This window comes from Taurulus bubalis (assembly GCF_910589615.1).
Source record: "Taurulus bubalis genome assembly, chromosome: 6".
NCBI lineage: Eukaryota > Metazoa > Chordata > Actinopteri > Perciformes > Cottidae > Taurulus > Taurulus bubalis.
In genome coordinates, this window is record NC_136594.1 from 9634702 (window position 1) to 9706790 (window position 72089).

The 72089-nt window shown below is 41.4% G+C and overlaps 1 protein-coding gene across 1 annotated transcript; it reads right to left on the reverse strand.

The window, feature by feature from the left end:
* Nucleotides 1–11851: 11851 nt before the first annotated feature.
* On the reverse strand, nucleotides 11852–41416 carry hhip (hedgehog interacting protein; the record flags this gene model as incomplete). The annotated part of the gene is made up of 13 exons (XM_079220259.1): nucleotides 11852–12048; nucleotides 12372–12520; nucleotides 18785–18866; nucleotides 20121–20266; nucleotides 21314–21437; nucleotides 22617–22735; nucleotides 22948–23091; nucleotides 23489–23662; nucleotides 25044–25195; nucleotides 31263–31464; nucleotides 33045–33174; nucleotides 37212–37404; nucleotides 41147–41416. The coding sequence occupies 13 exons, from the start codon at nucleotides 41414–41416 to the stop codon at nucleotides 11852–11854; spliced, it is 2082 nt and encodes a 693-aa protein (XP_079076385.1).
* Nucleotides 41417–72089: the final 30673 nt, after the last annotated feature.

Here is a 72089-nt window from a genome sequence, read left to right on the forward strand (position 1 = left end):
TGGGAACTAGTTACACAATAAGCTGTGAAAAAAAGGAGAAACTATAACAATTTAAGAATTGACTTACTGTGACACCTACTGTAAAATAGAAATGCAGGGAAATTGGAAAAGAAATGGGAACAAACTGCACATATGCCTACAATCATACATGATTCAGGAAATATTAAGGAAAACCTTTTTGGTTTCTGACATGTTTTAAATGAGAGGTAATCAAATGTCTCAATAAAGTGTGAAGTCATTTTGTTTCCTTTTCTAAACTAATCACGGTCTGTACCATACTATCAATACATACTTCTAAAAGTCAATATATAGGAAAGAAAAGTAAAACAATAGAAAAGTAACTTATAGGCTCTCGTAAAGTCTGAGCTATCAGAGAATTCTTATTCATTCATTAATTTTTCCAATGAAACACAACCTATCTTGAACACAACAATAAACTATATTAATAATAACCTTTTTGGTGATATTTTCTAATCAAGTTGTTTAGCTCAAGATTAAAGCTTTAGTTTTTAAAATGAAAGAACACAACATTGGAACAGTTTGTCATGAACTTACGATTTAATGATTTGTAAGTTTAGAGAATGCATGACTTTGGCATCTCCCACTGCATGCTATCAAAAGATTGATTCCAAATTCCACCTGGATGGTTTTTATTTTTCTACGAACAAAAACATAATCTGATAAAAAATATTCTGACTGACAACCACATTGTACTTTTAGGTTAATCTTTCAAAGTTAATACCAGAAAATACCATAACTTCCATGGGTTGCTTTATTTATTAAGGCCCAGAAAGACTACATTTGGAATTGAAATAAACTAAGTATTTAAATGTGCATTAAGTAGTACATGTCACATTGAGACAGCTCTTTCCTTAAGGCTGCTACACATCACACTGCCAGGACCCCTCAGAATGAACATCCCACTCTGAAGCACATTGCAGCTTTCTGCCACTTTTACCTATCTGGACTGACAAAACCAAAACAATGCCACATCATGGGAAATTGTTGCTTCCTGCCCAGAAGCTGCCTAGCCGGCAGAACGACTGGTAGAGTATGTTTTCAGTAATTTGACTCATAGCTCGAAAATGACTGTATCTCTCATGGTATGATATGTATTCATATGCATAGTTTCAAATGCACATGGAAATGTGTTAAAGTACGTCTGGTTCTGATACACATGCTAGTTTACAGTATGAATGCATGTGTGAGTGTTCGTGCATGTGTACCTCTGCATGTTTATTTCTCTATTTCCTAGCGAAATGCAAGAAACTGACATTCAACACTTTTTAATGTGCTCTTAAAGACCCCAAATGGAGTCAATAGTAAAATAGTCCGGTTCTTTGACACATTGTAGATATAAATAACCTCTTGCCTGGCTATTTCGGTATGCCAACCTCCCTGCAGGAAACAGCAAAGTATGATGAAACCTGAATACAAATCAAAGTTGTGAGTCAAAGTAGCGTGTCACTGTTTTGACGGTGTCACCACAGAGCTAACATAATGTTTTTGGTTAATGTTTTTACCAGGTGACCCCCAGGATGATGGACATTATGAGGTCGGAGTTCGGAGTGGTAATGCAAAGGAGTCGCCCAGGTGTGAGGGGTTAAAGAGTAAAGGTCGGGATGAGGTCAGCAGACGGGACACCTGCGAGGGTCTGATGAGCACAGCAGGGATGGCTGTGGCAGGAGGACAATGAAACCGATTTGGGGTGAGAAATAGGGAGGCATCCCACTCTATCCATCACCAGGACGGTACCCAGTGCAGGTGCAGCATTTTGTAATCCTCTCTCTCTCACTGCGTCCTTCTTTCCTGTGCAGGGACATGTGTACATTTACACTTACACATTCACGTCTTCTAATTGAGTCATCACCTTTTTACATGTTATTCTTATATCAGTGTGTTGAAAAAACTTTAATTAATCCAACAAAAGGTTGTTTCAGGAAACTCAAGAAATCCAGAAAGGTATGTTGTGCTACATAAGGAGGGATCTGCCTCACTTAAAACAAGAAAACAATTTGCATTTTTCACTGTTTTCTGCTAATCTTAAGGATTAATGATTGATGCATGATGGAAGTCTAAAAAAGACAGGAAGAAGTAAAGAATGTAAATACATGTGTAGCCCCGCCATAACACTTTAAAACACAAGATCGGAGCCTGCTTTAACTATTAAATTGATCGACAGGTCTTGTATGAAGCAGAATTATAACAATATCTTGGTAGTGCATATATTCTGATGTAGCGACATGTTTGTTTACATCCGTCATGTTTGTCAACAGGAGTCATGTATTTCATATTTTTTAAATAAGGTTTGTTTTCCATTTCAAAGTCATAGTATCTGCAATCACATTAAGAAGAATATTTCCACAATTTATACTGTCACAGAACTTCCTGTCACCACTTCGCCGTGCTTGTTAGGCTTCAGTCAAACTGGAGGTACAGAGTGTACAGAGAGGCAGTGCAGCCATTAGACACAGAGCTTTGGAGAGATTAGGATGCACACACACCACCAACACAGGCAGTCTCCGTACCAAACAAGGATTGGGGCTTTGGCAATGGCAAGGCAGCATACCAGAGCATTGCCAAAGAAAATTATTCGCCATATGTGTTTTTACCTTATGTGGCACTGATGAGAATGAATGGGCAATATTTTCTGAGAAGGAATGAGCAATATTTCTTATTCAGTTCAATATTTCTCTGAGTAGAAGGGCATGTTAACTCTGTAATCCTCCATTTCTATAACTAGATTTATTTATGATTCATTTTGTAGAGTGTTCTCTGATGCAGGACTTGGCGTTGTGGGAGTGCATTTGTGTGATTGTGTGTTTTTTTGTTGTTGTTGCAATCGCAGAGCCATAAACAATAAGGCGTTCTTGTTTACAAGCCTTGCACTGCCTCTTTTGTTTCATAGTAACTGTTGATTCATTAGCACAGGTTAAGAGAAGATTTTATTTATATTTTTGAATCATTTAAAAGCTTTTTCTTAATTACTCTTCGAACCTTGAAGTTCAACATTTTGGAAAATGCAATGATTTGCTTTCTTACAGAGAGTTTGTTCCTTGGCAGTTTCTCTGGTTTGTATATTAAGTATGGAGCTAAAGCCTGGCGGTGACTAGCTTATCTTAGCATAAAGACTGGAAGCTGATGGAAACAGCTAGCTTGACTATGTCAATAGAGTCCACAGCTATATGTGTGAGGCTGGCACAGCGAAATACTGAAGACAGCACGCAAATATGCTCAATATAGCAATGTTAGCATGCTGATATTTAGCAGATATAATGTTTCCAATGTTCACCATTCTATTTTAACATGTTCACATTCTCACATTCGCTACTAGACACAAAGCACAACTGAGGCGGATGTCTGTAGATTTACAGGTAAAACCAAATATTAGACCTGTTATAATTTAGACCTCTTGAAAGGTTTTTGGTGCTTAGATTACAGGGAGATTCATCATCGAGAGATAAATCCTCCCATTGAGTCCAGACACTGGTGGACGTAGGCTGATGAACTGATGCAGCTGGGGAGATAAGCGCAAAACAGCAGCATTCACGTAAAAAATAAAATAAGAGAGGCAATCTTATTCAAAAAGAGAGAGCAGCAAGATGATAGGTTTACAATGTAGATGTGTCACTGTGCTATTGGATAGATATAACAGCTGATATCAGGATTGAAAGCCTCAGACAGTGACAGCAGGAAATTATGAGCGCACATGCGTGAGAGGAGTGAACGCAGGATATGAGAAATAAACTACAGGCCTAAGCATGCAGAAGAACAGTCTTCCTGGCTGAATTTACGCTTGAGCTCCATTACAATTCATCCTGAGGACAACTGAACCAAATTTCAAGGTAAAAATCAAGATGTTAACGTTATTGTGGCGCTACAAGAAACGGCAGGTCATTGCAATACATTCAAACAGCACAAATGGTCACTTTTACTTGAGATTTAACAAATGAGATCAAAAGGCGAATAATTTTGGCTAAGCTAGGCTAACTATCTTCCTCTCTGCAAGATCCCAACCTCTTTGCAAGTGTGATAAACAGTTTGTCCCACACAGTGCAACAGAACGGGCCGTGCCTGTACAGATAACAAGGCGGCAGGCATCTGGCAGAGTTCACTGGCCTGGACACACAGACACACAGACAGAGGGCTGATGCAAGCTATGGCCCCACTTCAGTCAGAGGAAACCACATCTTTGCAAGCACAGAAAAAACAACTCTGCTTTTCTTTCTTTTCCTTTCACCGTTCCTTTTCTCTCTCTCGTAGGGCCGGAAAGTTCTGGAAGGAAGTCAGTGTTTTAAAAAAATCAAATATGTGCGAGAATACTGTCATCAGAAAATTGTTCTAGGCCATTTCTTTTGTAAACAAGAGACAGAGAGCAGGGTTAGTTTGTGATCAGGTGATCGGTGGACATGCAGTGGACCCTTTTTGGCTTCGCTTGGACGCTTTGGTTGACGCACACTCTGACATACACAAACACATACACACACTATTTGACCCCGGTGTCAGCTCTAGTGTTAGCAGTAAGGCTGCTGCGGATGTCCATCTGTTGACTCGGAGTGATGTAAGCTCAAGATGAGCCCTGCAGATTAAGAGAGAAGGCAAACAAAGGGCCCTGCCAAGATGAGCCACAGTGTATACAGATTAATATAACAATACAGCCACACGAGCGCTGCCGTAAACCATTTGCATAACTCTTGTTAATGTGTTTCGGAAAATTTGCTTGCTTTGGTTTGAGGGGATACCCCGACATGGAAACTTATACTTAGGTGGTCCATTCCAGTCAGTTGTTTACCTAGCTCTGCTGAGGATCACATGGAGGGGAAGCAGACAAAGAGCGATGTGTTGTCTTTGACACAAAGAGAAACATACGATATATGCAAAGTCACAAATGCATGTATGTATCTATCTATCTATCTATCTATCTATCTATCTATCTATCTATCTATCTATCTATCTATCTAGCTATCTAGCTATCTATCTATCTATCTATCTATCTAGCTATCTATCTAGCTATCTATCCTATCACACTATTGTATTCAGCTGACTGAGGCTGTTAAACCAATCATCTTGTTGCTGTCAAAGTTTTATCAGAAGGAGTTGGGACTGTCCAGTGAGCATGTCAGGAATCAGTACAGATTATCTGAAATATTCACTCTTTCCCCACCAAGGTGGAGAGGCTCTATTCGGGGGATATTGCTGTCTGTCTCCCCTTGTAAAATTAAAATGATGAAGTCATCGACAGAAACTGCTCTCAAATCGGCATGTTTCAACTTTTTAATTGTGCTCAATTAATAAAATAAATCTCTTCATACCCTTCTTTCAATCAGTCTCTCCTGACAAAATGCTAGATCTACATAAATAGGAACAGACTGGTTTGGATTCAGAAACACACACGCAACTGATGTTTTCTCTCAGAATCCTTTCCTTTCAATGCCGTGTGGTATCATTTGTCATGGTTTCTGCAGTACAGGACATCAAACTCACCTCATTTTTTAACCACCACCCCTCACCACCGCCAGTCTTACCTGTCTCCCAACACTCGGAGCTGCTCTCAGCCCTCTGTGGGGGTTCAGCATGTGTTAACATGACAGATTGAGCCCCAGTGGGAACCTTAATTGCATCATTTCATGGATGCGAGTCAGTGCTGTGGTCCGGGAGAGTAAACAGCTCTGAATCCAGGAGCACCGAGAGAGTGAGGGGGGGAGGAGAAGGAAGGGAGAGGGGGAGTGATGGAAGAGTGATGGAGAGATGAATGAGGAGCATGCATACGAGAGCTGGTATAAAGAAGAAGAGGCAGTGCTTCAGGATGGGAAATTGGTGTAAATTACTGAGATACTGCATACGATGAATTGAAGAAGTGTGAAATATGAGATAGTGAAGGTGTCAAGAAGGCAAAAGAAAAATCTCTCAGCTAATAACAAAAACCCACAAAAAGCAACAGCCTTGCAAAACCACCCAAACCTCCTCCAAGGTGGTCGTCAAGTGAGGTTTGTTTTGTTATGTGATAAGCCGAGAGTTAAGTGAGGCAGAAGGAAAAGGCAGCAGCAGGCTGGTTGGAAAGTGTGTCTTCATTAGTAAGTGATCGGGGCCAAGGAATATGAGATTTCAGCTGCCTCGGTCATGCGTTTCAGCAGTAGTACTCACCGAATCAGCCAAGAGTAAACACATGAGGTCACAGAATACACTATGCAATTAGGGGTGTGACAAAACCAGATATACAACCAGGGGAATTTGACATTTACACACATGTACACTTGCAGGTATGGACTCAGGGAAACAACCACCACACATGTTTACACAATATTCTCACATGAATCAATATGTTGGAACCTGTAGGCCACGATTTATACTCAAAATCACAGGAGACCAGTGCCTATGCGGACAAACACAGACGTTAATGCACAGCAATAATCAGCACAGCTAGCATCCTTCCCTGTCATGACATCATATGTAAACGTGTGACATCAAGCACATGCTGTACATTTATCCGTGATGTTGTGGTGCGGTGGTAATAGTTAGATCACGGTGGAAACAGTAATTCATGGTGCAGGGAGAGTAAAAGAAGACCTTGAAGAGATGTCACACCCAGAAAAGTGTCATGGGTGGACATGGGTGGTGTCAGAAAAATCAAGTCCTTGGAGTCAATAGTAAGAACAATGGATTATAATGTGGCTTTAATGAAGGAGCAGTGCTTTCAGGGGACATTTGGGGGAAATTATTTATTTTTGTTTGTTTATGTAGTTAAAGAGAATACCGTAAAACATGATGGTCTGCGTGTAAATTGATTTACACCATATTATATATTTATAAAACTTTGAAAATGCCATTAAGCAATTAGGTCATTAAAGCACATGTTTCACACTGATTCCAGACCTTTCAAGTTTTTGTGCATGTCTGAGTAGAAATATATATGTTTTTTCCACTGCGTAGTCACAGTACTGTACCTGCACCGTGTTGTGTTTTACCTCCACGTGCACGCTGCAGTTTGGACATATAAATCTCACAATAACATAAATATTTTCTTAATGCTGTTGAACTCGCAGTCCTCTCCTACCTGGATAGGACTGCCATGAAAAAAGGTACTATAACACGGGCGTCTAAACATGAACTCAGCACTAAAGTGAAAATGTAAAATTCAAAAAGATTTGCGATGCAATGACCTTGAATGATCTTGAAAAAGGGTTAAGTTACAGGATCAGGGTTCAAATTACAGGACCATTCGTAACATTATGTTATTATCTGTAGAGATCATTGGTAAAGCTACTCTGAATATATATTAAAAAAATTAAAAATTCAACTTATTAATATTTTTGTCATTTTGGCCATCCATCTCATTATTAATAATACGATTATGCTCTTCAAGTTAATTGCAAAGGCAAACTGTTGTCCATCACATTTGTCAGATAGTGTATTGTACTAGTTGTGAGTCCATTCATTTTCTCTAAATACAATGTTAGATGACTCACATTTGATTCAAAGATTCAATAAATATCTTTTGTATGAATTATCTGTAGAAAAGATCAACAAATGTATTTGTTGAGTTAACTACGACTCCCGCGGAATGTTTAGGTTAGAAACTGACTGGCTGCAAGTAAAGATTACGCTGTTGAGAAAACTAATTCTAGATTAATTCAGCAAATATGGTGCCACGTTTTGTTCCCTTTCACAATAAATTCACCGGGAAAAATACCTGCAAAACAAGCAGCTCTTCCCACTTCGCAGCCCTACTTAGATCATGTGGCCGGCAGGCAATTAATAGTCACATGTGTTCAGTAACTATCATTGTCTGCTCTACATTATGCATCCATAAAATGTTTAGAGGTTTAAATTACTCTTTTATCCATTAGCTATTTCTGTGCTTCATTTGTGAGACGATTTGTGAAAGATGTAGTCCCGAAACAAAGCAGCTGTTGGATATCAATTGAATCCCCCACAGAATTAAATACGTCACTACAGAATTAAAACACAAGTGAATACAGAAAAACAAATTGTTCACTTTCGTCTGGATGAGCAGAAAATGAATGACGTGTCTCGTTTTAATCCCAGGGCTATTGTTTTTTCCTGTCTCCTCCTGTTACCCTATAAGTATTGCTTGTGCTGACTCTTTCACTCATGTATACAATATTATAGCATGCACTTCCAGCCATCTCAGTCCTACAAATATTTGGTATACAGGCTCCTCATGTTTATTCAAAGTACTGGGTTACACTGTTTGGGAAAGATAGCCAGACAAGAGCCCTTTGGGAAGAAAAAGGAAAACTACTCCAAATGAAAAGTAATGATTCATGCCACAGATAGTGTATAAACTCAAATATACGTTGGACCTCGCAGCACTATTGGACAGTTCCACTTTATGCAATTTTGATTGGATCTGAACAGTGCATAGACAACTTAGTATTGCATTACTCTAAATATGGCAGCGTGTGCACTTGTGCGAGTGAGACCGGAGTGAGGTGGGTGGTCTCCACTCACTATCAGTATATAACACGGAGCCTCATTGGTATTTTGAGAAGGAAATTAATATTGCCATCAGCAGTGGCTCTTGCGTGTGTGCCTCCATGCCAGAGCGTGTTCTGCGTACTTCCGAAAAACAGAGCAGAGAATTTCCACTTCAAATGAGGAACTTTTTTTTTCAGGCTGAACTTTGAGCGATGCCATGACGCTGCATGACGACATAGCAGCCATCTCCGCTCTCCCCTCGCTGTCGACTCCGCAGGCAGCTTTTCCATTCAAGCAGGAGTAAAAGGAAAACCCTGGGCCTGTTGCCACATTGGCCCAAGTTTAACTTAAACATTTTCTCAACATCCTTCTCTTTCCTCTTTTTACCTGGCTGGAGAACAAACCATCAGTGGAAATGTTGCAGCTGACTTACCAGAAATGAGACCATATGGGTCCACAACCAAAAACAGGGTTCTCATACATTAAATTAACATCTCATAAAGACAGATTACTTCTTGATTCATTCATTATTTATTTTTTTACTTTTATTATGATTTGTGTTTTGTCTTATTTTTTAATTTACTTTGTTTGTTTGCTTTACTTTATTTTTTCCTTACAATTGTAAATTGATCGACACATACACAAAAAAATACTAGTGTGTATATATATATATATATATATATATATATATATATATATATATATATATAGTATTAAATATATTGTTCCCCTTTATATCATATTGTCCATACTCACCAATAAAGTGTATATGTATATATATATATATATCTTTTATTTTTAAGATTACATCTCGACTAAAATCTTAGGTCAAGCTTTATTCTTTGGGTCCGTAATTTCTCAATAATTTCCTCATAGTTAAGATAGCAACAAAGTCAATTGCATTTTTTTTTTTATTATTTTGTCTGTGCCTTTCTTTATATTGATATCAAATAGTGAGATTATAGAGAAAGACAGGAGAGACAGACACGTCCAACAACGGTTCCCAGATGAAAAAACAAACCGGGACAGTTTTGTTGTACACGTTTCATCAGAAATGACGAAATCTCAACTTCACCATAAAACAAAGAGACTATTTCAGACATGCTATAAATTTTAATAGACATATTGATATTTCTGTAGAGAAACAAAGTTATCCCTAGTTTTATTTACAATACAGGAATACAAAAAAATTGTCACAAACAGTACAATGGTAAAAACAACATAGAAGAACTTAAATAATTATTTTATTTGTGTAACTACTTAAATAATGAAAATGGTTATTCTATTCACACCACGCCGTCTCCGCAGCTACAATGCAACTTTCACATTAAGTGCTAAAAGAAATGATAATTTTCCATTTTACAGCATGAATTCCATTTTGACCAGGTAGTTGATTTATTTCAGCAAACACAAGCGAGGCGGGAGATGAGGAACAAATACATATTTTTAATGGACACTGAACTTCAATTAACTATGATACTTGGAAGCTTGCTTTTCAAAGTGAAAGTTGGGGGGGTGAGACAAACTGCATAGTTTGCCTTCAAAACTGTGAAACACAATGACTGATAGTTCTGTCGAGACTCCTATTATAATTTCAAAAAAGGTGGAGTTTATGGAGAATATGGGCAAGAATGTACGTGTGCTGCATCTGTATTAACTTCTGTCTGGCATCTGAAAAGACACAACACATTAATGTGGCTCCAGACCCTCCCAGTCTGTGTTCAACTGTTTTCTGACTACAAGTAGGAGTTAGATGTTCATTAGACGTTCAATCAACATTGTCTCCATGAGACAGATCATTAGTTTAATCTTAAATCTGTTCTTCACAGAGAAGATCTGCCTCCGACTGAACTGCTTGCACAAAGACTTGGTGGCCTGATGAGACGTTTGATCATCTGACAACAGAGACACATTTCTGACAGCGGTAGTGAAACCAGATGAATTAGATGGACTCAGCCAACTGCTCCGAATTACTCTCTGCAGGCACAGACATGCATTACTTTTACAGTAAAGGGGGGGTATTAAAAAAAAAAAAACTTGTCCTCACGTGTCTTTCTTAACAGAGGAAAAAGCTGCATATGTATAAGTACAAGAACATGAAATGACATGAACTGACAAGCTTAGTGTAAAACTGCTTTCTATAAACACCATTCTCTCCCATATATTATTACGCTTAAAAAAATAAACCCTCCTCTATGATAACAATAGTAATGCTATAGTTTTTTTTTGTTTTTTTTGCAATGCTAAGTAGTACTTAGGTAAGCTCTATTGGAAATATACATCACTGCGCTATCTCTTCCCTTTATAGTTTTGAGTTTGGGTTCAATTTCAGTGTGTGACGCATGAAAGGAGTTTTGATAAAGGATAACTGCGATAGTGTGGTGTGTACATGTGAATGTTAAACTACTCTCATTGCGCTTTTAATAAATGTTTTAATTCATTTTGAATAATAAAGTGAATGAAACAAAAAATGAATACAGTGCATGAGAGCCAGGAACTCTGTTCAGATTGTATGAAACTGGCTTTGACCAAACGTTCTCACTTAGTCATTTCTGTGTCGGTGACAGTCGTCTGTTGTTGATCCATTCTGTACACTGATAGCAAGTGAATGTTGCAAAACAAAGTATACACACTGTATACAATTATAGCTTTTTTTATGACAATGTGCCCACAAACTAAATACAACACGGTTCATCTCTCTTGAATTAGTGCCTTTAGAATAGTATAGCACAAAGCACTGCAGGCTCTATAGGACCCACGACTCTCATAGACGTCAGAGGTGCAGAATGTTCCTTCAAAGTCTGTATGTGGACATATATTTTGAATGGACCATGAGCATAAATTGGATCTGGAGCCACGCCGCTCCTTACAATTTTATATCCTTAAAAGAACCCCTGAACAATCAACTGTCTCCACTGAAAAGCCTCAAACTCGCTTTTATCGAGGGGCCTTAGTAAAGCAACAGATAGCCCCTGAAGCGATCCAAAGTCTTGGGTTAAAATGGTCTGTTCCTGTGGAGTGAGCTGTGAGTGAGCATTTTCTGAACGAGACAGGAAACGTCATAGTGGATCTTCCATAACTTGGCCATGCTTATCAATCATCTCCTCTGCTGTCTGCAGGTCTCTCCAAAGTGTGAACACGGCTTGGATGCCAGGCCTGGTGCTCAAGAGCATGTAGTTTATAGGCAAAATAGGATGAGTCTGGTATGGGGATGAGGACGAGGATGAGGATGAAAGGCAGTCTGATGGGGATCCTGTGTGTTTTTGTGTATGTGTGTGTGTGTACATGCCTGTGTGGGTGTGAAGGAGATTAAGAGGCCATATTTAGGACACCTCGTTAGAGTCTGCTGGTGGTAGGTAGATTTGTGTCAATGTTAGGATGACAGCGGAGAGCAGCCCCCCTCTGCGCGCCCCTATACGATATAGCTGGTCAGGTCTAGGAGGTACGAGGTCATGTCGATGATGTGGTCTAGTATGCCGTCTTTCTCCTGGTCGTTGGGCATGCCCTGCTCACTCTTCTCACACTGGGCCCCGGAGTAGCCGCTCTTACACAGGCACTTGTTGGGCTCCATACACACTCCTCCGTTGCGGCAGGCTGGTTCACACTTGGCTGCGGCCACAGAGAAAGAGAGAAAGAGAGAAGAGAGAGAGAGAGAGAGAGAGAGAGAGAGAGAGAGAGAGAGAGAGAGAGAGAGAGAGAGAGAGAGAGAGAGAGAGAGAGAGAGAGAGCAGAAAACAGTGGTCAAAAGTGAAGTCAGAAAAGATTAGAATAAACAGTCATTCTGAATTTAAGTTCAAATATGTTTTTGTATATTGTGGCAGGCATGTTGTGCATTAATGAACCTCATTTAAACATCTGGAAGGAAACAACTCGTGTTCAGATGATGCTACTCTGAAAGCAGCAGATGCAAATCTACTTAAAAAGTTACTCACCAACTCGGCAGAAGGGTCCCTCCCAGCCGGGGCTGCAGCAGCACTTGCCCGTAGGAGTGCAGTGTCCATTCTTACAGTGACTGGAACAAGCTGTCATCAGCAGCTCTGGAGGCTCCACCTGACGCTGGCACTCTTTTGGGGCATGAGGCCTGTAACAGTTGTTAGAAGGGAAAGTCAATATGTGGGGGGACACAAGCGTCACATGGCATCTAACGAACTACAGAAAGTAGGGCGAGGCATTCATTTTATAATATCGCTTAATGCCTTTCAATAAAAGTCACACCCTGATAAAATAATATCAGAATTGTGACCCTAAAGCAATGCCTCAATCGAAGCCATTTAGGGAACGTTGAGCCTACATCCAATATTGACACATTGATCTTGAGTCACGGCACTCTTAACCCTTAAATAACCCCAAACAAGCTGTAAACAGGGTCTGACTGATTTATCAAAGGCAAGCAAAGTGTGTTGTCAAGGTGTGCAGTTATAAAGTAACTGCAAAGTAACTGTTTGGATGATTTGATGTCATGAGATTTGTTTGACATCAAATGATTTGTTTGCTTCAATTCTACCTACTTTTTTAGACTTTGGGCCAGTTAAACTACACGGCTAATCAGGGCTGTATTCGTGCTCAGCGGCTGAGCCAAGTGGATAAATTGGGAGCGTTGCAATGTCCAAAGCAGAAAAGACGTTTCCAGTGTCCACAGCTTGATTGGGCTAGCAATGGATGGTTTTCTTCTTATGTATGCTTTGCGACGGTAAATTAGTCTGTTATGAAGTTTGAAGAGCCGAACAACAGCACACATGAGAACTTATTTTCCAGATCACCACAGTTTCAAAATGAATCACTTTTCTTTAAACGGACACAAACAAAGAGCAGTAGTACGATACTATGACTCGTGGCAGTACTGTATGAAACAGTCTATTTAAACATCTAACACTTCATTTTGATATTTAATGACAGCAGTGACAATTATAAAAACGGAAGGGTCAACACATCTGCCATCATATATACAACTTTTGAAATAATGCACATTCAGAAGTATGCATTTAACTTCTGTAACAAGTTAAAAATCTATTTTTATGTCTGTACATGGTTTTCAATGATTTGTCATTCATTCGTTAGAGGCTTTTCTGTAGACTGTCAATTTGTGAATGATTTAAACTGTACAGCAGGAACAATACCTCCATACTTTGAATAACAAAACACAGCATACATGTAGGGTTAATACAGGGCTCTTGGATGTATAAACATGATTTGGAAAATGAAGACACACACACACACACACACACACACACACACACACACGACAAACATACAGACACGCACATCAGCAAATGGGCTGAAACTGATTTATTTCATATCACAGTGCATAAATCTGGAAATAATACACTGTGTAATAACATTCAAATGCAAAGCGTCTGTTAGTGCCCACTGCCCACACACATGTCTGTCTGTGTGTGCATTTGTAAAAGAGAGACGGGAAGAACTACAGATGTCTGAACAGTTCTGCTGCACCGAGCTAAAAAGCTAATGAGGCAACACAATTTGCTGACACTGAAGGACACACAGGTTTGGTAACCAGACTCCTGTGGACTGATCCTGCTATGAGGGCTGAAGAGCATCAGTAGGTCAGTGTGTATGTGTATATGTAATGTATATGTAATGTTTGGTCCATGGGAGAGCCAACCTCATCAATCATGGCTGGAGAGCAAATGGTCAATCAGCAGTAGCAACCAAAACTAGATAGAGTTCAGGATATACAACCAGGGGGATCCTTTGATTAATTTCAGATATTATATCTGAAATCAGCTACGTTTAAAATGTACTGTATTACACACATATATAGCTAACTGTGCATTCACTCTCAGAGCTCTCAGTATTCTGCAGTCGGGGAATTTGTATCAAGTTTGTTGAGTCACACCTGTTCTGACCTTCAGTAGTTGGGGAAAATATAATATTTGTTTTACCTATTATACGGGAATTACTGTGTGGGAAGACACGTGTTTCAGCTTTAAATAGAGTCTGTCAGTTAGATAAATGACTGCAGCTACAATGGTGTGTGGTGATAACTGTATTTATTGGACTGTGCGAGTGTTTACTTCCTAGTTCAAAAAGTGTGTTGCAAATGTTCTGACAGACACACTGACTAACGGCACTGTGCAGTGACAATACTGTGACTGTGTGAGTTTAAGTTGCTTTAAATTTGGATGATGGAGGGCGGGAGAGCGGGGGGGTTGATTCCCATGCTCCCATCAGCACCCAACTCCAGACTCCATCCGTGCTGGCTTTTGTTGTTGCAGGCTGCATGCAGTTAAAAAAAGAGCGAAGGAGGGAAGCAAACAGAAAGAGAGGGAGAGAGAGAAAGAGTAAGAGTCCCTGGAGGATTGGGGGGTGTGTAGCTAACACTGTTAATAGCAGGCAGGGGTCAGCAGCGCTACTAAACAGTCTGTACGACTGCCAGGGTGGCTGTGAAAACAGCACCTGCTGGTAGCGCCACTTGACAAAGGCAGCTGGGTCAACAGCCACTGTGGGAATTTATCAACTTTGGGAGGGGTGGGTGTATGTGAGGGAGCAAGGGAGTGGGAGAAGGGCGACAGTGCTCACACATGAGGTCGTTACATGGACAGAGAGAGAGAGAAAGAGGAGCTAGGCATACTAGTTCAGGAATGACTGCACAGCTGTAAAGATAAGGCAAAGAACCAGGATGATTAATGCAGGTGTTTTGTGTGTAAAAAAAGAAGAAAAAAAGCCTCCCTTGCATCAGGGGAAGTTGAACACTAACATATCATAACACTGACATCCATTCAAGTCTGCGCCATCAGAGCAGTGTGAATGCTCTGCCTCAGATTTGTTCCTCCTGATCGTTTTAATTATTGTGCGTCAGTGTGTGTGTGTGTGTGTTTAGCTTGTTGGCTCGCAGGGCCTGTTTGATTGACATGAGGTATATGTGAGAAAAGGGCTGTGGAGTGGTGTACATTGTGCGCCCTAACAATGGCTTAATCAAACGGCCCAGTGTGGTCTCTTTTGCTGTTTTGTCATCTGACTCCATTGTTTGGGGGCTTCTTTTGTAGCTTCATTCCTTGTTTTAATTGTGCAAGAAATTTACTGTGTATTGTAGGAGCCAGGGCTATTCAGTGCAACTGGCAAGCAGCTTTGTCAAGGGGAGGACCACAGCAGAGATGTAGGAAGATTTAGGAGGGATAGGAAAATAAAGAAAAGCCTTTTTTTTTCTGCAGCGTGCTGGGAGCTAACGTACCGCACGCTCACACAGGCTCACAGATGTGCATGTTCGCGTGTACGCACCACCCACACAGTGTATATCTGTACACACACAAAAAAACACAGAGGCACACATACAGATAAACATATCCACAAACCGGCACCCGCTGTCTCCCTCCCCCTGTACCTCCAGTGATTTGTGACTTCCATGGCTAATGCAGTCCATAAAGGAGGTCTCAGGACCCTATTCGAAGTTTGCTGTGTCTTTTAAAAGTCTCTGCTCACTATAATTCAATCAGTCCAGCCTGCAGCTGACAAAACCTGAATGTGTGAAAACTCTTTCATAATACTGCTTCCCCTTCTACTCTGTGGAGGGGGGCTGTAACAAATAGAAAGGCAAATTGCATTTTACACCAGGAATCAGCAGGAGGTCTGGTTCTATACTGCGTGTTACAATTAAGCTTTTGCAGAGGACCAACTGTAAGCGCAGAGCTGATTCTGTCCAACTGCATGGGTGAAGTGCAACATCTGCTTTTTAAATTCTGATATGATAAACATGCAACTTTGCTATATGACTCCCATGACTTATTGAGTAAACACAGAGGGGCTCAAACAAATCCTTGTTTTGTGCTGTATCATAATATATTTCTTTGTTTGTATGTTTCTGTTTTCTTTCTCGAATTATTTGTTCCTGGCATACATACAATGCTCTCACTGTATACATAATTATGATATCAAATGCAGACTCAATGGGACTGTAAAGTAGCCAAACTTGCCCACGAATACCTGCTTACAGTACGTGTGTGCAGAGTAAACCACAGTCAAACTAAAGTATAATTCTGTCTAAGGGCCTCTGCTTTGCTCAATTACTGTCTGTTTAAGTTTAATATAATAAGTAGGATTGTTAAAAAGCAAAAGAAGATAAGCAACAAAAAAAAAACTCAGATATGCCACTATTCTACTTAAAAAAAAAAACATATTTATATGCATCTTTTGTTTTCTTTTATATCTCAACACCTTTTTTATATGTAGTATTATAAGTACTATGTACAACGTTGTTGTTGAAAGGTGTTCAAAAATAAACTTGCCTTTGATAAAAGATGCCTATACTTAACCTTTGGGAACGGTGTACGGTGAAGAAGATCTAAACTCAAGGTCCACTTACTACTGATTCAGAGCTTTCAACTGCATGTCACGGCCACAATATAGAGACAATATGATTGGAAATATTTCTATCCAACTGTGATACCACAAACAAGCCCCGTCTTGCTCTGTGCCTCTCTTTCCCTCACCCACATACACCCTCACACCACACACATTCAGCATGTTTCAAAATGCATGGTGGCCTATTTATTATTGGAGGGGTACTCCAACTGACAAACAAATACCTAGAAATGAAGTCATCTGGCCAGGACATGTTTACACAAACACTGCTGAGGGATTTTATGGCTGATGTTTCCCTGTAAGCCTTTGCCGCCCTCCCTAACAGTTCCTCTTTTCCCCTCTATGTTCCCAAACACAGCGCTCGCTGCTATACTGGACCACAAAAACCACCATACTCTAAAACAAACCTCTTTATGAGAGGGCTTTAGGGTCCAGATGTCCTCGCAGTATGGAAAAGAAAAAAGGGGAGGACCACCAAACTTGATAACGTGCTGAGGTCAGACATGTTAGCTACCCCAGTTACTCCCCCGTCACCCCTCTCCATCCTCGCTGTAACAAGATCATAATAACGAAGCCAAAGTGTATTAGGAGTCAAGACTCCAACACCGCAGGGTCCGCACAGACTAAACAAGTCCACTTGATGGTGGAAAGAATTGTTCTCTGGGAGAAATGCGTCCAGCAGTCATGCCAGAAAGCATAAATATGGAGCGAGCCACCGGGGATCCTTTGAAACATCTGTGGTGTAATTAATTGTGCTAATGCCTGGGTGGCACTGTCGTCACCCAGGAATAATCAGCTGCGGATACGTTTCTATTGTGATTCTGAAGAAATGCAAATTCTCTCTCTCCCCCCTCTCTCTCTCTCTCTCTCTCCCCGAGTCTGCCTCTCCTACTTTATCTGCCTCTCTTAATCAAATCCGACCTAAAGAAATGTTTTGTATTTAGGACTTTTCTAGTGCATTCAGTATGTTTAAAATTGGACTCGACCCACTCACTGACCCTAACTTACTCCATCAACTTGCTGATAAGAAGATAGGCAGAAGCATGGTGGGGGGGATTCAGCTACCAGACATATGTGCTTATACATCCCTACTGTATCATGTGGGAGGAATTCATGTCCTGTCTGCCCAAATGTTTTTCACACGTACTTGGCTTTGCACAAATAGTTTATAGATCCATTCCTATCAGAATAATTTATAATACTGAGGTGCATATGGTTAGGATTATGGCACAGTGACACAGGCAGACACAGACACACAGGTTTTAAAAAAAAAAACTTGTCCACAAAATGACAAATACAATGTGCACTATGTTCGATGGATGAGCATGTGTGAGTGTTTCTATTTGTGTGTTGATATAAATATGAAGAGGTCTCTGTGCTTGACAATAGGTGCGTTTGTGTTTTTCTTACTCTCAGCAGAACGTACTATATTGTCAAATACGTTGAAAATAACCAGCAGGCAATAGTTACGAAGGTGAAACACGGCCAGTTAGTCAGTGTTTCTGATAGCAATACTTTACAATAACATTCTGAATAGCTATGCTTATTCTCCACTTACAGCATTTGTTTTGGCCCAGGGAGGTGGTCATGTGATGACTTATTAAAGGGCACAAAAGTTCTGGTGACAGCGATATGATTAGTGTGTGTGTGGAGAGGACATGTATAGATAGTGAGGACTTGAGTCTGAAAATGTGCAAGAAAAGATGTCACTGCAGTGAAATGTGATTAACTATAGATCCATGGTTTCATGAGTCAGTTGCATGAGTGTCGTGTATGATATGCTGTGTGTGGAAGTGTCGTAGTCCCACCATAAAACAAAACCAGCATGGAATTAGGGATGGTGGGCTGGTTTGCTGGAATCTGTTTAGATTGCATGAGGGTTCACTTACTTATTAAACTGAGACCAAACTATATACCGCAACAGTTTACAAACAATCGATGGCTGAAAGAATATGATTCACTCAGGGCCCCTTTCAAAATGTGAAGCAAACCACCCCCTGAGATGAAGAAAATGTTCTTAATGTACCTTTTAGGGTCAACCAGCTTGTAGAGTTTCCCACTGTGTGACTGCGCCATGCTTTTACTGCTTGCCAGTATGTAGACTTCACCTGCAAATATGAACAGTCACATGGAAACGGGCCATCAGCAGTGTTTGATTACAGATTCTTAATGTGCAGCACATGTCCCAATAATCAAGCTTTCTTCATTCATGCAATGCCTGTGCCAGAATGAGGAGAGGAGACAAGAGGTAGTAGCAAACGATGACAAGAGGATGAGTGTGGCTACAGCTTCTGCATTGCTGCATTTGCCAAAGGACTATAAGAAAGAGTTTAACTGGGCAATTGGATACTCATGACTGGGAACCAAGCGGATCATTTAATGAGGATCAAGCAAACAAGAAAATTCCATAAGGAGACAAATTGTAAACATGTGTCTGTGGGGCCCATACATCCATGATTCTTGCACCACTTGCAACTCATGATCAAATTCAGGAATCTTTAAATATCTCGTCAAATAATAACTCCAGGACCTGGCAAGAACTGTGATTAAATATTTCTGATGGCTGTGTGAGTGAGCCACATCATGTGTTCATGCTAATCAGAAACACCACAGCTGGCAGTTAATAATTGTGTGTTTGTGTGTCTGGTGGGAGTCCAGCTGGTAAAAATGTTCTGTATCATATTAGCCTTCTCACCTCAGCTCACCCTACCTTATCTTAATGCTGCAGCCCCCCCGCCACCCCCTCTCAGGTAAACAGTAACACTTCTCTATCCATGCAAAACATTGCATTGTGGGTGGCCCTAAACACAGCTCTCATAAGTAGGTTTTGGAGTAGCGTTGCTATCTTATGGAAATGATAATTAATCCAAGAGGAAGTACGCACTCTTTAATATCCTGTTGGGAATGTGCCATAGAGGTAAGAACGGTATTAGTTCCCCTGTAGATTTGAGTATTACTCCGTGCTGGATAGGTGTTGCAATTTTTCCAGATTTTAAATCATGTTCTTATGCATCCCACTAAGTTAGTGCGAAACATTACAAACACATTTTTGAATAACCAACTGGAAAATTTCTCAATGTGACGCTAAAATGTGCACCATTGATAAATATACAACAAAGTATATAGTTTTGCCATTAGTCAATTGAAGTCAGCATGAATGCTTGCTGGCCACAAGGTTTCATGTTGTAAAAACCACAAGGGATTTCAGAAAATATGTTACACATAACTGTCACTAAATGTGGATGTAGGGAGGAAGAACAAAACAAAAAGAGAGAAATGAGGAAAAGAGCGAGAATGGAAATCTGAGAAGAGATAGATAATCTGCATTACTATTGTCGGTTTCTTGTCATTGCCATACTGACCTAGTTCATCCTCTCCGAAACCCAAGATGTGTCCCACAAGCATGGAGCCGCAGGAGCCAGCTGAGCCCAGACACAGAGCTTTCTCCTGCCACTCTTCCCCACTTGCTGATGTTGACAATGTAGACTTCTGGAGGATCCGCAGGTTACTGAGACAAACAAAAAACACACAGTAGGTGAATTACTACATTCATTACTTTGTCAGTTTCTCTCCCCCAGGTACTGTTCCGTACTATACATGACATGCACATTTCTTACATTCATAACTAAAAGTAAGAAATACAAAAATTATTAATTTGCCGCAATATTAGACACATTACAGTTGAGATCTGCAAACAGGGACAATTTTTACTTCATGTAACATGGTTCATTGACCAATCGTTCTTTTCCACCCCATGTCTCACATGGTGTTATTTAAGACCTCGGCTTTTAGTTTCAAAATAAACATCATGCTGGAGCCTTCACTTTGCCACAACAGTATGTCCTTAAAGTGTATAAGGCCCAAAATTAAGCGACCACACATTGTTTTAAACACAGTGCCTACTTCTGATAGTGTACTCGCCCCCTGCTATTTACTTCCTTTGTTTACTCAAGCGTCAGTGTTTGACATCAGCAAAGTAGGATAAATTACAAACCAAAGAAAAGTGTGAACAGCACAGAGCAGGATGTCTAATCTCCATTTACACCGAATGGGCCGTGACGAAGTGGTGACAGTAACATAGACCTTGTTTTCCCCCACATGGATGGAACTTTGTGTTTACTTTGGCACATGCCGATGCAAGGAACAGATTTTCCATTTGAGAAGAGAATAACGTGTCATGTGGATCTCCGTAGGGCTCAGGATGTTTGTCTGATAACTTAGAAATCAAGTGCACTTTAACGCCAATAGGATAAAGCCACTACTATGTCTTTTTTTAAATAAAGCCAGTCAACAAGTGTGCAGGGTGTCAATCAACCTTTTTCACAGCAGATATTTTGACTTGTCATAGTATGAAAAACACAGCTGAAATTGATCAATTTAACGATGGCTCAGTTACATTAAGTGTCCCAGTAGCTATGCCAGTGAGCCAGAAAGTACAATACCTCGCCTAAGTGGAATGCAGCTATCATTAATGTAATCAAATACACCTTCTGCTTTTCCTACAATGACATGTCTGCTGTGAAAAGGTCTACAGTCAGTCCTTTTTCATTCTTACCCATTTTTATCTCCAAACACATAGCTGCCATAGAGTCTTCTTGACTGACAGCCTCTGTAGATGAAGCCCCCCACAGGTGGTGCTCCTCCACTGGACTGCAGATCGTAGACAGAAGGCTCATTTTCTGGGGACGGACGAGAAGGCAAAGGTCTGATTTAGGCTCTGCTGCCTTCATGCAACACCAGTAAACAACGTTTTATGATAGCGGCAATGAAGTCCCTGTATTAATCAGCTCCTCCATCAATCTGCATCCCAGTGGTTACAATCTACTGATTCACTCATAAAGTTGCAATACTTTTCTTTATAAAGTTTGTGTTTGCAATGTTTACTTAATTTTGTCAGTAGTCTACTAGACATAACGTAATGGTTGTGTAGTTCCTATTAGGGAAATGTAATTAAATGAGAAAGAGCAAAGAGTGCATCTAGACAGCAATATATTATATTTCGTCCTTGGCAGCCAACTTAGACTTCAATACCGCTTTATTATCAAAACCGGAACAGAATGCACTAATCTTTTATTAATAATGGTGATGTTCAGGCAATATGGTATGTTTTCTGTATTACAGTCGTCTTGGCAAAGGGAAATATGAATGGAGATTTGCTGTCTTTAAAAATGTATGATCCAAGACTTTGTGTGCTTATTTCCCAACTGTACTCACTTTAGAGTTTGGGTAACTTGTCTGTGGCAAAAACCGAGTGAGAAATCGCTCTTGAGGGAATCTTTTGAGTTGCCAAAACAACAACTCATTGTGGCAAAGATAACCAGCCATTACATTTGGAACAAACAGCAGTATTTTTTTTGTGTGTTAGAAGAGAAAAAGATTAGCATTGTGAAGGTGCTGCTGTTATTGATTATTATCTCAATGTGAAAGGAGCAAGGCTATGCTAAACCATTATTGAGACAGTTATTGTTGTTGACATCTTTAAATCATATTTGTGGACACAATCTCACATTCCGTTGGCAAATCCACACTCCACAAGGGGGGAATCTTTCTAGATCACATCAGTTTTACATTCAACCTTCACTGTCTCTGCACTCAACCCGGGGTGTTTTATGAACGTGTTGCCAAAACACCACGTTCTTACAAAATGAAAGACATTTGGAAAAACAGATGTTATTTTCAGCCGAATAAGTCTGAAAGATTATCCAAGAAGTTAATGTTATATTTCTTTCTCAAGACATAATGCCATCAAACAAAACAATCAATCAATCATTATAGTACACTACATTAACAATAATTAAAAAAAAAAGGATACTCATTTTCATACATTTTTGGAAAATCTCATGGAAATTGGGACTCACCATAATCTTTCCCCTTAGTAATCTCCAGTATTCTTCCTGCTGATGTGTTTTTGCCACTGGCATCCGTACAGATGATCAGGAGACTCCCATTGTCTGTCTGAAGCCGATCCACTGCACACCTACAGAACAGAATACAGGATGAATACAGGAGACCGAGGGAAACCAACTACCAGGTGGAAAGTTGACATAAGAACAGTTTATAAAATGATTTAAGGTACTAAGTTGTACAGTAGCAAACCCCATTTTGAAGAGTGGATCTCTTTTGCCAGCAACAACCGTTTAGTTCTACAGTGTGACTTTGCTGAAGTTTCTCATCGAATGTTTCACTCACCTGCCTGGGTCATGTAATCCATGAGCAAAGATTTCAGGTGGCTGGTTGGTGCTGTTGAAGTATGGATTGTTCTGCGGTATGGAATAAGGTGATGTACAGCAGTCTGTGTCCACATCTACCCTCAGGAAGGACCCCGTGAAATCACTGCATCAAACACACAAAACATAGAGCTTCACTATTGTGGGTGCTAGAAAGGATGTATTTTTGGGGCACAAACACCAGCACTCAACCATTTATAGTATGATTCTAATGATGCAGACACACTTTGAACAACAAAAGCAACACAGCTGCCAAGTTATTGTTGTTAAATAGCAGAAGAGGACTGTTTTTTATTTGTTTTAGATGGAACAGAACCAACAGAGGGAAACAAAAACATGTGATTGATTCACTGAACATTGAAGCGCTGAAAAAAAACAGCTAAACTTTGATTTGTAGCGACAAGTGTCGGGCGTCAATTTGTAGCTTCGTGTCACCAGCCTCAGGAATTTGCTGTTGCTGTGTCGCTTGTAGTGTGAATGCAGCATAAGACCTCTGATCTCACCTGAGTCCATCCATCTCCTCCATATTGTCCAGGGTGATCATACCATCTCCCAGGACGATGTGCAACAGACCATCAGGGCTGAACAGCAGTTGACCGCCAAGGTGCTTCCTGTGCAGCTCTGCCACTTCCATCAGCATTCTGACAGTCCGGGTGTCCACCTGGTTTGGGTTTTTCCTAAGGTTAAGAAAAATGTTAGCATGTCATTGTCACTGGGTTTCTGTCACAGGGTGCAAACATGATGGTTGCTACACTAAGCAACTAATACATATCAGGAGTATGAACAACATTTCCATACTTATATGCTTGCACATAGTCTCATCATTATTAAAAAGTACTTGGTGAGTAGCTTTTCTACACAGTTGGCTTTTGATTGGGGTGAAAGCCACTGAAGAAATGCAATCTAAGGTTTAAAATAAACTGCATAAGACATTATTTGAAAAAAAAAAAACATAATAGTACTCTCCAACTACTTTGTCTGTAAATTAATACCACGGCATGGATAAGAAATGCTGACAAGACGTACAAAACGAAATCTAACATTAAATACATGAGTTTAAATAGTTTGTTGTTTGGAGACATTTAGTCTAATGCCGTGTCTCAGTGAGGCAAAGACAGTGGGTGGAGATGTAACACAGGATTCTAAATGTTGCACAAGTTCGAGGGCAAAGTGGGGATTTGGCTTCACGGTATCAGCAACAAATATGTCATCATGTGTTATTTTGGGTAGTTCAGCAATTTTTAAAAAGCACTTTGCCAAAGAAAGAAAAATGACTCTTGAACTACCATCAAATGCTTTAGCTGTCATTTCTCAATTGGACCCTCAAATTAAGGTATATACGCTGTAGTCACCAAGACTGCATGCCAAGACTATAATTAAGATTAGATCATTAAGTTAAACTTACAACTGTGATTATGCAAATTAAAATGTAACACTTAAACACGTTCGTGAGAAAAGATTGTTGTCTAAATTACAGGTCATTGTGAAGGGAGTGTGAGGTATCGCCACAACGAAAAGGCACACATCGCTATCATAACAAGAGTGTTGCAAATGAACGCCCATAGTACTCCGTGTGCTCTTGAAGCTTTCATATTTACTGTGGTTACGATGGTTTCTGGCAAAAAAAAAAAAATTGCACTGTCAGGGTTTTGTGATCCGAACCTTTTTACAACATCAAATACATTTCAACCGATTCTTAATTCTCTTATTGCATTTGAAAAGCGTCCCATTTTCACAAATCGAACCATTTGAATGTCTGAGCAGTGAAAAGAGAGCATGCTGTGAAAAGCAGATTGTGGGAATCTTTACCAATAGTCATGCATCGCTACAAATTACGACTTACCACATTGTAAACTGTCCTGTATTTTTTAGTGGTTAAATAAGTGGGCTAAGGCTTTGCATGAAGAAATGCTTGTGTCCACGCTATATTAATCCAATAGTTAATAGGTCAGTTTAATGTTGTGCAGACTATGAGGCAGCTGAGGTTTGGGTTTCCTTTCAGGCAGTGAACGGCCCATATTTAAAAAAGGTAGATTTGGCACACACTTCTCCCATTACCTCGAAACGGTGTATTCAACCACACGGAGAATGTGGTCGTGTGGTCCGATGGCCCAGCGCTCTTGGTTGGTGGTGTAGGAGACGTAGAGCTTGCCATTCTTCTTGTAATTGGGGTGGAATGCCAGGCTTAGCAGGCCCCTTTCATCTCCGCCCTGCAGTCAGATGAGAAACACAAAAGATCCAGCAGTTAATTATGTCCCTCTTTGGCTTCTGCTCTGCTCTGTGGGGTCGGAATCACCCCCCTTGGTCATCTTCATCATCACCAAGACCACTACATGCCACCCCTACACACCCCACCTCTTTAATTCTTCCACATCTCTAATCCCCTCTTTTTTTATTTCTCCATCACATTCCCTTTCACACCCCTGCTATTCTCTCATTCTCTCTTTTTCTACCCTCGCCTGTTTCACTTCACACCTTCACCAACCTCCTTGAATATACCATTACCAACCATTATAAAGCATTTGACTCTGGGTAGAGCTGCACCTCCTCTACAAACCCCCCGCCTTTGCCCAGTTCTCTCCGCAGCCTGGTTATGTGCGCTTGTCCACAGGGTCGGGGGGCCCCTGTGACGCCCAGGCCCTCCCGGTGGCCTCCATTGTGCAGTGATTTGTGTGTGTAATCTTTGGGGGATATCCGTGAATGCTACGCTGAGTGGCTGAAAGAATTTATTAGCTCACTCACAGTTCATAGAGAGCACAAAAGTGCAGAGTGCTTCAGTCCGTGCTTTTTACTCCCCGTCCCCTCGCTCTTTCCTGGTTTACACAAAATCCATGCAAAATTCAAGGCTTGGAGGGGTTGAGGGGAGAAGGAGGTGGGAGGTGGGGGGGGAGCTGCCAACTCCCACTGTCTTGGCAACATGTTTAGAAAACATCTAAATTGCTTGTGTAATATGTAAACCTTTGTCTCACCCCGGAGGCAGCTACATCAGTTGTCACTACCCTGGTGGTCCTCCCATCATAGTTAGCTGCAATAATCAGCTACAGCATTTCATTCCCTCGGCAAGACTAGCCCGGTCGCCCCTTTTTTATGTTGTACTCTCACTCACTATTTCCTTATTGACAAAAGAATGAGCAGAATGCGAGGCTTAGGTGTGAATAATGTTTATAAAGTAATCCCTGTGTGGTTGCTTCTCTCTAAAACAGCTTGATTCTTAAAAAAAAAAAAAAAAAAAAAAAAAAGCTAAAGTGAGCATCATGCAGAGAACTTATCCCACTCATTGGCAAACACACTAGTATCATGTCTACAATTAACACAGCCGTCTCATCCTTAAGGTATTGCCTCTCAAAATAGTAAAATAATGGAATTCAGATCAAAACATGGATATTGATTTGAACACAAGTGGTAGGCTCACAGGCCAAGTAAGACACATCATACATTGGTGTACTGCGTCTTGTAGTTCTGTTTGGACTGTGTTAGACTTGGCCCAGTCAAATGCAGCAGTGACATAGGCCGCATGCGAATGAAAAAGAGATGACTCTCTACAAAGAAATGTACTTGAAGCACAAATGAGCAACAACAGAGACCCACACGATAAGCCACAGGGGTTCAATCTGAATAGAAAGGGAAATGTTGTGAAAGTTGACAAATAAATCTCCACCGCAAAGGCAGAGTTCCTCCACAGCAAATTTATGAGTACTACTAAACGCCAGATCACTGAAGTCAAATAAAAAAGGAGTTATGTGGCACTGGATGCAGCACACTGCGCAGCTGAATGTGAGTGAGAGCAGAGGTGACCGCACAAAAAAAAATGTCAAAAGGAAAGAGAAATTCTTAACTTCACCATGAAATGCTGGATCCATGATTTTGGGGACGCAGCGACTCACATCCCCAAAATAAACTTGCCATAGGGAGTGGGTCAAAGACTATAATCCCAAAGAGGCCTAGATCCGGAGTCAAAGGAGGACCACCATGATACACAGTAGTTAAAAGGGCTTGAACATTAGCTCCCTTGCTAATGACTAGCTCCTTCAGCAGCAAGCGGACAGCAGAGCTGGCACCGGATCCACAAGAAACAAAAGCCTTTCACTGCAGAGTCAATCCAAAGAGATACCTCGATTAAAAGAAGACTAAATGCTCAACATTGATATGCCAGAAACTGCAATAGGCAGGATAGCCTTTGCGGAGCTAAAAAATAATAATAATCAATATCTTGTACAAACAAGCTAATTTAGAGAAACTGCAGGTTTCACATATTTGCAGCTAAAGTGAATTTTCGGGGGTTTCAGCTTCTACATTGTGGATTTAAAAGCCATGATTGGAGTCAGCAGTTTTGCTAAAGATGTTTGCCTTGTGTCATAGTATTAAACTTTTTTTTGCATACAACAGTACAATGTATGCACTTTGATACCATGCTGTGTTGTGCGGTATACCTTTCACCTTAGTAGCTGTAAGGATGAGGATGAGGGACAATTTAGGGGCAAGCTGCAAGAGTCTCTGTTTCATAACAAGCACGTAACCCTTATATTAATAATCATGAACCTCCATAACTTCTTAACAACAGAGGTTAGTGTTGCTGATTGTTGTGTCGAATTAAATCACATTCCCTCCATTTCTCCCTTGAGCATCTTTGTGTTTTTTTATGACTGCCATCATTCTTACACAACCAGGCAGGGGGCTCTGATTGAATCTCTCATGAGGTATTATCTCTTCATTTTTCACAAACACCTGCCTCTGCATTCCTCTTTTCCCTCCAAGTGTTCTCTGGGGCTCTGGCTTTGGCACTGTCAAAGTGTTGGCGTCACTCCACAGAAAGCTGGGAAAGTATGGCGCGGGGATGAGGAGCGGTTGTTATCTCACATCTCACGGTGCATTACATTGAATGCCGGTCCTTTCTGAGTGGCGGAGGCACACAACGATTTCCAATTCTGCAGGGGCAGCTGTCCTCGAGTCCTAGTGACGCACCTGTTTGTTCATGCATTGTTACCCTGAACCTTTTGATCCTTCCTCATTGGCTCGTGGGCATTCCTCCGCCAAAAGATATTCCACATAAGTTGATTGGAGCAAAGCAATGTCTACGCCCTTCACTCAAAGACTACCTGCAGCATCTACGCTCGTAGCCCCCCTCACACACAGACAATGTGTAGTATTATCTGCTTTTCCTTTGTACAGTGAGGATCAAATCTCCACTGAAACTCCTCCACCTGTTTATACATAAAGCCCGTGACAATTTCAGAGCAATTTCATGACTCATTAATCCTGCCACCAATCAAGAAGAAGATATAATCCATCAACTGGGCCAGGTTAAGTTCATAGAATAGACTATTTTGTTCCTACTGTAACTGCTATATTTGTTAACATCTTTCACCAGCAGGCAGCCCACTGTTTGAGGATAATTGTGAGATCATTATGAGTTATAGTGAAGATGAGGCCACTGATTTTAGACAGTACGAGAGTAGCCCTGGGCCTCTGATGGCCACTGAAAATGCAGTGCAGCTGTCAGCAGAGCAGGGAAAGAAAGAATAACATGCTGCGACTTATTTGTTTTAACAGTGAAATACTTTATTGCAGGTCCCCTCGCCCATTATACACAGGCTAATGCATGTCAGTTTTGGGATGCTGCTCACAGATGTCTGCATTTATAAAACTCACTGTCACATGTGTCTTTTTTGTCCAATGCGCTGTCATTGTTTGAGCAGAGGCTGACGTTTGTCAAAGTCCACAAAAAACACTCCACACCACATCATTTATATATATATATATATAAACATACACATACACATACATATATATATATACGTCATAAATCAAAAAGAATTGTTTTGGGATTTAACTGTTGCTGCTTTAAATAGGTTGCACTGAGAGCTACTACAAACAAGTTCAAGGATAATTGTAGTTGTCATATTTTATTCTGTTCAAAGTTTTGTCATTAACTTCTCTAGAAAGCTTTATGTAACTATTGTACGCTCGAGGCACTGCTATCCAATTATGTGGCACAGAATGAACCGCCGCTACCGAGTCCTCAAGTCCATGAGACTTGTGAACATTTGGAGAAACTCAAATTACTGCATTGGACGGGCTCCGACAAGAAACTACATTTTGTGGAAAACTTTCCTGAAGATTGTTTTAAATAACTTTATTTTAAAGCATTGTACTGTATATAGAATATTGCTGAAACCTAATGTTTTATTTGATCACTTAAAAGTTATATTCATAATATATATATATATATATATATATATATATATATATATATATATATATATATATATATATATATATATATATATATATATATATATATTTATTGTTTGTATTGTATTTATATACACACACAGAGACCAACTGGACTGCTTCCAAGCTGAAGCAACACAATCTCTTATAGTATAGAGATTGAATTTCAGGAGAAGAACACCCACAGCGCAGCTAGGAGCCCACACCACCACAGCACAGCATTGTTTCTGTGCAGTTCAGCTTAATTGGCACCGGGGGGATCCGTGGAAGGAGGGGGATAGAGGCGCAGAAGGAAACACAGAACATTACAATCAAAGCATGTGCGTGGAGCTGATGATAAACCCGTTATCTGCCCTGTCTCCTGGGGGCCTGGGTTCCTCTCTCTGTATAAAGGCTGCTCCATCCTGTTGATGCTGCCAGTAAACACCTTAGCCCTCCCCTGGTTCTGTTCACCCCGTGTGGCTGGGAGCCCGTTACGGCAGCCAACATCACAGTATAGGACTCCTGGGGCCTGCGGGGGATCGAGCCACGTCTAATTGTCATAATGATCACTTTATCCACAACCAGTTTGGATTGAATGACGATAAGATGGCACAGCAAAGCGGCAAGAGCATACCGCAGGGGGCAGTTGCATATTCATTTGCCGCGCTCCGTTTGACTCCTTGTAAGCAAAGGGTCTTGTCAGCAGAGGAGCAGGAGGCATGCGTGATAGATAAACTTCCTGTCTAGGAGTGTGCCCCACAAAAATACCAGCAAACCCATCTCTTGCCATCTCAACAATTTCCGAACAATTCTCAAATTCAAAATCTGAGATGAAGTCAGGATTACGGATGAAAAATTATACACGACATTACCCTAAAGATTACAGTGTCTTTGCAATTGAGATCCATCAAGGTTTCTAAGAGCTACAGTATATGTTGTATTACAATCAATTCAAGTCTTGCAATATTTCCAATGTCACGAAGAAGATATTTAAAGAATAAACACAGTTGGTTGAAAATATATCTACTCTATGACATAACAATTTCCCAAATCTACATCAGGCTAGAAAGATATGGATGAGAAAAGACAAAAAAAAAGAAAATGATGAGTGACTTTTCTTCAACAAAGAATATATAACAGACACACACCCTGACATACATACTAAACCAGTTCGCCAGAGAGAGCAGGTCAACTGACCATTATATAGTGTGCCGACCGACATGTTCCTCTGTCCAGCACAAAGTATTTATCTTGTGGATGCGTGTGTTTTTGTTTAAACATATTTTGGATAAATGAGAAAAGATACTTCATGTAATTATATCTCTTTTTATACAGCCCTGCCCATGTTTATTTTATTTTCAGAGAGGGCTCAAAGCCAAACAGAAGTAGCCATACTTGCCCCATGACACCTCTATGATGTCCCCTCCTCTGGCTGGCAGACAATGTAAATCCTACATTAGGTACTAATACCTGACAGAAATATAGGCATATCATTCTTTTCAGCTCTTCTATGAGAGAGAAAGAACCCCTCAGTACACCCCTCATTATTTTACACAAAGAGAGCAAGAGAAAGCGAAAGGATATCACAGGCATTCAAGTATACAGCCAGAGTATTGGGAAACCAAGGGGGATATTAGAAGGTACAATATGGGAGAGATTAAGAAAGCCATTAACCCATCTTGTAAAAATTGGCAGAAAATTAGCAGTATGCACAATGTGTGCTGTATGTACAGTAAATTAGCAGATAATAGCAGAATGATTAGCCGCAATCCCATTTGATGAATGACTCCTTGTTTGGTGTAATTATATGATTGAATTCTAATAGTCCACAGGCACCATTTTCAAGGAATTTGTCTTGGCTGTGGATGTTCCTCACACGTTTACATAGGTGCAAACAGTTGTGTCGTGTTAGTGTTGAAGCTCGAGCACCTTAATCCTTTACTCTAGCAATGTAGCAAACCATATTTCATACTCCATCAGCCCAGATCCTGCACCCAAATGATATCCATATTATCAGATTACCTCTGTAAATCTGCCAACACTAAAGGAAGTGTTTATTCCTACCTTCAGGCCGTTTTGCACCAGCTTGTGTATGTCCAGGAAGGGCTCCTTGATTAGCTCGAGGTCATGGTTGAGTATCCTGACAATTCCCTCTCTCTCCAGGACAAAGAGCCGCTGGGATCCATCCCCACAGTGCACCATGGCCACCGGCTGCCTCAGACCACTCAACACCTCCTGGGCACAGTAGCAGTTGTGTTTGTGTTTCCTGGGTAACAAGGGAGACAAAAGGTCAGAGACCAACGGTGGCCGTGAATAATCCAATTATAAAGTATAAGCGGCATGATAGAATCTGAAGCAGTAATATTAAGGAGGAAGCAAACAATATTCAGCGGGAAGATGTAACTTTGCTGTCTAGAACTGCAAGTACTTGATATTCGACTCTATTGACTCTTTTTCATTCTCATACCATTGGTTTAGAAGGAAGATGTTGCACTTTGCAAAGGCTCATTGAGGGTTTTCCTCACCTTTGCTGGTTTACTAATTTGGAGACTTGCCGTTTGGTAAGGTGGGAACATTCTTAACCAGAAGACTGCAACATTTAAATGCAAAAGAAAATTCCAGTTTATCATCATGTCTATTATAATACAACTAAAACGTATTTATACTCTCCACATCACTGAACACTGTTCCCACCAATCGTCTCACTACGTCTTTAAATCTCAACAAAAAAACCCGCAGTTTTTTACTGGTTTTCCAGGGCACCTGCTACGTGCGTCATCACTGTCTTCTGAAAGGATGGAGCAAAAGTAGCGCAGAAGGTTCCTTCTCTCCCTCCCTTGTACAGCCTCCACTGGGCAGGTACATGCCTCAACTGTAGAGACAGGGAAAATAACCCGCATTGCTTTCCCTCCTGTGCAGATGGTCGCTTTTTGGTGCAGAGAACACGGATAAAAGAGAAGGTAAGAGAAGGTGATGTGACTGGCCACAATTGATACCAGCTCATATCCCATAAATAACACACCTGCTGGTGGTTTGTAATGGTGGAATTATTATTAATCAATGGTATTTCTTGTCCATTCCTGTTTTCCATGTGCTCTGGTTAGCTACATATCACAAGCCATGACAATACCAAAGAGTGCACCAGTACTCTCTGTGGATTGCATGAGGACCAGATGAACACATCCTACGTCCTAAAAAGGCAAAAATGGTAAGTCATAACTGTGATTTAAGTTAGATCCTCTCTCCCAGCCTCTAATGAAGAAAGTCCAGCTCATTTATCCGAGTAGACCTCTCGGAGGATAAGGTGCAGAAGTGACAAATGAGCCCCTGAGCTCGCTAACTTTTTGAAGTTATTTGACTGAATGTTGGTCGTTGCTATTCAGGTGCACATACTGTTTGGCCCTCTTGCCTCGGGGAAAACAGAGATGAAAGGCATCCCCCCATGGACAAAAGGGCAAAGCCCTCTATGATGCATAGACCTTTGCTGTGAGAGAGGCAACCAGAATGACGCAGGATAAGCATTTTCATTATGTGAGCAAAGCTGAGCAAATGCAGTCTGGACAAACTTTAGGATTAGAGAGGAGATGGCATAGCATTTCTGTCTGAGAGTATAGACCATGTCAAAATGGACCAGTGAACCCAGAACATGTTTCTATAACAACATAAAAATCACGGCTGAATGTCATGAATCTTAACTCATAAGCACTAATAAAGCCAGAAAGTTGACTTGGCTGAAACACATGGAAGAACGAGCCAAAGCTCATTCTAAATAATAGCATGTTCATCTTCTACAGTGTAAATCAATCCTCAAATGGAACAGTACATGATAAAAGCCAGGCAACAAACCTTTTCTCGTCTTCCAAGTAGTTGGAGTCTTGCCCTTGCGGTTGCTTTCGTTGAAAATCTGGAAAGCACAGACTGGCATCTCTCCTCCCATAGTATTGGCAGAACTCATCCACATCGGCCTGGAACAGTTCTAGCAAACACAAGACATACAGACATAGAAAGAGGGTCTTACACCAACTGTAGATACGGCATGGTTAAATTACTTTATACACAGGCCGAACGCAAACACTTAAACCGGGAAAATCCAATTAGTTTTCTTCTAACATTATTTCAATGGTACTTAAGCTCTCTGTGTACACATTTTTGTAGTTGTATTGGGCTGTACAATAACTGTGTTACAACGTGCATGAGTATGTGCAAGTGAGGATAAAGAGTTAGAGAGAACTGATGTGATGTGATTGTGTGTTTGGGAGGGTTGGAGTTGTGATCGAAGAGCCAAACTAAATGCTGGCTAGACTGGGCCGGGATGAACAAGTAAGAAGAAAATGGGCCAAACCAAATGGATCGCAGATTAGAAAAAGGGCCTAGTGTGAACTATGCCTCTTCCAGAGAGCATAAATATTGAATTCTCAATATAGTTTACACTGTCATTATTCTGATTAGGCTTTTGGACTAGTCCTAATGGATTCCTACGAAAGAACTTTGAGACTGGCTTTCTTCAAAAGTCTATCCGGCAACATGGTGATGCTTATAGAACCAAATTGAAAACACTGATACAGAAAGACTGAGACACTCATATTTACTTGGAGATTACAGTGTTACATTTGTTGTCATTATACATCATAATAGTTCACTTAAAAAGGCTATTTGTAGGACATTTAAAGTAGTAATTAATTAGAAGAAAAGGCATTTCATTATTCCAGCAATACTTAGGCTTCTCGAGATGTTATTCACTAAATAAGTCCGGATCCCTTGTTCTTTCCTTCAAACAAGTCTGACTGTTTTGCATTACTGAGCAACACATGGCCACAGCATGCAAAATGAAATCGTCAACCTGTTAAATATGGCATGAAATTCAGAATAAATAAAAAATGTTCTCAGGGTGAGAGATTGCATTGCCAAACAAAAGACGTGATGTTGTCAAATGGTTTTCTTTTTCTGAATCAAGGGGGTGTAACGATAGAGGGTGTCATAAACTCCACAGATTGGGCTAAATAGAATTGACGTGACTTGGCTAACTGTTTGTATTATAATAAGTTAGCATGTAAATTCAAGGTACAACTGCCATCTCATCATTCCTCATTGGCCTGCCGGTTTACCTAAAATGTTTCAGTGCCAGAGCCAAAAGCGATCTGCGTAAACACAGCAGTCCCACGCAGCTACACCTCCAGCCTGTGCAGTCACAACACTATTCCCGACAAAAAGCAAAGTGTGCAGTGGGTCTCAGAGGCCCTTTGCGACCTAAAAATAATCTTGCCAATATTGTTTCCTTTAGTCAATCCCTCAGAGGACAGAGGAGAGCAAATACACCAGTGATAAAAACACAAACAGGACTCTCCCTGTCCCTCCTTTCATCTCCCTATCCTGCCACACACCGACCACAAGAGCTGACCGCACCAAATACTGGAGGTGATAGGATATCCCCTCAAACATCTAAACACAACATGAAGATCAAACACACACACACACACACACACACACACACACACCCCGAGAGAGAGAGAGACACAGAGCTCTGACTATACCACCCACTCACTTGTCTGCAGTTATCTTAAGCATGCAGGTTGGGGACCTTGGGTGCAGGGTGGGAGGGTTGTGAGTGAAGAGGGGAGGAAGATATAAGAGAAGAGGAGTTTGGGGAAGGTGGGAGGCCTCCAGGCAGAAGTGAAAGTCAAGGCAGTAAATGTCTTAATGGAGAAATGGGGGCTAAGTACATGCCCTAATCAAGGGCTGGTAGGAAGTTTCATGGGAGCAGGACAACAGTTATGGATGCAGTAAAAGGCTACCGTTTCACTTTTATTCCTCTGGCCAGCGATTTTGAATTTAAAAAAAAAGTTATGGACATAATATTGTCTGTTCATACTGGTGGTCATATTCCCTATTTACTGCCTCTCATGAAAAGATTCAGGTCCGCAAATATTTTTATCAAACATCTTGTCTTGTAAAATGCCAACATAGTTGTTATTGTTCATGAAAACACATGTAACTCTATGGAGAGATGTATCCCTGCAATAGGACTCAATCTAATGAATCCCTTTATAATATAATATAATATATTCATGCCTTTTCTACCTTTATTGTAGAAAAAAACATGAACCAAGTAAAAGAGAAGAGGAAGAGCATGCAAAAGAAAAGAAAAGACAGGAGAGAAAGAGCAAATAAGTAGGGGGAGAGAGGGAGAGAGAGAGAGAGAGAGCTAGAGAGAGCGAGAGACAGAACTCTGTCCATATTCCCGGCTCCCCAGCGCTAAAGTTATACTTCCATCTGGTTATCTTCCAAGGCAACCTGGGTGGCCCACCCAAAGTACTTGACATCTTGATGCACTTCAGCAGTTTTACATACACACAACCTTTGTAGAAAAATAAATGTGTCATTCGTCACCACATATGCTGATCTGTGGAGGGCTGGAGGGGGGGGGGGGATTCTTCTCTGGATTCCTCTCAAGCTTTTTTGGTTTAACTCGCTGCGCCCATATGTCTGTCAGCTCCTGAGCGAGTAATGCAAGTCAACTCAAAGTCTTCTTCTGCGTCTTTCCGCTCTCTAGGCTCTGTGGAGTCCCGCCCGCCAACCTCAGCGGTAGTTCAACAGCAGTCAAAGATATGCGAGCAGGCCATTAGATGCAGACTCAGATGGACTCAGATGGAATGTATGCGTTTGATATTCGACTTGAGCTGAAGCATACCATGTGGGTGGGTTGCGGACAAGTGTGTTTGAAACTGTTCTCTGTTTGCAAATCTCAGCAGATCTAATCAGTTTGTGGCGACAGAGATTGGAAGAAGACTTTGCAGGAGGAGCAAAGACAGTCAGAAAGCGTTTGATCATGTTTGGTATGCCCTGTGAAGGCACAGGTACCTCTGATCTTGCATCCTTTCAAAAGGAAGTTCTGAAGACCAAAAGCTTTCAAGCGGCAAAGGGGTCCAAATCATTTAGTAGTACCATTACCACAAGGAAATATGTTGCATCAATGTGTTTTTCCCCTATTCTGGAGATTCTGCCATCTCATAGTAGAGCTCATAGTCGGCAACAAAGCAACTTCAGCTCTGTTTAGATTCACGTAAAGTTAAATTAAAACGTACTAGTGGCAGAGCATGAACCACAGGTTTCAAAGTGACTGTGGATGCAAGGTGCTGAACAGTCAAGTCTAGACCACAGCTCGGGTGCTTATGCATGCCGAATAGAGAAGCAACCCCAGGAGTTGAGTCTGGTGAGCAGTATCTGGCAGCAGGTTATAAAATAGTTGCTCCAGTCCAGTTTTCTGGTACACTGGTATGGCTGGGTCAGCTTTTGTTGGTGCATGTTTTCACACCCACCAAATGAAATATTTGGTGACGCCTCCGATCGGTGACTGTTACAACATTCAAGGTCAAAAAAATGTCATGTTTGCATATTTATGCTGATTAAAATAAACTTCACGATCCAAACAAACCAAACAGAGACAAGAGAACAAAATGTTCTGCACCTGGTGCCATAAACACAGCTAGTCTGAATACTGCGTCAGAAAAAACTAAAATATTGCAAGACCAAATGTGCCACGTCAGCCTGCAGATTAATCAGCAGACTTGTGATGTGTCTATATGGGCAGTGTGTGGCAAGTCATTTTACTGATGCATTAAAGTGCAACAGTAAAGCAAGGAGAGAGGCAGCAAACGGATGAGACAAGCTCAGCAACAAATGGAAGTGAGGTCAGATGAGGTAAGAGCTGGATAAATAAATATGCACAGACTAGACTACTGACGCACCACTTCTTGCATAAGTCCAAAAATCTGCCAGTTCTACATGTGCAGGCTGTGTCTCAATGAGAAATGTGGCCTGCTGGGAATTTTAATTCATCACAATCAAAAAGTGTCAGTTTCATTTAAAATGCATGGGAGACCGAAATGAGCAAGTATAACGTATGCCTACTTTCACTCCATTTTGTGTGTGTATGTTTGCTTGGGTATCACCAGGTAACCACACAGGGGCTATAATTCAAGTCACATTCATGGTCATTATTATCTATATAATTACCTGGTATGTGCCCCCTGCAGGTGTAGTAGAATTCTCGGCAGAAGTCCTGGCAGAGCCGCGGCAGGTCTGGCTCCCTGTGTGGCATCTTATCCATGTCCAAGGAGTGGAACAACACCTGGGCATTGGGGGAGCAGCGAGCACACTTGATCTCCTCCAGGAGACGTCCACATTCAGTGTTGTTTGTGGAGAAAATCTGGAGACCACACGCAAAAAAGGAGCAATGCTTGATTAAAATGTTTGGCTGTTAACTTTTACTTCTTGAATTCAGAACGTAGGTTGTGTTTTCAAATCGACGGAATCATAAATTCCTGACAACTTAAAACACTGAGATACAAAATAAAGTGTTTCCAAATGATTCCAGTGAGTCCAATACAGTTTTAAAAAGGGAAATATAAGGGCTTAAAATAATTCACCTACATTTTGTATTGTGTATATATCAGTCCATATAATGTTTAAATCAAAATGAATTAGCCAACTTCACCCCAGGTACCTCACAGATAGGCAATAAACTCTACTTAACATGAATACTCGAAGGTTAGATCAACACATCCAGAAAACAACTGTCTGTTAACAGCATCTTTCCCCCATAAGACACGTGCAAAGTGAGATACTCTCTTGTTGGCAACAAGGTGTAAGGCAACACTATGTGTAATAAACTCATACCTCACATGCCACATCACACGCTAAACATCAATGTAAAAATGTAGTCTGTGTATATTCTACATGATCCTCAGATTTGACATGTTGATAGTTATTATTTGGGTTGATATGATATTGTGCTGAACAGTTGTTGTTTTTTTGCACATAATCTTTTTCCCCTTGCATCGTTTGATGAATGAAGAATGAGGAGGGACACAGACAGTCACTTGCATGGTGTGAAAGTCTGCAGCATCTCTACAGTACCACGATCGGCATGAACGTTCACACCATTCACACTGCAAAGACACTTGACTCATTTTCCCATTGAAATATTTCTTCAGAAATTTTACAATCTCAATCCTAGCAAAACCTTCTACACTGATGTTTTCAAATGTATATCCTAACATTTTCTGTATTATGCAATGCTACATCCTTTGATACCAATTTGTTAAACATTGAGGTTGGAACACCCTGTCTGTTTGGAGAAATAAACAAAGAAAATATCTCATTCACTGCCTACTTACCCAAATTCATAAACAGTTAAAGTCAAATTACAATTCTCATGTCTGACAGATTGCGGGCATGAAATGAATGAAGCCAAATAAGAGCCTAAAAGACCGACTTGGGGTCATTACGCAAAAGTACACAAAGAGTTAATCCAAAAGAAATTAGCAGGATTATTTACATAACAAATTAGCTGTAATAAAACACAATGTAATCTGTTTTAGGTCAAGAGCAGCGCTGCTTGGGCAGCGAGGCAGGCAGGCTGGTAGTGCTTTGCTCTGTGTGAGGTCCATGTGTAAACACCAATTTAGAGATAGACAGGCACATCATTCCCACTCTGGTATCAACAAATTAGCAGTATGTCGGAGTCAATTAGACCAGCGGACCCAATGCCAACATATGGATGGCTTACACTTCACTCTGACAGCAAAACAAACTGCAACTGGAGAAAAGATGTTCTGTTTAGCAGATATTCAGAGCTGTGTTTACCCAACAGGTAGCAGAACATCCGGCAAAAACGTGAAGGTCTACCTGACTGATATACTAACATATAATCTATAAACACAAAAGAAAGTATAACAGAATTATAGATGGCCAAAGAAATTTTCCATGGATAAACTCAGATCTGAATCCCACTTTTGGTCTATATTGTTATCTAATTGTTGACGTTTCCCAAAGAAAGGGAGCTCCAGGCTGTGTGGTGTGTCCCTCTGTCTCCGTGCCCTCAAAAGCCATGCCATGCAGTGTCGTGGGCATGCCTGCCCTCCTGCTCTAAATTGCCCATTGATTCTGTGTGCCATGGGCTGGCACAAGGTCCATGGAGAGTAGCATTTGTGTGCTCTCAGCCATGCTCTGTGTCCATATGTTGCTGGGATGGGCTCCAATGTTGCCATCATCCAAACCAGAACAAGTGGACCTTTGTTTGTTGTGTTTTGCTGAATTTCAGTGAATACGTTCCTCAAAAGCAGGGAGAAAATGGCAATGAGGCTCAGCTGTTGCACTTTTGCTGAGGACATGCTAACACAAGTCATGAACAGAGCCATAATCAAACAAACATGGAGCAATAATGGTGGAAGAAACTAAAATAGTCATTGAGGTATTACCCGGCTATTTCAGATGTTTACATTGCATTCTCTAAAGTTGGCACAGCACCAAGCTTCAATGCATGGCGTCACATGGGAGAACAGCTGTTACAGGATTACTTCTTTCTAGGATAGCATCTGCATGATTGCGTTTGCCAATGAAATTGCCGGAACAAACATAATAAAATACAATGCCGAACTTGGGAGGAATAAAAACACTTGCCATTCAAATGCAATAAATCAGTAACACTGTGCTAACCTCATATGGTCAGGGAGACCGAGAGAGGGGGAGAGCGCTGATGTGGGCAATGCTAAGCTTTAACAAAACACTTGTCCTCAGGGAATAGGTGTAAGTTGGTTGGCAGGGGGATATAGTGAAGGACACACACCCTCTCAAAGGCATTACGATTGGACAGGGCTGATGACTGGGGGAGAGTGATGTTCTCCAGCTTCTCCCATTAGTGAAACCAACAAACACAATGGTGTGGTTGTTATTCTTTTGCCATAATCAGAAAGGGCTCCGTGTGTGGGCAGTGTAATGGGGAGGAGAAGTCGAGTTTGTCCTATTCACCCCCCACCCCCTCCTCCTCTTATTTGCATGACTTGGGCAAATTAAATGATGCAATATGGCTTTTTGTCGCAACACAAAGTGAGATACCACCCACCTACTGAGTGATTCGAGGAACGGGTTTACGGGGAAATGTCTCAGTGAGGACCCAACAGAACCAGCTAATATATACAGTCGTTTTTTTTTTGTAATGCCTTTAACCTCACCGGAAACTGAGCGAATGTTTAAAAGCCCTGCTTACGCTACATTGTAGCGTTCATTCGATCACTTCGGTCTTTGCCACAACGGACAAAACTTTGTCGTAAAAGTGCGAGCGCGGTACATTCCGTGGATTGTTTCCCCCTCAACAGTCGCCGAACAACTTCCTGTACGTTAACGCCGAAATAACACTGAGAACTAACGGCTGTCAAACAGACGACAGGTAAACAGTTCGTTATCAGCTACGGTAAAACAAATAAAAATACAATAAAAACGTGTCGAGGGTTCACCTTTGCAACAGTTTGTCGAGCAGGCTGTCCGTCTCTCCTGACACTTAAAGTTGACTGTGACGAGAAGTAACGTAAAACGGCAAATGATTACCATGGTAACGCCGAAGCGCATTGCCCAGCAATGAAAGATACCCAGTAAACTAAATGAAAAGGTATCCTCAAAACCTGGGAAATCCTCTTCAGACCAGGTACGTTTTGTTTTTTTAAAGAAGAAACAAGTAAACCCAGACAGAACGGAAACAATATATGAGCAAAAATAATAATATAATAAATTAATCTATGAGAAGATATTGAAGGGATTTAGCGAAATCATACGAGACACGTGATAACATAACAGGAGCCTACAGACACAACGTGCATTTCACAAATGGGGATTGTTTTTACCGGGCGAACCTTTAGGTGATATTAAATAACACAAATGTATCGTGAGGTCACCTGCCAGGTTACCACGCGCACATTAGGGACACTCAGAGGAAGCATAGCCCAGGGCTATTTCCCCTGACCATCCCCAGATCCAGCTGCCTGCAACAAGAGCTAGAATGACAATACAAAAAGGGGCTGTGGATGAAATGCATCTCCTCGGGCGTTTAAAGCAGTAAAAGCCCCGGTTCCCTTGATTTGAAAATGCAGGGTGGTGGGTGGACATTAACCTACCCGGGCATCCCTGCGGTGCAGGATCTGATAGGCGGCTCTCCTGGTGGGACAGCAGGACACGCGGGGGTACAACCTGTGGCAAACTTCTCCGCTGTTGCTGCCGTCAAGCAACACTTTTCGCTCCCTTTTCTTCAGCCGCTTGGGCAAGCTTCCGTCGTAACATCTTCTTCTCCTGGGGCTAATTTCTCCTCTCTCGCCGAATTTTGCGTCCCCACATTCCCACACGCTGACCGCGATGGACAGGACGAGCACGAATTGCAAATGCTTCATAGTTATACAAAAATAAAAATAATTCACAAAAATATAAAAATGCAATAAAAAAATAATAATAATGAAAAAAATAAAAGTTGTGGACCCCTTTTCTACAATATGAGTGGGGTTAGCCTGCAATGCAGCCTCTGTATTTATTTATTTTGGGCTGTATTTCTCAAAGCAGCTAAGCCAATTAATACCAGAAAATTACAAATATGCTGTTAATCAGAACAGGTGTCCTAATGTTGACTCACTGCTATAAAGAAAGCTGTTTAAAAATGCATTGTTGTTGCTTCTGCTTCGTCATATATAGTACAACTCGGAAATAAAACTAAATAAAATAAAAGCAAAGCAAAGCAAAGCAATAATAATTTATCCTGATGAAATCAAAAAGTCAAAACCCCAACTGCAACAGACGTTCCTTTAGATGTAAATCCTTGTAAGCACAACACGGCGGTTTGTGCATGCACGGGTCAAAAAAAAAACATAGAAGACATAAAAGTTGTCTCTCACTAAAGTCCTCAGACCGCTCACATGTTTTCCCGTGCTCTTTCCTCCTTCTTTTTAACCAGCGCGCGAGAAGAGGAGCGAGCGCGGTGACGTATGACTTCGCGGGTGCGCGCATGTGGCCACAGTCGCGTCCACGTCGATGATAAACAGTTACCTGCTAGAGCAGCGGACGGAGAGTGGAAGAAGTGGGGCTTCATCTACTTAAACAGTAAAGATCATTATTACTTGTGTCTGTTTCTACCTTAAATATGTGATTTAAAATATAATGTACAAAAATATAACCACTTATTTATTTGTTCAGTTTCCTAATGATACAGTAGGCGAATAACCTATAGATTGCTCTGCCCAATCCCATGATTCACATTACTTTTACTTGTAAGATATTGAAAGCAGGGCTTTTACTAATAGAGTGTTTTTACATCATGGTCTGAATACATGATATTCCACTGCTGTCCATATGTCGGAGTAACTTCATGGCCATGAGCCAAGTCTTTAAAATATTTGAAAAATGAGCCATACGTTCTTTTTTCTCTCTCAAATAACGGAGCTTTTGAAAGAGGCATGGGGATTTCTGTAAGACAGTGACATTATGAAAATTGTGAATATTATGTTACATCACAAAAACTGTGTCACGGGTGTTTGACGTTGTTTCTCAATATGATCGAAAGGTTTATTCTACTAGCCGGAGAATGTTGGAAAACATGTGTTAGGCAGTGGAAAATCTGCTACATTATGAATCAATCGCTTAGACCTGATGGGCAGCAATTTGTTGCCTTACAGTAGCACATGCTGGCATCTTTATTTGTCTCCTGATAATACCGGATCAAATGTGGGACAAATCCTCTTTCATTCTCCTCATCAGAAAAGTCACACGCTTGCGATCCGGAAGGGAATGTCCGACCATGGCAATTACTGGAGAAGAAACAGCCCCCCTTTCTTTGGATAGAATCTGAAATCAGTGACATTAGCGGCACCTGTTCTTACTTGGGGGTCTCCGGCACTCACCAGAGCCCCAGCTCAGCTTATCTACAGGAATCCAGGAGGGGTGGGTTTGATTGTGGGCAATTATGGAAATGACTGTGTGTGCTATGAAGCCGTATAGCAGACCCTGCCAGATCTGACCCCCCACCCTCAACATTCTTTACGTTACCCAACTGGAGGCATTTCAGGACCAAGTATAGCCAAAGTGCTTTTGCAGTGTTCTGGATGTAAAGGAGGGAAGGGACAAAACCATGTGCAGAGAATGAATGTGCCACCACCGACATTAGAGCTCCATGCAGAGAAAAAGAATATAACTGCATTGTCGAACAGCGTGAATACATGTGGGATGCAGCTGTGGAGCAAAGAGGAGTACATCTGCTGGGAGAGATAGACCATTAGAGAGAATCACAGTTTGACAGACCACAGCTTTAAGCTGACAGAGTCCGAGTGAGGCACAGGCTCAGAGCAGACCCACACACACACACATACAGTACATACATGCACACACAAGAAGAAATAAGCAAACAGTCTTATAAACTGTCTTCTCTTGCAATACTTCCCTTGCAACGTAATCAAAACGTATTTGGTTGTATTAGATTTATTGCATCACATTTCAGGTGTGCGGTTGAATTCTGAAGCTCACTTTGCTTTCATTTGGCTCAATTGGGATCATGCTTGTGACTCAATATTGACTCCCTGAAGAAAAAAAACTGAAAAGATACCACCTGCTTTGTCTTTTTATTTCTGCAGGGTCAGGGGGGAATTTTCATGCACTCAGAGAGGATATCCCTGAGGAAGATGGTTAGGTTTGCGTGTGACCACATAAGGATCAACAACATGAGTCCTGAGCTCGGCAAGCTCTCATTGCCGCCTCCACTGTTTCCCAGACTGAGGAGATGTTGAAAGTTGACTCTGTTCTCTTTGTCCATTCTGTTTCTGCATTGTTTGCTTCACAACTCACTAACACAATCACGAGCATACACAACAGCACTGATGACAGGGCTTCATTTGAGCTGTTTTCAATTTTTCCATTCCGGGCAGGCGAAACCACTACCTCACACCTCACAGTTCACAAGTCCACCTAGAGTTGTCTCTGAGTGTCGTCAGAGGGGGCCAGCCCAGAAGAATTCATCTGCGTAGCTGCAAGAAAAGAAGGATGAACAAAGTCATGTTTTGAATATGTTTGAATTAAATTAAACCTCTGTCTGTGACAATTATTTTTTGCAAGTGATTATCTTTATTTTATTTTATGAATGCCAATGTTTTTTTTTCATCTTTGGGAGAAATATCTCCCAATATTTTTAATGATTAGCATGAATTTTGATATGTACATTCATGGTCCTCACAGGATGAATCCTAATAACGTTGGTAATCCCCAGACATTTCATCTTGCACCACCATGGGTCTCACATTTGTGGCTTTGATTAGAATCCCTCAACAACAATCGGATGGATTGCAATGAGATTTGGTACACATGTTCATATACCTCGCTGAATGAATTGTGATCACTTGAATTGCCACATTTTAGCATGCTTCATGTTCCTAAGATGGTGAACATGGTGAGCATTATACCGTCCTATTATCAGCATGTTAACCTTATAATTGTACGCATGTTAGCATTTAGCTTAAAGCATCGCTGTGCCTAATACAGCCATCACAGAGCCGCGGTCGTGGCTGCAGACTCTTGTTTGAGTTTGAGACTATAAAATGTTGTGAACTTGCTTAGAAACGTATTACAATTGTTGTGTTTTCTAAAGTACTAGTGGCAGATATGACTGGCGTGTGTCACCTCTACCACAGTATTGGACTAAACATGCAATGTAGCATTGTAGGGTTTTCTCACCGCGAACATGAAATCATTAACTTCAGCCCAACAGCCATTCAAGGATGTGTGTATGTTTCTTTCATGACTTCCATCCCTCACCTTGCAGCACACAGCAGCATTGTGTTATTCTCACACCTTCTTTAATGGCCCCGCTTTGGCAATCGCAAGCCCTAAGGCGCACAGAACTCGGAAAGTGTTCACAATGTCATTAATAGTCCTGACAACAGCTTAATGAGCCTCGGCCATCTGTTTATGAAAGCTTCAGGGAAAAGCGAGAAAGAAACAAGAAAATCAGATCCAGTAGCGATTTCCAGCTGTGTGAGCGCGCCTGATTTCCACTTGAACATTTCTAAACATATGAGGACATTTTAAGTGTAGTGACTTATGCAGCGTCATCTACAGTGAGTCAGTGACTGAGCCTGGGCTGTCTGCCCGGTATCAACAGCCCCTAAATCACTGGCTTCAACCATCGGACCACACTACCTCGCCTTTAGCTTCCTCGCCCCTCCTTCCTCTGTACCACCCTGGAGTGTCCTTAGGCCTTGTTTGGCTAGAGTATACACATGGCATGAGTAACTGAAGCCACCCAGGGCTTCCTGGCGCGGTGGCACGAGACACATACCGGGTTGCACAAGTCGGGAAGACGTAGTGTCCCGTCGCTGTTTACTCGATACGCAATGCCTGATGCATACAAATACACACAAGTACAACGACATTGCTCCAGGGAGATAAATACAGCAGCATTGGCTTCAGATAGATGCCGTTCCAGATGTGTAGGCACACTGACGCTTTAGATTCCAATTCAGGGAGCTTAGAAGTGGTCATTCCACCTCTCAAGGGTCTCAAATCTCTCCCTTCACTTTGATCATGTCTTTTCTGATCTTGAAGCAAAGGGAAGACAAGGACTGAAGTGACCATAGCTTGGTCCTGTTTTTGCTCGGTTAATTGCCTCTTTAGCCTGCTTTGAAAGGGACTATTTCCATTTCCTCCCTGTTTCAGTTTCTTTGGTCCTCTCTGAACCCTATAATAGAGTATAGCACAATCCCCCAAAGGCAAGAAAGAGGTTAATGTGCCGATTGATGACTCTTTGCGGCCACTTGTTTGTAAATGTTTCCATCGGGGGTTAAAAGATCCCAAAGTAGTACCATGTTGGGCACCGTACATATGTGTGCAAGTTGCAGATTCATTGCAGTCTAGAATCACTGAGCTGCAAATTAATTTGGTGGGATGTGATGGGGGCGGGCGGGCGAGTGGCGCTAAGTGTAGTCTGGTGTGGGCAGCATTGATGGTGGTCCCTGACTGTCAATGCTCTCTCCCGTCTTTCCCTCCATTTACTCCCTCATTCCCAGTTCCCTGCCGTCCTCAGCCCATCTGTTCCTGCTTGGCCTCTCAGGCTCTCCATCAGGTAGGCCCCGAGCTAGTGAATGCTCATCTCGTCTCATGGCAGTCGAATAAGTCATGTTGAGGAGTGTGTGTGTGTGTGTGTGTGTGTGTGTGTGTGTGTGTGTGTGTGTGTGTGTGTGTGTGTGTGTGTGTGTGTGCACCTGCAAGACTGTGTGTGTGTTGTTGTTTTTTTAAAGTACTGTCTAAAACGTTTGATAAATAAGGGCCCACCAATGTGATTAGCTGGCTATCAACTTGCCTTCGGGCAGATCAGCTCAAGTGAAAATATGTAGCGTATGTTACACAGTCCCTTTACTTTTCTGTTATCCTTTCAAATACAAACAGGTAAGTACAGGTGATATTGAATGCCATGACATTCTGATGCCATTTTTTTCTCATTGAGAGATTATTTTTGACAGTGTCACTCCCTTTTGTAAGCCATAACTGCCTTTAATTAGAACCATGGCAGTACGTTTATGCCTCAAATACTTTGGTGGATATGGAAGGCGTCAATTCTCACTCTAAACTTGCACATTTCATCTGAGGAGTCTTGCCTGCAGTGTTGCTTCACTGCCATGTACTGTAAGTTGAACTTTTATCATTCACACAAAAATGCCTCCAGACACACAAGCCAGATTAATCAATTCCACCCTTATTTATATTGAGCAAATGGAAAGTATTTTACTTCCATTATTTGGAAAAGTAGCTCTCAAGGTGGTCCTCAGCTTGACTTTTGAGGGATGATTGGTATGATAGTGCAGTGCTGTACAAGTTCTCTCAAGAGTGGGCATTATATGGTTTTCCCAGGGCTTGTGGTCAATTGTGAAATCCAGGTTTACACAGCCTCTTTACGTTGGGATCTTTTTACAACAGACGGAAAAGAGGCGAATGGAACAGGCGCTCCAAAGAAGGCAGTTGGGCGTAGTGTGGAATCAGTTTTTTCATCCCGCCATACAAAGGTCAATGTTTGGGAACCCACTGTGTTTTTTTGTCCCAGGGAATTGTTTTGAGGTCTCATTTCAGAGTAATATTTCCTCGTCTGGCCCTTTTTCTTTTATATCAAAAAGCCAAAGTGAAAACTTCCCCTTTGTCTGGGATCTGGTTGCAAAGCATGAGTCATTTTTATAATGTGCCATTCTCTCCTGTCAGGATGTTTTTGTTCTAATCCCTTTCAGTTAGCCCAAGGTACGTTATTACCCAGTTATTACAGTATACATTTTCATATTGCCTCCCTAAATGTAATTCAAACTGTGGTCTCCTTTGTGTGTTCATACCAGTCATGGAAGGTATTTAGTGGTAGCTTCGATTCAACAGCTTGAGAACTGCAATGTACCAGCTTTGCTACTGCTTTTGTTAGCTTCACTTGCATTAAACTCAGTGTGACATTGACATGTTTCATTATTTATGTCCAGCTGCATTTCCACCTTGCCCCCGCTATTACTCTTTATGTATCACCTAACACTTTAATGGCTACAAAGTCTCAGTATTGGTCATGCACGACTGCATGTTAGTCAGATGTGTTTTACCTCCTTATGGCCTTAAGGTTCTCATTAGCAGCGCGTGAGCGTCGTGTCAGAAGGTGGTCTCCATGTTGGCCCCAGTGGAGACAGGTTTGAGTCAGTCAGTACGTTTTCCATCCACATGAGAAAACAGGTTGAATTAAAGTTCAATTAGGAAATCACAGAATGGGTTTTATACGCACTGCAATAATCTGGTTAATGTAAAGTCTGTATTCGCTACATGCAGTAAAGTAATCAGGTTTCTTCCGTAATGTCTACCATATGTTGCCGTCCATATTAAGTGTCATCAGTCAGTTATATATGACTGCAGCTGAACAAGTTTTTCTTTCATTTATTATAGGAGCATTTGGATTGATAGCGCAGGAGAACAGGCTTTAAATGAGCAGCAGACGTTTTTTTCTTGCTGTGCAAATTAATCTGAATTTCACAGTCAGCTGCGGGGACTGACTTATTCAGACTCATCTGTATTAGTGTCAGTTTTACTTTTAGTTGAATTTTGGAATTAAACATTTTGGAAACCATGATGCACAGCTACTGGTAACACTCTTAATTTTCATTGCTGCATTAAAATAGTTGTCATCCACATGGGCATGTATAGAAACCCCATTAAATCAATTATATTAACTAAATATGTACATGGACAAGAAACCCACATTTCTCTTCTCAGATGAAGATAGTTTAATAAGTTAATGCAAAAATCTGACGATAAACCATTTCCCAAAGTGCATGTAAACACACTGTGTGTAATTAAGAAGTTTCTTCCCCGACCTCAGACCTCACTCAGCAGGGTTTATCTCAGACGGATGGGGTCACTGCCCTGTCTGCCACTGTATGGCCCCCTCCCATTCCTCAAACCCTCCATCACATTGACACTTGGACAGGCGAGCTGTCTTTCACATGGTCTGAAACCTGCAGATATCCTCCATCCTTGTGTGGAAGGCAGCCCATCTGCACAAGAGTACAAAACAGGCAAACAGTCACAGGCCTATGACCACAAAACACTCGAAAACGTAAACACTGCATCATTATCTTCATACTCCCGTCATAGCCGTTTAAAGCAGACAACAAATTAACCAAAGTCAGTGACCATAAACACAGGCTACATGTTTGTACTTTCTTGTGGGAAAGATAATTTTGTAAATAATTTAAGAAACAAAGGATAAATCAGGTCAGTGTAACACACCAAAGTTTATCTTCAGCTAATTGCAAAGATACTGAGCAGAACTTTTAGGGTGCAGTCACCACTGTGCTGCATTCCAGATGCTGATAGCAGTATTGGACCACCAAGGACTTAAAGTATACTTACATGACTTGAGATGTACAAAGACCCTGATAAAATGTTTCCCTCTGCTGCTTATCCATTCTTTCCTTGTCAGAGAAGCAGTGTTTTTTCTGTAAGACGGCGTCTTTTATTTAACAAGTCTATAAGCAAGTTGGCGTTCTGGGCCTGAATCCGAAGCTGAATTTTGATCACAAAACCTATGACATCAGTGCCCTGTTACTCTGAATAATCGACAGAACACACTGTCAACTCTTTTCAGAGACACGCTGTCTTCAGTAGAAAGTTGTTCCAATGAAAACTGTCCACAGTGAGGTCTGTAGATAGTAAAGTAATTTTAACCGTGCTAGCAGTAAGGCGAAATTGGCCTGATGTTATGTTGGACGGTACAGACTAAACTATCGCAACAATTATTGAATGAATTGCTCATAGTCTTGTTTTCATTTTGTGAACGCAAATCAAATTTCATTCACCTCCATTATATTGAAGTGGTGGAAGTAAATCTTTGACTCTAATGTGTCAAAGCTTGGATAAAAAACAAAACTATCTGCAACACAATAAGCGTCAAGTGAGAGAAATATGTTTCTTTGTACTTTTGGTGAACCGACCCTTTAATGTAGGGGTCTGTTTTCAATTCCATGTGGTATATACTGTGCATAATTGCGAACAGCAATATTTTTATTCGAATGGTGGTCTGCATGAGCAGGTGTTTGACGTCGATACTCTTAGATGTACAGTTTGTGCTAATTTCCTGTAAAACCCTGACTTTTTTATTCAGCTTTTGGCAGAGGAATATAAAGAAAGAAACGGGGTGTCTTGCCAACATTAGGCCACAACTGGAATCAGTATTCCTTTGACACAATGTCTTTGATTAGTAAGGCTGTTTTGCTTTTACAGGCCAAGACATAGAAGCCATATGGCATGTTTTGTATTAAGATGCTAAATGAACTGAGCCTGTATGCTCTTGCGGTGCACTCAGCCCACCAAAAGAGCTCTGTGATTTCTGAGTCCAAGGCAGAGACAACCAAACTCGACAATCCTGGTGTTATAAACCAGCAAGAAAATGAAAGGATGGATTAATCATAAATCATTTGTGCACGACAGTGTAATGTTCAGATGCATTTCAACACTTGTCCTTCCTTGGGAAAGTGGATTTTTTTTCTCCCTACCAGTCTTTCACAACCTGTGGCTTGCATGCTGTTTCAAGGAGAAGGAGGCTGCCAAGTATCACTGCGTACTCTAAATATTTGTGTGGTCAACTGGACAGAGCTGCTGCGGTTGAATCCCATCAGTGATGTTCAAACACTCTTGAACTTGCTTCATGTTTTACACTGTGCTGTTCAAGTATCGGCATTTATTTTGTTATATACGATAAATCAAATGTGGCAGTTAATCAAGGGAGGAGACGTTGATTTCTGCTCTCACTGAGCAGCATGATACATATAAATGAAAATGATGCGGTGTATGTTCTGATCACTAAGTGAATGCTTTGGAAGTTTGCTTTAGAGGTCACTTACGAGTCAGCAGTGTGTTTGGGGGAAAACAACTTTGCTCATTGGAATTTAAGGAAATTCCTCATCCATCCGCCCCATTCATGAATAATTGGTTAGTTTGCGTCACAAACTTTCTCTTGGACTTTTGTCATCTTTTTACTTGTTTTTTACTACGCCATTACTGTACATGCGACATATAGTTTATAGGGAGGGCAGGGCTACCCTACAATAGTCATTACTTGTCTCACAGAGTTCAATAAAGGTTGGTGGCAATCCTGTCTTCATTGCGTACGACGATCTATACTTGACTATCCATTTTCCACGTGCACCAGACAACAATGTTTTCCTTTCTTTTGCAAATGGAGAGTTCGAGTTACAGTTTTCCCTTTCAATGATCACTACTGTCAATTACAACGCCCAATCTTTTTCTTTGTCTCACTTCAAACCTGGTGCTCAAAATATATTGTCTATCTTGCTAACTTTGGATGGCCACCACAAACAGTGCAGCATTATCTGGAAATCAAAATAGCATTTGGCAGTATGGGCAGCCACAACCACATTACACAAACGTCTATCATTGTTGGATTACAGCTCAGTTGTAAGTGCCGTGTTGCTTCTTCATCACCGCTGTAGACCTCCGGTGTGGACGGAAATGAAACTTGAGAGTGTAACACAAACTACAACACACGTAAAATAAAAAAAATCTTCACATTTATTGGAAATGGCGTGGTCTCCAAGAGCAACAGCAAAATGCTGGACATCTTTAAATCCCTGTGCCTGCAGCCTCATTAGCAAGCAGCAGAGGAGCGAAAGCCATATTTTAGCAAATGTTTGCTTAACCAAGTGTGACAACTTCACCAGTGGCCAAACACAGAGGTGTCATGTGTTTGCACCTGTCTTTGTTGAATGCTTAGCAACGAGTGGCATAGTCATTAATGACACTTGTAGATTCACATAACTAAATTATTTTCCATCATAGCATACAGTCTAAACCTTTTTTTGTCAAGCTATTTTCCCACCGTAATGTAAACAGTTCGCCGATGGCTGAATCATCTGTTATATAATACATTTTGACCGAGTATCTTGTCGTACTGCATACAATTATACAAGTACGATCGCTGTTGTGATGTCACTCAGCCAACTTCTAAGCCCAATGCTTTGAACTGTTATACCGCTATTTTGACATTTTGGGTTTACTGTCTTTGCAGTCCCCTTTTTTAAGTTGCCAGCCTGGTTATCAACTTTTAGGACTGACCGTCTTGTGCGCATTCAACTTGTTTTGCATGCAGAATTGCAGAATGTTTGTGTTTGAGGTACAATGCTGCTAGTGAGAGCAGAAACATACTGAAACCAGTCCCTGGATATTATTTACAGCCTTGATTTACCAGTTTGAAATGTATATTTTCTTTCTCTGTGGTGTCAGAATGATAGTCGGTACACATTCAGTATAATTTGACATTTCAAGTTAACAAAATATCACATGGCGGGTTAAAGCCAAATACTATATTGACACATGGATACATAAAGGAGGCAGTGCAGTATACAGATTATGCCAACGATAATTGTTTAGCAGGTTGTTTGGACTGGCTGTGTGTCACAGTGTGGAGTCCTGGCTAAATATTTACTGGGTGCTGGGGGACTAGAAGGCATGCTTGGCCGAGCTTGTGTCTCTGGTTCAGCAGCAAGAGGGTAAGATGGTGAAGTCATCGCCACCGACCGATGTCGTTAGCAAGCCAGTGATGTTCACTACTGACCCTTTTACCATTTAGGGGGCCCTGGTCTGATATGAGTGTCATTGACCCTGAGGCCAAGCGTGGCATGTTTGGGGCCTGCGGAATATATCCCAAGATTTAACCTATACAACGGAGCCAATTACAACTGCGAAAGGCCAAACAATACAATCCATCAGTCAGGTTTCTTGGGTAAACAGGAATGGGCGGCCCATGTCGGGGTGTAAACTCCAAATCCCAGAGAAGCTAAGGGTCAGTGGAGCTGTTTGATTGTCTAATTGGGGGTTGGACTCTGTGTGAGTGTGTGTGTCTGAGAAAATGAGAAAATGAGAGATAAAAAGGGCATGTGTGTGTGCGTGTGCGTGTGTGCGAATGTATATGTGCATCACTGCGCAAACACTACGGGTCTGGAGGCACCGAGACACCTATTGAATGTGTGTTTGTCCTTCAGACCCCACACACCTCTGTTTATTTGAACATGGGATAGTGTTCCTGAGCTGTTTTATCCTCCCTGTGTTTGCCACTTAACACGTGCACCGCAGGGTTGGCCTGTGCAGGAGTGTGTATCGCGTTTTCTTTTTTTTTAAAGAGGAAAATATTTGTCAGCCTGACAATAATGATAGACAAACAAACTTTATCTTGTATTTGTGGATACAGTGTTCCTCTTCATTATTGTTCAGCGTTCATTATGAAGCCGGGTGATAATCCAAACAGCTCCAGCGTAGACGGTGCCAAGGGCAACAGGCCAACGGAAGATTGGCGGTCGGTTTAGTGTCAATGATGTGGTGATGTGGGTCAGGGATAGCAGCAGCAGCGATCATTGCACAGTGGCTAAGAGCCCAGCCAGACCACCGGGGAGGAGGCCTTCACCTCTTTCCTCAGCCATCAATCACTCACATTCATATAAGCAAAGATAGATACAAGCAAACACAACCAGACGCTCATCCTTACACCTTGCCCTTGTGTGTAATTTACACTTATCTACAATGAAAGACACTGTGATGTATGTGATTCATGCCAGATCTTTGGTTCCCGTGCATTGATTGAAGCAGCATGTGTTTTTTTGTCAGTGACCGATTGTGCGGTTGATTTTAATGTTCGCTTTATTCTGTTAAAATGGACACTCTTTTTTTGCTTTCTTCCATCCCTAAAAGTTGTCACAGAATGAATCTTAAAGGCCAAGGTATGCTCGAAACGATTACTTTTTATGATTCGTCCTCCCACCATGTCGGACAGCAAAGTGTTTATAGTCAACAGCCACACTCAAAAAGCCGGCTGTCGTAGAGAGGGACCAGACGCAACACGGATGACTTCAAATCCTGTCTACTCTCTTACTTCCACATCTGCCACAAGCTGCGTGAGGTGGACCGTCCTTTCAGATAGAACATTGGGTTGTTTCAAAGATGTTGGAGGTCTGTAATTCAGATGCTTTTCGACCATCCAACAAGCACTGCAGTACAAGTCTAACGACGCCTTAAATTCAAACAAGGCCGTAATCAACCCTGAGCTCCGGCTTTACGCTTACAGATAGGGAGCTTTATGCCTCTTATATCAGACCAGACCCTCTTTAATGTGCATTGCCATATCTAGCCTACTTGGGAAAGGGCCACTAATGGATAAAGCAGGGTCCGTGGGTGGACAATATCCCCTGACAGAGACAGAATTGTATTAAATGCAGGTTTATTTTAAAAAGGAAACCTGAACAAGAGGATCGCGAGAAAATGAGTTGCTATAAAAGGAGTTGCTGGAAAATGAATTTCTATAAAATTTGTATTTTCTCACTACCCTGATTTGTGTGTTTACAGATAATAACTGCAGACATTTTATCAGAATAAAAACACATCACAGCTGATGGCCGTTCACGTCCCTGGTGTTTTATATTACCATAAGGACTCCCTCTGCACCAAACCTACTCAGCATTATGTCAGTGATGGTGAAGTGTGTCTTTGACCTTTGAGACCTCAGTGTGTCTTCTGTGGAGGCCTGCTCCTCATCTGCTGTTAGCTGTTTCATGTTGGAGTCATAACTGACAGTTATTAATGTTTATGGTTATCTGCATGAAATTTACCATGAAAGTGGCGATGAGAGCGATGAGAGGGATGAGAGGAATGTCTGCAGTGCCTTTGATATTTATAGCATGATGTCTAGCGTGGTGATTTCTGAGTATACTGAGTTCTATGATGAAGTGAACACAGGTTTGTAAATCCGTTATATAATTCCCATACAGATAAATAAAGTCTGTTTTTCTCATTCTTACTCAACTTCACACAATGCATTTATCACTACTACTGTGACTACTACTAGCACACACACACACACACACACACACACACACACACACACACACACACACACACACACACACACACACACACACACACACACACACACACACACACAGGCTGCCCTGATGTAGCACCTCTTTAATTCACACCAGCACTTGCTATTCTTCGCTGGTGGTGTGATAGTATTCGCTGAGAGTCCTTCCTCCTGAGTCTTTCACTTGTCTCAAACACTCTACTTCAGCGCAAGGCCTTATTGCCCACCCAACGAGGTTATAGGGATTCTCGACTGCCCTCTCTCTCCCTAAGTGGGTGGTCCTCTGGGGTATGGCTGAGGCACAGGTGGAGCATTGTAGGGGTGCTCACAAAAATAACCCCCCTCGCTCCTCACCAACTACCCCTCTCCCCACCGGTTTTTGCCACGCCTGCTCCACGGAGAGGTGGACTAAATTCTGCAGAACCCTCCATTAGACCGTGAAGGCACTGAAGGTGAAATGTTGACACACACACACAATCCTGTGTGTTAGCCATGTTGGGAAAGCTTTGCAAATTAAACACTCATATACAATACATTTTCTACTTCTTAAGTCAAAAATAAGAGCTTTGATTTCAAACTCGCTGTTGCTTTGAAGGTGTCATAACAAGGTGCTTGTAAAATATAATCCTTAATAGCGTTTTTGTTTTTTTATCACAAAGGCCGTGGGCAACAAACTTCCCCCCTTCCTCTAGTAAAAATATTCCCATGCTCTGGTTTTGTAAATAATTACAGTTCGGCTGAATGTTTTTTATAAAGTTTACATGGTAGGTTCAGTGCACCCTATCTGTTGTTTGGAACCCTGCAAACCACCAGCAAGATGTTGACATATGGCAGCTCTGGTGTAGTGCACAAGGCATGGATTACTTGGGACCATAATAAACAGGAGCATAAAGAGGGATCTGTGCACACAGGGTGCCCTGAGAGGGTGGAGTCTCCTCGGACCTCCTTGTCTTAATATCACGGTGTCCGTCTCCAGATTTCTGAAACACTCTGGGTGAGTAGGGATGCTGGACGTACACGCTCTCTCTCATCATGCACAATCGGACTGTGTGACTTGGCTGGTTAGAGGCTGCCAGCCACCTGCTTATATGTGTTAACAGAGTGATTTATTGTTCAAACATGATGAAGGTAGACACAGAACATGTGTCTTCATAACCTTACAAGCCCTAAAATGGCAGGATATTATGTAGAATATAAAGGTAAAATAATTAAAAAAATGTTTTTATCACTATGTCATGTTGACACACAGACTCCTAATAGAGACATATTTGTGCAGGAACACAGCAGGTGCTCCCCGTGGTGATATTGCAATGCTAGTTTGCACAAAGACTTGGCTGTGTGCTCCATCCACCTGCACTTAGGTAAAGAGATGCCAGAATTTCTGATTCAATGAACCATTTATGCCAGGTCGAGTAACAGAGTGGGCTGCATGCTTTCCACCTGCACACCAATGCAGAGTGTGTTGTGCAAAAAAAAAAACGTGAATAGCTTGTTAACGTCCTGTTGAGCGTCTTACTGCAGGAAAGCACCGTTAAGATTGACGACTTTGGCAAGGTAGTCAAACACGCGGTGACAGGTACTTCAGACAATGACGGGATTGCTGAAGAATCAGCCGACTTTATGTGAGGCTAAACATCCATTATCAGAGTTCCTATCCTCTTACGTCTCACATAACTTCCTGCTCAGATCTTTGCGAGGGCCAGATGGTTACATTGGCCACTGGGGATTGCAAGAAGCCCAGAAAGACAGTTTTACAATGTGCAATTACGGGACAGATAAACTAAACGCTCAACAAAGCAAGGCATTTCCAGATCCCTGACTTCCAGACTTTGATAAGGAACAAGCTGCATTCCTCGGCCAATTTACGGTCTTTAAAATTGAAATACCAGTGCTAATGAAAACTCCAACTGTAGCTTGAATGGGAGATTTTTGTCTCAGTCTAATGAGGGCAGTGCACTGAAGATATACTGTAAAGCATGCATGTAAGTGATCTGACTGTGGAACCATCAATGTGTGCTTCGAAAGCTTTGCAAAGCACTCAAAGCCGTCTGATTTGTTTTGGGATTGGTCACATGGCAATTAATGCTGAAAAAATATGTGTTTGTAAGATGTGTCACATTATTAAACATGTAAAAAGACTGAACTATTTCGTACCAAATTATGGAATTGGACTGTTAAACAGTTTTTCATAATTTTTGCAAGCTTGAAATCATGGCTTGATGTGACCTTGATCCTTAGCATAAACCCTCCCTTAACACTAAACAATAACTAGAGCACATAGTGTCGGTGGTTTTGCAGCTCAATAGTGAGTTACAACACAACATACATACTTACCACAGCCTGCAGCTAGCTCGCTAGCTATGACTTCCTTGACTTTCCGCGAATGCATATTCCCAAGATGTCAGGATTTACAATCAGATCGGCATCAGATCTTTACAAAGCAACAGGATGAAACTATGACACATAAGTAACAGACAGAATGATATACTTTTAAAACACAGCGTCTTCAGCGCACAGCTGTGACCACACCAGTGGTGCCAGCATTTCAGAGCAGAGAATACTGTTTATGTTTTCACGATTTTTAAACCTAATTTTACATATTTGGTGAATTTTTAATAATTTGAATTTGGCCGGGTGGTTTGCTTTAACCTATGAGCTCGGCTCCACACATTGCTACACTCAAAGTTCAGCCTGTTTTGTTCCACATTAACATTTCACAGAGAGATCAGGCGCCTGCCCTCTGCGCTTTACCCCAAGGGAGCAAGAATCCCCCACACACTGACACTGATACAATCTCCAGGTAATGGCTGCCTGCCTGCAAGCCAGAGGGTGTCTGAGGATATACTGTGTGTATGTATGTGTATATATGACTCGAGGAGGTACTCAGCACCACTGGTGTGGTCACAGGGCCAAAGTTCACTCAGAAATGTGTGGCCTGGGGTCGAGAGGTGGTATGGCCTCCGTTAACGGTGAGGGTAGAGTTTCAACCTCCACCCTCGTCCTCTCCTCTTTCTCCAGGCTGCTCTGCCACTTACATTTCTCACTATGACACGCGTGACGACCCCCACCTTTTAGTCAGGTGACAGAGGCTGGATGGAGGTGAAGAAAGAGGGAACAACAAAGCAGGACAGCACAGTGTTAGAAAACAGAATAAGAGTGGTTTGGTAGTTTACATTTGTCGATGAATTTAAGTTGAAGAACGTCTGTAGCAAACATTTAAAAAATGATTTTGGGAAAACCTGATGAATGATTTTAATGTGGGAGCAAGTGTGTATATGGTGTAATTTATAAATACATGATTCGCTCATCAAATGACCAGTCTGTACATTAGGAGTGAAGCAGTGGTGGAATCGAAATACGACATCTCAAATACTGTACTTAGGTACAATTATTTGACTTTTATTCTAATTTACATTGCAAATTAAGAAATAACATACACAACCGATCATGTAAAATATGCCATTGTTGAATGCCATTGTTTTAAACCAAATTTTATGAAGTAACAGTTAAAGATTAAAAAAATGTCATGTCAAATACAATGAACAATACAACAACTTTCACATTTTAGTATTAATACTATAACTTCAGAACTTATAACTTAAACCTGTAATAAGAGATTTTGGCCAATTGAGGCAGAGTGCTTATCATCTATCATTGAAATGTGGGATTCAGGAATAATCAGCTCAATCTCATTTGTTTAGGTCATATGCAACAGTATCAAATTGAGCCAGTTAAAAGTCCTTTGTAGACATTTTTACATAAAAACGCTGTTTACGGAAGATTTAAAAGTTCTGAATACTGAAGCAAAGACATCCAGCTCTGTTCTTCTTGTACAATCTAACATTTAAATAAAGTGCCCACAGAAGTTTTTCTCTAAAATCACAGTGACAGTTTGGTAATTTATAGTATTAATTGGTGCAACTTGCAAATACACACACACACACACACACACACACACACACACACACACACACACACACACACACACACACACACACACACACACATTCTCAGCCGGACCTGTTTAAGTGTTCCCCAGACAGTATGTGATCCTCAGACAGGACAGTGCTTCCTCCTCTAGTAGTCAGGTCTTGTCTGAAGGATCAGTCTGGCGAGGTCATCCAAACAGAGACAGAGAGGGAGAGAGGCTTTCTCTCCTTTATGATGCTCCCGAGCCCGCCTAGAAAAATGTCCTTTTTTTTCTCAGTTCCATCCGACCTGATGTTACTAGCAAATGTTGATGACATCTTTTTCAGATTCTTGTGCATTAGCTTCAATTTCCGCCTTCACTGTAGTCTGTTTAAATCCTTCCCTTTCTGTCTGTTTATTTCCACATTTCTGTACCTGCAAGTCTTTCTTTTTATGTTTTACAAAGCGCAGATATGTTAACTTTACACATTTTAATCATCTCTTTGACATTATTTCGCATGTAATGTCTTCACTATTGTTTTTTCGTGCCTTAACAGTTTTGCCTCCTTGCTTCTCTCTGTCTCGCTTCCTCTGTCTCGGTCTCGCTGATGGTGTTTTTCTGAAAAATAACAAGGTCTGGGGCTGTGCGTGTGCATGTGTTTTGTGCTGGCTGCATAGACTAGATGGGCTGGCTGCACTGTGCTAGCTTCTTGTGTGGTCCCCCGGCAAACTTTATGATTTATTCAGCTAAAGGCAGAGGAGCACGACCCCCAGTGACCACAGAGAGAGAGCTGCACGTGGGTTTAATGATTTCACCACAAAAATGTCTGCTATGGCTGGGTCTGCATGGAGCTCGGAGCCCCCCCACTGGCTGAATGGTGGGGGGGTGGAGGAAGGTTGAAAAGAGAGCTCGGCTGACCAGCCTGAGTCAATACAAATGCTTACCACTACACATCTACTTGGAGGGATTACGAGGGAAGAGGAGGACAGACAGAAAGCTACATCCGATTGGCATGTTCCAATCGTTTTAAACTCACGTCTTTCAACGAATGCTCAACGATTCCTGCATGCATGTCATTATTCTTTATCACACGTTCTGCTATTTTTCTTTCTCCATCCTAGTCCCCCCTACACTGAGTCTTGTAGCCAGTGGGAGATTTCAGAGGCATTATTGAAATGTGCACACTGAGGATGATGTAACCAAGCTTTTAAGAACAGGGAAAGAGGCAGAAATAATAAGGGGGGGGGGCATTTCTCTCAACTGGTGTCCAGGTCTGCTGGCTCAAGAGAGTGCCTGCTGAGGGCTTGGATCGGGATGCTACGCTTGGTGCTGCTTCTCTCTCTGTCTGTTTGGCTACAACTCCCCAGAACAAGATGATGTCATCCACAGGGATTCATGAACATTCTTGATAAAGAGACAAAATCATAGGGGTGAGGCTAATTATGCAGCAGGTCAGAGAGCTCTATACCGCTTCTTGTTTCAAAACAAATTGGCTTGGTTCATCTTGCTTTTTCAAAATGAAAATGTTTCTGCATAAAATGATGTTTTGATGTTGGAATCTGTGAACAACAGTTTATGGAAGCTGAAAGTGCTACAGGTGGAATTTATGAATGATTGCTGAGAGGCCTTTTTTTTTTTACTGGAGACATTTTGACACTGAAAAGTCACATTTGGAGAAGCACAGGTTTATATATTCAAATAATTGATGGCAGCATTCCATTGAGCTGCTTCAGTGTCAGAATCCTGGCTCACTTGACACACAGCCATGTGGTCCATTGTTTAAAAAAAAAAAAGATTTGGGCAGTTTTAAAGGACCACATCAGTGAGTGGCATACTTGAGCTTGTTAAGTGACAGTTTGCTCGATTGATTACAGGCCAGTAAGTTCAAAGAGTTAATTCAAAAGACTATCGACTCATAACTGTCTGCAAATTGTTCATTTTTGTGGAGCAGTATGCACTCTAACAGAGGAGGGTTGCAGTGATGTAACTTTATACAAGTAATGGGATCATAGTTGTCGTATCTTCATACAACCCTGCCAAAACTCAAAGGTATACTCACCAAGCTGAGTGGACGAAGTACAGCAGTGTGTGCACTGATAGTTCTGTTAGCTGTTATCCAATCACACGATCCAAAACAATATAAATGTGCAAACTGTTTCCAACCCTACTGTGTCTCTGGCCACAGAGTAGCTAGACTCACTATCGGCCCCGTATCAACCTTGGGCCGGTTAAGAGTAGTGAGTGAGAAGTTAGGCAGTCAATGGCAGTATCAAACAGGCAATACAAGTTTTTGGGAGAAAGTCTGAAACACTGCAACCAATACAGGTCCTTAAGCAAGCAGCCATAACTGAACTGCCAAAATAGTGTGCAGTTTGCTGCAGCAGAATGCGAGATTAGTCGTGGACAGACACACTCACTCAGTCACTGACACACACACACACACACACACGTGCAACCAAACACATAACCTCCCTCAGGCTTACGTCTGGCTGAAATAAGCTATGGTAGGGTTCTCCATCTAGAACTCTAGCTCTCTGTTCACTCAAACTCTATTGAGCAATGGCTCAAGTTCATTTGTCGGAAAAGATAAATGCAAATTTACTTTGTCCCTGACTGGGAATCCACTGATCACTGTGTTCCATTGGAATTGATTGGTTTTCCTGCAACATTTCAGTTGTCAATGCTTTAGGGACTTTAGTGCATGTGAACCTCTACTCAGGGCCTCCTGCTTTGGACAGAAGCTCTCGCTGGGTAGTATCACTTACATCGCAGCAGGTCTTGGTCTGTGTTTGCATGGGTGCCTCCCGAGCATCTCTGCGTGTGTCAGAGGGTGAAGCCGTATCAAAAACAGTCATCATTACAAGCTCATTCCACAACCCCAGGAGGGATTACACAACGGTCAGTACGTAGTGGGTGTGACACAGGCTTCTCCTTCAACCCCAGGCTCAGGGCTCCCAGTGAGTAATGAGTCCACCCAACAGAACCCCAGCACACGCCCGGGGCCCAAGGAAATGTATGTGCTCACCATGTCTGGTATGACAACCCCCCTCCTCGACTAGCCAGGAACAGAAACTCATATCTGCTGCTCTGTCTTTGATCCCCAACAATCCCTCCCACAAAACATATTACGTGTTTTTTTTTATATGGCAAGCTATGTACGGTTTAATGGCTTATTTCCAGAGGCATCTCATGGGTCTAAAGTAAACGCATATATGTACACAGAGTACCTACTCTCTGTCTGCTTGTCTCTCTCTCTCTCTCTCTCTTCTTGCTGTATCTTTCTATTTTTCTATCTCACACACACACACACACATACACACACAGAGGTTACGAGGTCCAGACATAAATCAATATGACTCAAAATGCTAAGAAAACATTGATCCAAAACATACGGACATGATGAAGGCATTTATTTGCTCAGCAGGGTCTGCGATGAAATGTGAATGGGCCATTCTGTTTGCGGAGAAAACGAAGGTGAATTAATTGATGTGCAGGCAATCTAATTTAATGTCTAAGGGCTCGTTGAGCCCATTATAGTCAACTGGGGATTTCTCCTGTTGTAGCTCCTGGGTTTCGCCGCTGAACAGAGCTGCATTGGTCCGGGCCATCGAGAGAAAATGCAGCACAGGTTTGGAAGAAAAGTAAGTTCCACTTTTCCACTTTCTTCTGTTATAAGTGGAAAGCCCAGAGGGGGGGATGTGGAAGGGATGATTATCCTCGCAATGAGACAGCTCTTGTTCGTCTCCACTTTTTCTCTGCCTCACCTCTTGTCGTGCTGGTTTCCTCTCCTCCCACCTCCTTCTCTCCTCCTCCTGGTCCTTGGAAGGATGTGGTAATACCAATCGGTTCCAAGTGTGACATATCCTCACTCTACGGCTCACTGGCTCTCCCCTTCTTAACCCCCCTCCCATGCCACCCTGTCACTCTTTAAGGAGCGTTTGTTTTGGGCCTTGTCACCACCATGCACCGTGTGGTTCCAGCCACGATGGTGGTGAACCGTCTCTTGCTAATTAACGCACTCCAGATGAGTCACGGGGCGAGAGAGACTGAGAGAGAGGCGTTCGGCGCTATTTTTGGCTGCTGACATCGGCCCATGAGAGACTTTTCCCTCCGTGCATACCCCTCTCTGTCCCTCTGATCTCTGGACCTCCTCAACAGATGAATCAAGCACTTTTGAGGAGGGCCTCCATCACTGGATCTGCTCCTCTCTTTTCTGGCCTGGTGTGAACAGCTGCTTGTTTTGGTTTGTTTCATACACACAAACATTCATACACACCGTGCTTGGGTTTGAAGGTCCCTCTCGGCAGGTCCTTGGTGTCCTATGAGTTATGATAAACGTTATTATGCTCCCTTTAAAATTATTTCGCCAGAGCAGATTGCAGTGTTTTCCTAGAGCGTGGGTCATTTGGCCGCCGTCTAGTGTTTGAACAGCTGTAATGAGCACTTCACATTAATAACTTCACGATGGAGAAAGAGAGATTGGCTATAGATTGAGTCTTTATTAATGAAAGAAAGAATTTAGACGGTAACATTAGCTCCATCACTACTTCGTCTGGATATTCTCTCCTTCCAAAGCAGATGCTGCTTCATGGAGGAACAGTATCATGTCGATCACAATTTTGTTCACTTGTTATGAAAATATCCACATCCGCCAAGAGTCATCTGACTCTCTGTTAATGTTCTTAATGTTTATTGGTTGGATAATAGGAAAAACATCCTTAGGGAGAAAGTGCCAGTCATTACACATTTCCATTTGTCACTGATGGATAAAAGCACATTTGTTTCATTTTCACAAAGACACACAGTGAGCAGTAAAACTGTACTCACACTGCTTTTAGGCCACCACAGCCTGACCCAAATTAGACTTTATGTGCCACTTTGTAATGACTAGCTACGGCCCCAATTTTACCCTTGACCAGATTTAAATAAGGACCCACTTGCTCTGGTATCAGTGGTGTAGGTAGCAACGCAGCGAGCCGGCTGGCCGGGTATGTGCTCTCCGCCAGAGCAATCTATCATTACCAGTGTAATAAGGGGAATGGATTTTTTTCTGTCTTTACAATTGAGAGCAAAATGAATGCTTCCACACAACGTGATAATCACGAGGGTTTGCCAAAGGAGAGGTTGCCAGAACTTCACTACTGCTTTCTCTTTCTCCTTTTTCTTCCAGTGGGTTAGGAGGGCTCATCCATTGCTGATTGCCGTCTAATTTAGTGCTGACCTCGACAACTGCTGAGTCTTCCAAGGTCACATAGCTGCTACTATATTTGTAGATTTTAATGAGCATGTGAGGATGCAGTATGGTACTTTTGTTTCCTGATGGCTCTATTTGATTTGCAGCTAAAATAATGTCACAACCAAGTGAGTTTTAGCCATGCAAGATGTGTGGCCAGTCTGTCAATCGCTCCGCCACTTTGGTAGAGACTGAAATATCTCAACAACTGCTGGGTAGATTAGACCATTCAATTTGCTATAAATGTTCTTAAGCGATGCATCATAATGAATTTGATGATTCCCTGACTTTTGTCTGGTATCACCTTAACTACTGCAACTATTGGATGGATTGCCATGACATTTGGTAAATTTTTGTCCCCCGCAGGATGAAACGTTGCTGATCAACCTAACTTGTCATGTAGAACCACTATCAGGTCGAATCTTGGATTTATCGAATACTTTGGTTATGACCAAATTCCTGAAAAACGAATGATATTCCCATGAGCCTTAGCTAGTTAGTTCTAAGTGGCAAATAAAAAAGCACCTTTTGCTCTCTCTGTCCAAACATAGTCATTTTTTTTATTTTACCTTGGTGTTTTACAACCTGACCTGTCATCCAAGAGAAAGAAAGACATTAAATATAGTTTTTTTTTTAAGGAGTATTATTCCAGTAGGTTTGCTCTCTGAAACTCGGTGTAGGTCAACCGCTGTGTTGGAAATCACTCATTGTTGTGTGGTCTCTCTCCCATTTTCCATTGTGTGGTCAAGAGAATTGAGAGAGCCGCTTACAGTGCTCCATCCTGCCCAGTCAACAGAACAGGGGGGCCTCTCACAGCAACCAACAGTCGTTTGAAGATGAGGTTTGTGGCTAGTTTCCACCCACAACGCCAAGCTGTCTCTGATTAGACCTGAGATCTAATTTGAGAAGGGGGCTAAGAGTAGGGTTCGGGGTGTGGGGGTCTGTGTGGCGCAGCCATCCTCTCCCAGAGGGCCCTCAGCTCAAGGACTTGTGTGCTTGACTTTCTCTCAAGAAATGCATCCTGATGGTACGAATAAAAGCACAAGAAGAACATGCAGACATGGATAGGGGAAGCCCTACGTCCTCTCTCCGCTTTCTTTTTCCTACAGATGAAGCCCATGTCTTTAACTCCCAGCCAAGATGTTGAGGACTATACCCCCGACTCTACGCACGCACACACACGCACATTAGCAGGGTCTCATGGTCCCAGTAAACATGACGCTGGCCGACCCTCTGACCCGAGTGATGTATTTCTGTGCTGTGTGTCAGCTCCCTAAGTGTGTGTTCTGGCTCCAGTCTGGGTCATGCATTGTCGGGAATGTTGATGAAAAATGGCAGGCCATTATTTTCATGCCATGGCGGTCCCCTGCCTCTCCACTGATAGGGGGATATATTTTTGAAAAATGGTCGAGCCCAAATCGAAAACTGCAGTTGCTACTTAAAAACAAACCCCCTCTGGCGAGGTCCAAATCAGTGCTATAAAGACCCTTTTTTATGCCTCCGCGCCAGCCATGGCCGAACCGGAGGCATTATGTTTTAGAGTTGTTGTCCATCTGCCTTGAGGGATTTTTGTCCAATTTGGCACAAACGTCCACCTGAACCCAATGATGAACTGATTAGACTTTAGTGGTCAAAGATCAAAGGTGAAGATCATTCTACCCTCATGTCTGACCCATTATCGTGAATATGATGTCTCAGGTACGCCTGAGACATCATGGATCAAGAATAAACTGATAAGATGTTGGTGGTCAAAGCTCATTATAACCTAAAAAACATTTTTGGTTATAAATCAAGAATTTAAGTGCTAATCATGTCAATTGTAGTATAAATGTCTAAGAGGATGAAATGATGACACTTTGGACGGATGTGGACGTAAACTGCAACCTGACTGGTGGGCGGTGACATACAACCTCGAGGCAGTAATTCTAGTTCAGGAATTTAGGAGAATATAAACCTGACAAAATTGGCAACCATTTTTTTTTTGGTCAGCTACCCATCCACTCAGCCTGCCTCCTTCATCCCACTCCATTAGGTTTTTATGGACTCGGGTTTCTCTGTTGAGGTCATTGTGGTGCTAATGTTCTGCAGGGTGGAGAACAAAGCGCAGAGAAAAAGAAGCCCCGGTTCCTGAGGGAGGAGATCAGGCAGCTGCAGGCAGGGGGTCTGGAGGTTTAGGTTACCTGCTCACTGCCTCTTCTCCTCGCGGCTCAGGACCACCTATGTAGTCGGTGCTGCTCCGAGGGGAATCAGATAGTGTGGATACAAGCGGAGGGACACAAAAAGAGTTTGCACAGACACAAAAACTAAACGACCATTACACACGCACACACACTGAGGTGATGAACCCGCACATCTCCAGCATCCACTGACCCATATCTGCGTAGCACAACTCCCAGGGTCTCGGGTGGATGTCAAGAGGTGTGGTGGCTGTCAGTGACGGTTGACCCTGCACTAGTTCTCTGATATCTCCTGTCACACATCACTGCCCAGGAAGCCCTTTTCTTTCTCTTCTGGTCTCTACATACTTCACCATGCTGTCTGACTACAACAAGGCTCAAACCACAGACCGCTGACCCGTGTGTATGTTCGTGTGTGTGTTGAGCAGCACTTGTGAATTATTTGCAAACTCAGATTTTTACCATGTCAAATGTTCCTATTTGCCTTTAGTTTTTAGATTAACAATTCAATACACTGGCTATAACATCGGAAATTACGAAAAATGGTGACCACAAGATTGAAAAGTTCATTCTTGACCTTAGAAACCCAAACTCAAACCCAAATTCATCTGCTGATCAAGCTCATGTGATATGATCGAAATCTCCAGAACAGCTACTAAATGAACCTTGAGGTGAGATTGTTTCATCAACTTCTACTTTCAAGCTCAAAATGGACACAATTAGTTAGCTGAAATAGACAAGAACTACATGTGAACTACAAGTGCTCAGAAAAAAAGAAAACATGACCACAAGGCGCACCTGTCAATATGCTGAGGAAGATCATATGATGTAATTGAAAGCGCCAGAACAACTACTTAATGAACTTTGAAGTGAGATTGTTCAATAACTAGTTGAATTGAGTGGAAACACAACAAAATATAAGACATATTAGAAAAAAAGAATATAGGAATACAATTATAATTTGATATATAAATTAGTACGTGGACATAGTGGAGGAGTACAGGTACCTGGGTATTTCCATCGACAGCCGACTGAACTGGAAGGCCAACATCAACGCTGTGTACAAGAAGGGGATGAGTCGACTCTTTTTCCTGAGGAAGCTTCGATCCTTCAATGTGTGCAGCAAGATGCTGGAGATGGTCTACAAGTCGGTTGTGGCCAGCGCCCTGTACTTCGCTATTGTCTGCTGGGGGAGCAGCATTGGAGCCGGTGACACCAACAGACTTAACAAGCTAGTTAAGAAGGCCGGCTCCATCATCGGCTGCAAGCTGGAGTTTCTGGAGCAGGTGGTGGAGAGGAGGACGCTGAAGAAACTTGTGTCCATATTGGACAACCTGGACCACCCTCTCTACCACCTGCTGCAGGGCCAGAGGAGCACTTTCTCTAAGAGACTCCTCACGCTCCGCTGCAATAAGGACCGTTACAGGAGAACATTCCTGCTGACAGCAATACGGCTTTATAACAAGTCACCGCTTGCTAGTTCCTCTGTGGATTAATTCATCACTGTGCCATACATACTTTGCTTTTTGCACTTTCTACTGTATATCTAATTTACTTAATTAATGAATACACTCTGCGGCTGTAAATATAAATATATTCTCCAGTTAGTTGTATTCTATTCTATTTTATTGTGTATATTTAAATATATATATATATATATATATATATATATATATATATATATATATATATATATATATATATACATGACTTTATTTTAATTTGTATATATCTTTCATCCCTGTTGCTTCTTTATATATTTGATCTTTTATCTTGTGTGTTTGTATCTTCAATTGTAAGGCGATACTGATGATGACAAAAAAAATTCCCCTTGGGGATTAATAAAGTATATATTCATTCATTCATTCATTTGCAGGACTCCTAAAAAGATGCACTATTAAAACATAAAACAGACAAACTCTTTCAGAAAGTAAAAGGAGTTGTCTGAAGGCAAGGTACTAGAACTTTGTATTTTGCTGAATATAAACATGCATAGCATGTTAGCAGAGCAAACTATACTCTTTGCATAAATCGACAACTCATGCAAACTTTTCTCAAACTTGTCCTTCAATGACTTTTTTTATAACGAGTTTTATAGCGAGTTTGAGCTAATTATTTAGCTCTCCAGGCTCACAGTGTATTATTTTTTTATTCACTCTCACCGCTATACTGTCATATTGTAGCATTGTTTTCAGCAGAAGCTGTTTTCAGTAAAAAAGTAATAGTCTGTATATAAAAAGTGGACCTAGTCACCAAAACGTCACCCATCGGTTTTGGCACTATGGTTTTGAAGCCTTGAGGTCGGCATTTTTCCCATCGCCATCGTGCTTTTTAATTCTTATGAACTGAAAACACATTGTGAAAGGGTTCAAGTTGTAAGACAAAGACACAGACAACTCCCAGATGGAACAACACAGTGGTAGCAACCAGTTATTTCCGAGCCAGCCACACTCTGAAGCATACTCTGCTTTATCGAATGTATTTTTGCAACCGGAGGAGTACCCTAAGTTGTAACCAGCCTTTGTAACAATGTGACGTGACTCAAGGGTTTGTTCACAGCGTTTCCACAACATAAAAGCCTCTTCATAGTATTCTCGTCCATGAACTTGAATTGATTTGAACGTTAATATTATCCTGAACATAATTTAGCCCTTTCAGATACAATGCTATTCATTTTGGGGAGCTCTGGTAGATAACCTAGTAGTTCACTCCTAGCGAAAAGAAAAAGGGAGAATGTTAAAATATAATAACAAAACACAACATGTGGTTATCCAGACCATTTGACATTTTTTCGCGTGGGATTCCTGGCTAATGAATATTAGATCCAGATACTTCCTTCAGAAGTTGCTAAGACCAAAATACGTTAAAAGAGAGTCACTATTGGACTTACTTTAACCAGGTGGCCATAAGCATGACTCCAAATAAATGATGATGTTGCTCTGTAACTGCTAGAAGTGTAAATAAACAACTGTGCGCTAAAATGTTCGGTATATAAACTTAAACGGGGATCATAAGTCAGTGTTGTGTTCACAACTTGTTTCCACATGCCAAAAAAATCTGTTATTGCAGGTTTGACAGACATTCACTGAAAAGGGCTGAACAGAGGAGCTCCAAAACTGAAGGAAGAGCACTTTTTTGAAATATAATATGTAATTATTTATTAGGTGGAGACGCGCATAATGTCTCCCCATCTAAATCATAACATTGAGTGTGTTTCTACACTGAGTAATGTTTCACATAATATGCAGCTATAGCCATAATTGGTTATAACCACAGAGGAGTATAGAAAATGAATAGAGTGGAACACCACAGAGGTGGTATTTGGCCTTATTGTAGTCCTTATAATGAATATATATATATATATATATATATATATATATATATATATATATATATATATATATAAATATATATATATATATATATATATATATAACATGTGTACATATGAATTACTTTATTTCAGTCAGCCATAATTTCCACCAATTCAAAAGAACCAGCACTCAACAAAAGTCACATCAAGCTGAAAATAGTTTTTGTCTTATTATCTGGAAACATTTAGATGTTGTCGTTTTTGCCGAGCAAACACTTCAAAGTGGAAAAAGTGCTATGGTTTACCACAAGGGAATAAATATGGTTTCTGATCAGCACGCTAATTACCTTCCACAGAGTAAATATGAGTAAAAAAATATATATTGTGAGCCACCCGGGTGTAAATGCTAGCTGCTGCACACAAATGTGGTCTTCAGATGCTTTATAAACTAAAGTGGTGTGTGAGAGCACTTTATGTGGGTTACTACACTCTAGTGTTCATAATGCTGCTGCCACGACATAACCCAGCAATATCATCATCACCACTCAGTCCTCCCCTCCTTGTTGACGAATGCCTTGTTGAACACACTGAAGTTGATGCAGCCTTTTTTGGTGCCTTACACCGTCTCTACAATCAGGGATCATGACAGCTCCTGTATGCGTAGAGATCTGTCATCGGTCTTGGAAACATTTGTCCCTCCTACGCAAGTCTTGTGCGCCATATGATTTTTACATCATGTTTGCTGTTACAGAGCCTAACTTTATGCTTCATAACACACAAGTGCAGTGTTGCATAAAGGAGGTGGTGAGAGAGCACACACACACACACACACACACACACACACACACACACACACACACACACACACACACACACTGTACTTTCCTGCCCACTGTAGTTCTATCACAATCTTGAAGTTTCCTGCCAAACCCCTGCTAATGTTGCTCTTGACCGTGGTCCAGCTTGGAACATGTGGACTGCGGCTTGACATCCACTTGCACACAGGTCAGGATCATGGGTCAGGATGATGATGTGCTTCTCGAGCACCTTCCTCTCCCTGTAATGCAATGTAAACAGCTCCAAGTGTATTACACTGGGCTGCTTCCTGCTGCTATGTGTGTGGCATGCTGCGTACGTCAGCTGATGAGACATAAAGTGAGTCTGTTTGCGTAGTTATAAATACATGGACTGTGAATGGAAGCAGCCAAATTACCACGGACTGTTTTGATTTGTCGAAGTGTGGTGTGGAAAATCTTGCAGAAATTGATTATGACATGAAGCTGACAATGACATGAAAATAATTGTTGGATATGTTACTGTTTCTTTGAACATGGACGCCAGGGTTGAACATGTATTGCAACACGTTTTCCCAGCAGATTGATGAAATCAACAAAGCACAAAAGTTCTGTTCAGAACAATGTTTGTCAGATACAAATTGACCTCAGGCTTCATTAGATTTCATCCTTGCTTGTTTCCTTTTTTTATTCAAAGCATGAAAGGCTAAGTCAACAAATAACGGTGGTGTTTGGCACACTTTGTTACACGCCACACACCAAAGTCAGCCGAGGAAACTCAATGAGAAGCATTGCCTGCAGTTTGCTCCTGTGTCTCAAGCCCAACAACACAATTATGTTGGATACTGTAATTAGTTTGCACGGTAGCTGGATTCTCTGGATTTCACATATCACACAAAATCCATGTTTTCAGATTTCTATTAATGCGCTTGTGTTACGTTATGGTATTGTATTATTTTGTGTGTACAACCGTGTGTAACTCTAATAATACATTCCAGGAGAAACCGGAAAATGTTACCCCTATTCTTTTAAGATTTTGCACATCCCTCTATGATGGCCATGTATAATTTGGTAATTGATTCAAATATACCAATTAATGATATGAAATTAAATGGCATTCCAGTCTGATTATCAGTTGAACTAAGGTCACCCGTAACACCTCAGACAGAAGCAGGAAGGAGAGGTAATTTCGCTCATATACAAATAAAACGGCATGATCCCAACATCAAAGAAAAACAACATCATTAATGCTAGAGCTTTGAGACTCCATTGCTGACCAGCTGTGCAAAAAACAAACAGGAGACCCCTGTTAGTGTCTTATGTGCAACCAAAAATGGACTTATTTTAATCCATAACTTTATAACATAACAGAAGTTTCAGGTAAACCAATGTTTTACTAAATCTAACCAAGTAATTTTCTTGTATTTCTTGTATTTACTAAGTTAACCACATGGTTAAAACTAGAACCTTAATCGGGTAGAAAATATGTTTCCATCAATGTGTAATTGGGAAAGTCGCTTGTTTGTATGGAAATGTGATTTTGAGAAAGGGTTGGGATGAGACCACACAAATAAACATTTTATTTTTACTTGCTATTTCAAAGACAAAAACTATCCCTTTGTGATGGAAAGTTCCGCTTTCCTGACATACATTTTGATGATAAGATTACTTAAATCCTGCTCTCAACTCCTTCTGGCTGCAGAACTTCATATCATTTTCACTGGCAGATGATAGTTTGGCATTTCTGCAATAAGAATTGTCATGGCAACTTGAAATCAGTTTCAGTCTCAAGTGAAGAGAGTGAGGAAACATAACGCTCAAACACACTATTTGTCTAAATAAAATAAAACAACACAAGAAACAGTGTAACCAAAGCCTTGTTTTGTTTTCATCAGTCATGACTATCTCCTATACATTTGATTTAATCAGAGTGATTTTAGGAATAACGCACTATGGTGTTTAGGCTTCCCCTTAACCAGAACTATCAAAACTCAAATTTGAGCTACAATCATTAGTATCTTTGATTTGGAGTCAGCAAGGCCTTAAAACTCATTGAAGTGTATCTGGGGCCAGACAAAGGCAAAGCAAAGAGAGAAAGTGGCAGAGAGCACGCTGCCACGACCTGGAGGTCATTGGCAGTAGATAATCTGGTATGAGAACAACTGATAGCCTGTCAGTAATGATGGGGCCTAAAGCTGAAGAAGAAAAAGGAGGGGAGCCGTAG